General features: G+C 32.1%; 5 protein-coding genes across 9 annotated transcripts in view; 3 read left to right on the top strand and 2 right to left on the bottom strand.

Moving 5' to 3' along the window:
- Positions 1-5146, top strand: part of LOC115875931 — a 7205-nt gene extending 2059 nt beyond the window's left edge. The window contains exons 2-5 of one of the 2 annotated variants that reach the window (XM_030891523.1): positions 212-335; positions 2436-2548; positions 3275-3415; positions 5000-5146. In XM_030891523.1, the coding sequence (XP_030747383.1) occupies positions 212-335; positions 2436-2548; positions 3275-3415; positions 5000-5052 (431 nt within the window). In that variant the 3' untranslated portion in view covers positions 5053-5146. The remainder of the gene's footprint in view (positions 1-211; positions 336-2435; positions 2549-3274; positions 3416-4999) is intronic. The other variant, XR_004049071.1, reaches the window with a different exon arrangement.
- Positions 5147-6412: 1266 nt separating this feature from the next.
- LOC115875918 (prion-like-(Q/N-rich) domain-bearing protein 25) lies at positions 6413-41419 on the bottom strand. The gene is made up of 11 exons (XM_030891501.1): positions 41192-41419; positions 40304-40438; positions 38847-38955; positions 36554-36732; positions 35010-35183; positions 33054-33311; positions 31935-32099; positions 21758-21868; positions 21575-21697; positions 16880-17029; positions 6413-6823 (listed from the first exon to the last, which is right to left on the bottom strand). The coding sequence occupies exons 1-11, from the start codon at positions 41229-41231 to the stop codon at positions 6630-6632; spliced, it is 1638 nt and encodes a 545-aa protein (XP_030747361.1). The 5' UTR covers positions 41232-41419; the 3' UTR covers positions 6413-6629.
- A 2330-nt stretch (positions 41420-43749) lies between these two features.
- On the bottom strand, positions 43750-50334 carry LOC115875923 (serine/threonine-protein kinase 16). 3 transcript variants are annotated; one of them, XM_030891511.1, is made up of 9 exons: positions 50245-50334; positions 49712-50083; positions 49517-49637; positions 49277-49434; positions 48962-49112; positions 48762-48892; positions 47439-47593; positions 47243-47377; positions 43750-43904 (listed from the first exon to the last, which is right to left on the bottom strand). In XM_030891511.1, exons 3-9 carry the CDS (start codon positions 49624-49626, stop codon positions 43788-43790), a joined length of 957 nt encoding a protein of 318 aa, XP_030747371.1. In that variant the 5' UTR covers positions 49627-49637; positions 49712-50083; positions 50245-50334; the 3' UTR covers positions 43750-43787. The 3 variants fall into 3 exon arrangements, with proteins under 3 accessions (XP_030747371.1, XP_030747370.1, XP_030747372.1); XM_030891510.1 differs by having other exon boundaries at positions 49784-50083; XM_030891512.1 differs by lacking the exon at positions 49712-50083 and having other exon boundaries at positions 50245-50325.
- Positions 50335-50377: 43 nt separating this feature from the next.
- On the top strand, positions 50378-51732 carry LOC115875927 (cytochrome b ascorbate-dependent protein 3-like). Of its 2 annotated transcripts, none has more exons than XM_030891518.1 (5): positions 50378-50519; positions 50596-50804; positions 50859-51067; positions 51123-51277; positions 51376-51731. In XM_030891518.1, exons 1-5 carry the CDS (start codon positions 50446-50448, stop codon positions 51536-51538), a joined length of 810 nt encoding a protein of 269 aa, XP_030747378.1. In that variant the 5' UTR covers positions 50378-50445; the 3' UTR covers positions 51539-51731. The 2 variants fall into 2 exon arrangements, with proteins under 2 accessions (XP_030747378.1, XP_030747376.1); XM_030891516.1 differs by having other exon boundaries at positions 50404-50519; positions 50581-50804; positions 51376-51732.
- Positions 51733-57882: 6150 nt separating this feature from the next.
- On the top strand, positions 57883-65078 carry LOC115875921 (aminomethyltransferase, mitochondrial). Its single transcript, XM_030891508.1, has 6 exons — positions 57883-58233; positions 58292-58500; positions 61414-61616; positions 63464-63592; positions 63656-63805; positions 64798-65078. The coding sequence occupies exons 1-6, from the start codon at positions 57978-57980 to the stop codon at positions 65069-65071; spliced, it is 1221 nt and encodes a 406-aa protein (XP_030747368.1). The 5' UTR covers positions 57883-57977; the 3' UTR covers positions 65072-65078.
- The last annotated feature ends 829 nt before the right edge of the window (positions 65079-65907 follow it).

Here is a 65907-nt window from a genome sequence, read left to right as displayed (position 1 = left end):
ATTGTGTCCAATGAACTTATTTTCATTCCAAAAATACGTAGTAGTTCTATATTCTATGTCCACGCAATACTGGGACACCTTGTATATTACGATTTTAGTTTACCCAATATCAGCAAATAATGTCAAAACGCCAAATTGAAGCTTTTAAAAACTGAGATTTACTAGATTCATACTAATACAATATTATAAAACAAAATTACTATATGTTTAGCTGCATTTGGACAGGCCTTTGATGAGATAGTAGTAGAATCTACGCTTAACGTCAAAAGAAAAGGCAGTGGAAGACAATCCAGAAATAACCAACCTTCGATCACAAGAACTAAACGACAACACGGGTAAGCAACAAGTTCAGAATGTACTGCAGTACGATTGCAAAATTATATTTACTATTTACTAGTAAATTTAGCAAATACTCACATTGACGTTACTACCATATTACTACTGATTATGAACATGTCAAAAGTGTCATCCAGCGTCAACCAAAAAAAACATGAATCAGAGAAGTCTTGGAAATGAAGATCGCTCTCATTTGGGATATAAACTTATATGAGGAATGGCATCGATCGTCATTTCTAAGCCAACTGGAAGCCATTTTTTTTCGATCACACGGGATATTTTTCATTTTTGATTTATATACAGGGTGGCGCACCTCATTCGCCTCAGTTATATTATACGAAAATGGATAGATGTAGAAAAAAAATATTTTATGGGTATATGTGCGAAGGCAATGTGCATAATTTAAAATTATTTTGAAATGTATAGGGTGTGTCAGAACTAAGATTCACACCAAAGTTATATTTTTTCTTATGGAACACCCGGTATTTTATTTCATAGTTGGATCCGTCGACACAAAATAAGGCATTTATTATACGGGTCAAATATGTTTACAAGCTTTGGGTTTAGAGATATTTGAAGATATTTAAATATGTATGCTATAATAAAAAAAATTGTCAACACCCTGTAGCAGAATTAATTCTTGTGCTGACTTTTAAGCCAAAGAAATAAACTTTATTGAAAAATTTGATTTCTTCGTTTAATGTATACAGAGTTATCAAAAATTGCTGGTCTATTTAAAATATTTATTTTACATAAAAACTTCGTTATTTCAAATACAACACCCAGAATTGTTTAAAATGAATCGAAGAAGATTCAAATGCTTTTTCAAACTATATTAGGGTTTCCTATACATATCTAGCTTAGATTTTGAATAAATAGTAATTTTTCAATAAAATAGGAACCAAGAGGGCTAGTATCGTCATGGCAAGTTCCTAGTGACAGTTAGTAGCTATTTTCAAAATGGAAATTAGTTTATGGACGTTATTTAAATTTATACCAGTTTATTTTTATTTAATTTACCTATAATAGTTTAATAAATAAAATTTATTAAATATGTCTTTATTATTCTATCAAGAAAAACGAAGAAGTAGTACTGTGATTTACTTTATGATGACGTAGATATATGAATTTCCTATAAAAGAGTCAATTACGGCAAATTAATTTTCTTCAACGACAGGTTTCTGCCTAATAGATTTTTTATAAACCACACTACCAGCTCTGCGAAATAGGACAAGTAGTTTTTCAAAAGGAACGCTTATCAGCAATATTCTTATTTGGATATCTTTGAGCACTTGAGGCCAAGAAGCAATTTTCCTCACAAAATAAAATCATTAGTAACATATCCATTTGTTCCGCCAGCAGATACTGCTTTATTTTTTTTTGATAAAATAATGAATACTTACTGATTAAACTATTATAGGTAAATTTAAGTAAACTGTTATAAATCTAAATAATAATGTGACACCAGCCATCTTGATAGCGATTTTATTGAAAAATCGCTTTTTATTCAAAATCTGATCTAGATAGGTATAGGAAACCCTAATATAGTTAGAAAGAGCATTTGAATCTGCTTCGATTTATTTAAAAAAATACAGGGTGTTATATTTGAAATAACGAAGTTTTTATATAAAATAAATCCTTGAAATAGATCAGCAATTACCCCTGTATAAATTTAAGGAAGCAGTAATATTTTTCAATAAAGTTTCTTTCCTCGCCTTTAAACTCAGCACAAGAATTAATTCTGAAAAGTTATGTACAGGGTGTTAATACTCTATTCTATTGTAGCATGCATATTTAAATATCTTTAAATATCTCCAAAACCAACGATTTTAAACATATTTAACCCTCATAATATATGCCTTTTTTTGGGCCCAAGAATCCAAAAATGAAATAAAATACCGGGTGTTCCATACGAAAAAATAGAACTTTGGTATGGATCTTAGTTCTGAAACACCCTGTATATTTCAAAATAATTTTAAATTGTGCACATTGCCTCCCTACATAAACCCAGAAAATATTTTGTTTCTACATCTTTCCGTTTTTGTAAAATCAACCGAGGCGAATGAGGTGCGCCACCCTGTATATTTTTGCAATTTTAGATTTCCTTACCCATCATTAAATTTTCCTAATTATGGAGATTCTGTAGCGGCAGCCAGCGCACAAGCACAATCCCATCAGGCCCAAAGTCCCTTTGGAAATTTTGGTGCTTCCGGTAATTTTCCAAGGATTTTTTTCATTTAAAATTCTGCTTTCTTCTTTCCTAGATCCTTTGATAGTTAATTCATAGGAATCTAATTCATACATATCCTCTTGTATTCTCTTGTACTTTACCTCATCTTCCATTTTATGTTCATTCCCAAAATAGGTTCAAATTCTAGCAAATACCTATCAAGACTGCTGGAGAATGACAATCGATGATAATTTTGGTGAGGTCAAGCCTTAGACGTCATTTACTTGGCCCTTACTCTTCTTTATTTTTTAATGGCTTACTGCTAGTTGACCTTAAGAAGGTGGTAATTTATTGAGTAAAAATTATTTTTAAATGGTGTAGTTTAACATTCAAGAAATTTTTTTTTGAAAATAGATTTTTATGTCTGGAAACGTTCTATCTTATTTTAATCTTTCCATAATTAGTGTTATTTTTGACAACTTTTAAGTCAATTTTTAGTAAATAACATCTAGAGATTGACCTCGCCAAAATTATCACCCCCAACCGTCTTTGCCGCCGTTTTTTTTCGATCATAAGGTATTAACATTATAACTCCTAATTCAAAACTTATTTGCCTAGGTATGTTTTATTCAACTATGGTCTATTAGCTTTATCATCTAGTATTATTTTTATATCTTTGTATTATCTACGCACACCACATCCATAATATTCAATGCTTCTTCTTCGCCTCATACAAGTGTCAATTTTAAACATGTTGTCTTCTTTCAGCGTCGGGATCTCAATCCCAGTCGTTGGCTTTTGGGCCTAAGGGCCCATTTGGTTCAGCTTCTTTCGCAGGATCTCAACAATACATGTTACCAAATGGAGAAACCATAAATATAGCATTCGGTAATTCTATAGGAAATTCTGGTAGGTGTTTTCTTCTGCTTTACTATTTAGTAAAAATCTGGTAATCATGTATTTTATAATATTGAGTTATGTCGTCATTTAAATCAAAAATATAATAATTCAGACTAGTTTATTACATCACCTCTCGTTGAGGGTCACTCAAATTTTACTATTGTTCCTTATACCTAATATACAGGGTGGTCCGAATTGTATTCGAGAAATTTCGGGAGTATACAGTGTGTCCACGGATTGTCTTAACCTCGGTCTTAACTATACTTGTAAACTTGTTTAATTTCGATTTTTCGAAAAAAAGTCATTCTTCGTAACTTTTTTTGCTTGTTATTTAAATATGATTGAAGTTGCAAAATATAAACAAGCAAAAAAAGTTACGAAGAATGAGTTTATTTCGAAAAATCGAAATTAAACAACTTTACAAGTATAGTTAAGACAATCCGTGGACACACTGTATTCTGCAAATAAAAATAAATAGAAAGTTCGTACAAACTTATGTTCTAAAATGCTTCGTTTCAAAGTTACAGGGTGTAAATGTTTCATTTTCATTAAGTTTTTTTCCAAATAATATCTGAATTAACGTAAAACCTTAGATGAAAATTGGTGTCTATAGGTGTTTTATGGCATGAGAAATTCGAGTTCAATGTCAATATGACTCTTACTCGTAGGGGGCACCACCTATAGTCTAAGAGCTAGCAACGTTTTGAAGAAGTTTTACTCTCTCTGGAACAGCATGCGGCCCGTCTGGCTGCCGATACCCGTTGCGTTCACTACTGCGCATCGGAAGAAGATCCTATATTTTTTATTAATTTAGTCCTATAAATTCTAGTATTGAATATAAATGTCTCTATAGCGCAGTGCGTAGAGTTTCCGACCACGAACCGATAATTCAGAGTTCGAATCCGGGTCAGGGCAAAGATTTAAGACTTTTTTATTTTACATATTTTCATTTATATTCTGATAATAAAGTATTAAATAAACTGGTGATTAAAAAAAAACAAATATTTAATACTTTACTATCAGGATATAAACGAAAATAAAATAAAAGTCTTTGTCCAGACCCGGATTCGAACTCTGAATCATCAGTTCGTGGTCGGAAACTCTACGCACTGCGCTATAGAGACATGTTCGATTTATATTCAATACTAGAATTTAAAGGACTAATAAAAATATAGGATCTTCTTTCAATGCGCAGTAGGGAACGCAACGTTTACCGGCAGCCAGACGGGCCGCATGCTGATCTAGAGAGCATAGTAAAAGATATATCAAAGAGCCAGACGTCTTAAAATACTTGTTTTTCCGACGTTGCTAGCTCTCGTACTACTACTTGTTTTTTATCTGTTTTGAAGAGTAACAATTTTTGGTACGTACCTGTATAAAACTACTGAGTGAAAAAATATAAGTTTCCGTCATTTTTACAATGCAAATATAAAAAATGGCTATTTTTTGTGAAATACCATCTGGAGGAATCTGCAAACCAAAACTTTCCAGAGGTTAATTATTGTTATTGCAATAATCTAACAAAATATTTTGTGTTGTAAAATAAAGTATTTCTATTAATCTGGTAATATAGATATAACATTTATTTTCCAGAATCTAATAAAGCCGGAGGTGCGACTATTTCTATAAGCAGTCCCAAAAGATGACGATAATATGATACCTATAGTTATTTTAATACTATGTATATACAATTTCTTGCTTACATTTTAAATGTTTAAATAAAGGTTACAAAAAAATAAATGATTAATTTATTTACATACAAAGAAACTTGGATTTAACTATGAATTATAGATATAACAAAAAATAAAAGAAGTATAAAAATATATAGAGCATGAATCAGTAGACTTGTCTATCATTTATGTAATATTATTTTTATCCACAATCCATTTTTGTCTATTCGCCAATTCTGTCAATTTTTGGATATCACCTGCTAAAATCACATATTCTCAGACTAGAGAGACTATGTAATAACCACATATAGATCAAACGAAATAAACTTTTATTCACGTGATTAAGCTTAACCAGCACAGCGTTGCCCGCTTTTACATATTTTCTTTTAATCAAAACATTTAGGAAACAAAATAAATTAATTATAAATATATAAACAGTTATTATTTACATACTGGTATACAAGGTGCCCGGTGGCGTAGAGGTACAGGCTCTCGTCTACCAATCTAAAGGTAGTGGGTTCGATTCCCACACCCGGCATTTCATCAGCCGACTAGTTTTACTAAAATAAAAATACTTTGTGTACCTAGGTCGACTCAGCCTTAAATGAGTACTTGAGATTCACAATCCTGAGGTAATAATAGGCGGTTGAAGCGTAGTGCTAGCCACATTACCTTCCTTGTATACCGAGCGGCTCTAGTATGGCAAGCTGTACCTTACTACTTCCAAGGCGTTAAACGCTATATACGGGAGCTATTATTATTATTATTATTTACATGAACAAAACTCACCTCCTTAACAGCACTTAAGGGACATAAAGCTACCGCCATTACTACCGCTTTCCCGTTCAAAATATTCTAATACGGTTGCGATGAGCTTTTTACAACGACTATTAAGCTTATATCTGCTTATATCTTGTACACTTCCCACTAAAAAAGGTTTAAAAAAAACAAGGTTCGACTGCAAGGTATACTAGTAAAAATGTTGAAGTTTAAAGTATCACAACACAACACAATTCATTTAAACAAAAAACTAGTAATAAAAACTAAAGTCACTAAAGTGTCAAAACGAATGACAATGTATGTGACAATGTAAGTAAATAAAAAATAAATAAATAAATATGGCGCAACTTGACATTTTTTACAGCGGAACTACCACCTGAATCCCCAGCGGGAAATTTAAACTCCAGTTAGTCAGACCGGCGCCGAATATTTTCATGGTTGGCAACAGTGAATTTAGAAATGGCGCCTAGAATTACGTAACTAATAGTAAGTTTAATTAGTATCGGTTATAAATCCTTGGATTAGTAAAAAATTATGTAAATAGATTTACATACATTTTATATAATATTTATTTACTACTATCTCATATAATATAAATCATAGTGTGTATAAAATAAATTAACTTATATACATAGAAATTAAAAATAAATACAATAACTATATTAACTTAAGTACTAAATTATATACAAATTCAAATAATTTATGTACTTTTAATAAGTGTATAAAAGCTTTAAAGTAAGTGATTCTCTCTAATCCTTGTAATATTACTTGAATTACAAAAATATCAGAATTATATATAATGCACTTATCCAAATGCTAAGCACGACCTTGGATGATGTATTTGAAACACATATATTATCTTTTAAGGTGTACAGGACGGGACACTGGCATAAATTATTTCTACATACAAACGAATCGCCCAAAATTATGGTACAGTCAAATTTGGAAGAGCATTGCGATCCATAACCTACAAAACAAAAAATATTTTAATTATTTTATAGGCTTTCAAATTCTGACAGCAGCGCTCATAGGATTTAACAACTTATTGCCCTGCAGAGTTTATAGACCTTTGAATAAAAAGATTAAGGAAGGGGCATACAAAAAAACTGCGGTCAAGCGCGATGGGGACTAAAAATGGCCAACTTAAATTTCGGTTTATCATGCCGTTCTGATTTTATTTAAAACATGTACAAACCTGATATAGGGTAGACTCAATAATTTGTTGTTTTATTTTACGTTGACAATAAATATTGGTATAGCTGTGGCGGCTCGTGACCCGTGTGACTGGGTAGGCGACAAAATTTTAGTTGCGCCTATTTGCCCCCCCCCCCCTTGTTAAATCACTATTAAATGCGTTGGTAGTTGGAAATGTATCAATATAACAAATTTGTTAGATCAGATGTTAAATGCGTTGGAAACTTTTTATAGGATTCTTTAAATTTCGGATCCGCAAGAATAAAAATAATTAAGACATACAAGTACCTATATGCAAACCTTATTTCTAAATGTATAACAATGTTAGGTATCTAATATTTCATAAAATAAAATTCGCAAAGATATTTGACTTAGCCGCTTATATTAACATATCGAATTGAAATAGCACAGAGACGTTTCTGTAATATCTGTTGTATCGTTTTCTGGTACCGAATAAAATAACGCGCTTTTTTATTTCGGATTCTTCTATCTTCTATTTCTGTGGTGTGTTCTGAAATACAACCGGTTATATAATTTTTAATCATTTCGAACAAGCCCGAAAAATTTTTCCAATTTGCTTTAAACGTTTTTTGAATTTTCATTTAAAAGTTTTAAATGCTACTACGTATTATAATGAATCATATGAAATATCCCCTTAACGAAATGTGATATATATATATATATATATATATATATATATATATATATATATATATATATATATATATATATATATATATATATATATATATATATATATATATTTATTAAATCGACGGAGTCAGACCCGGTACGTTTAAGATAGGCCGTCAGACCCGGGGTATATCGGACGAAAAATGTTCAAGCGATGCCTTCAGGCCCTGATGCTGGACCGTTTAATTTGTCCCATTTATATAAAAAATAGAGGTTTATTCGTTTTCGCCAGACCCACGACGTTGCCGCTTTTAATTCTCAAATATTTATATTAGAATTAGACGAACGGACCTTTTGACGCGGTAATTGATGACAGTGCAGAAGTAAAAACGGTGCATTTCTGCTGTAGTGAATATTATTGTACTTATTGTTAGTATTAGATATATTCTGTCTTATAAATGCATCCGTATGAAAGCGTTTTTATCTGAAATTTCTTTAAAAATTAAATTTCTTTGTAATAAGCATAATCAAGTTACAATGCATTATCAATTTCGTTTAGTAGATTTTGTAAGTGTTTACTAAGTGATGATGGAACCCCGTTTATTATCTTTATACTTTAAAAGAAAAAAAGTTTAGCTACTTCTACAACGAAATCATAGCATCGAAACAAATTTTTAGATACTCGTACAATTTTTTGACACGACGATCGATTCCGACAAAAAAAAAATTTGTTACTTCTACAACGATATCGTAGCATCGATTTAAATATTTAGGTACTCGTACAATTTTTTGACACGACGATCGATTCCACGATTGTCACTTCTAAGGTAATTTGACATCGTGTTTTGGAATCATAGGGTATGTGTGTATTTATCATTAACCTTTTTTCTATTTTGTTATAAAGAATTATTTTAACTTATTTTTTTATTACATACAGATATGAGGGCGGCAATTTAAAAATTTGCACTGTGGGCAAGACGGGTAGAAAAAAGATGCTCATTTAGAATATTAAGAAATTCAGACAAAAAAATGAAAATAAGCATTCTTTAAAGATTGTTTCTACTAGTTTTATTTAAAAATATAAATAATATAAGGTCTAATCTGGCGAGTTGAGTTTGGATGAGACTGTAAACAAACTTTTTAAAAGTATAAATGTAATAATTTAAATTTTCTGCGTCTGATAAAATTCATGTAGCAGTAAAGTAGGAAAAAAGTGTAGGTTTAAAAGCATCAAATTCTGGGAATTCCCTATTTGTAGAGGCTGCGAACCACCTACTTTTCTGGGAACTCCATACTTTCAAGTTTAAAATTAGAACCGTGATTAAAACAAATCACTGTTTTCATTCATATTGCAATCAATGAATAATAAGAATATTATATTATCAAGTATTACTCTAATTAAATTTTCGAATACAAAGTAAACATAGAAGATAAAACATATTATAGAGATGCAACCATAAAACGTGTTTGTCATATTTACATGGTGTTGGTAGATAGCATCCAGCCGTAAACTGAATATACAACGTACCTATTACTGTAGTGTGTAGCCACAGTTTATAGAATACGTGTAGCCGTCAAAATTTTTGTTTCACTGAAATTACTATTTTTGATCTCACTGAACGAAATAATCCAATAAAATTAATCATTGTGAAATAACTGAATACTATCATATTTATGATCGAAAAAAAAAAACGGCGTCAGCGATGGCTATGAAATGAAAATTACTGTCATTTTATTTGTAAAATTATATGGTGAATGTCATCGATCGTCATTTCCAAGCCAACTGGACGCCGCTTTTTTTCGATCATACGGTACCTTTTTGTTAAAACTTTTTCCTGTGGGGAGAAATATCATACAAAACGGCCTTATCGTACAGTCACTATCATATATACGATTATCGTAATTACTTTGATGTAATTACTTCGACAATGAAATCATACCACCGAAAGAAATCTTTTGGTACTCGTACAATTCTTTGACCCGTCGATCGATTTAGATGAAAAAAATCTTTAGGTACTTCTATAACGTAATCATAACACGAAATAAATTTGTAGGTACTCGTACAATTCTTTGAAACGACGATCGATTTAGACGAAAAAAAACTTTAGGTACTACTACAACGAAATCATAGTACCGTAATAAATTTTTAGGTACTCGTACAATTTTACGACACGATGATCGATTTAGTAACGAAATCGACTTCTGTAACGAAATCATAGCACGAAATAAATTTTTAGGTACTCGTACAATTTTTTGACACGGTGATCGATTTAGATGAAAAAAACTTTAGATACTCGTACAATTTTTTGACACGACGATCGATTCTGACGATTTTCATTTCAAAGGTAATTTGACGCCGTTTTTTGGAATCATATATATGCCATGTGTATACTTATCTAATAAGTAAAGTGTATTCATTTAGAATATTAAGAGATTCAGACGAAAAAAATCAAAATAGGTAGTAAGTATTCTTTAAGATTGTTTCTACAAGTTTTATTTAAAAATTGTAACAGAGAACTATTATTATTATAGGGCCCCTCTCGGACCGCTTGGATGAGTCCATTATAAAAAAGATCGAGGGACAGTAGGTAGAAAAAACATATGATTTGATTTGTCACTGAAACGTAAAGTTTAATAAAAGTGTTTTGTTGAAATTCTTCGAGTTTTATCCTAAAGTTTATGGTTCGACACCCAACAAAATAATTGTAGCGAATCCCCGTCACAAAATATAAATAATTTAAAGTCTAATCTGGCGAGTTGAGTTTTGATGAAACTGTAAACAAAATGTTTAAAAGTATAATGTAATCATTTAAATTTAAATAAAATTCGTATAGCAGTAAAGTAAAAAAAGTGTAGGTTTAAAAGCATGAACTTCTGGGAATTCCCTATTTGTATAGTCTGGGAAACACATACTTTCAAGTTCAATTTAAAAAAATTTATTTTAAATTTCAATCTAGAGTGCCATGGCTGTGTTAAAAACACTAATTTTTAATTAAGGAGCCTTGGAAAAATAGATTTGATAATCTAATGATTTTCGTGTCTTGTCCGGGCCCGTTCTTATAAGATGCCCAAAGCGTATTTTTAATCATATCTCAATTTTTCCAAACGGAACAAGGGAGGCTCTTTAGTATAATATTTGGAAAAAGCATTTTTTACGAATAATTTGGTACCACACATGGTATTTCGAGTCAAATTGTCATTATGAACCGCATGTTACAATTTCAAATAAACATATGCGAAAATGTCAAAAAATTGACATATTATGATATGTCATTCTATTGAGGGTGCATCCACACTATCCTAAAAACGGCGTATCGGCGTAACGACCTTGAATAGATTTCCAGTAATTCTATTGGCTGAAAAATTCATCTGTCAAAAATGTCAGCCCATAGAATTACTGGAAATCGATTCAAGGTCGTTACGCCATTACGCAGATACGCCGTTTTTAGAATAGTGTGGATGCACCCTAAAAGTGTAATTTTGTATCGAATGTCAAAACACAAATACGATGACCGATTTAAACGAAAAAAAATTTAGGTACTACTACAACGAAATCATAGAACCGAAATAAATCTCTAGGTATTTCTACGTACAATTTTTTGATACGACGATCTGTTTTCTGAGACGAAAAGCATTTTTAGGTACTTCTACGTAAATTTCTAGGTTCTCGTACAATTCTTGACCCCTTTAGATGAAAAAAATCTTTAGGTACTTCTGTAACATATTATAATAGTACCGAAATAAATTTCTGTGTACCTACTCGTACAATTTTTTGACACGATGATCGATTTAGATGAACAAAAATTTTAGGTACTTCTGGTACTTCTACAACGAAATCATAGCATCGAAATAAATTTTTAGGTACTCGTACAACTTTCTGATCGATTCCGAGAAAAAAGAATAGGTACTTCTACAACGAAATCATAGCATCGAGATAAATTTTTAGGTACTCGTACAATTTTTGACCGTCGCGCGTCGCGTCTATCGATTTAGATGAAAAAAATCTTTAGGTACTTCTACAACGAAATAATAACACGAAATAAATTTTTAGGTACTCGTACAATTTTTTGACACGGTGATCGATTTAGATGAAAAAAACTTTAGATACTCGTACAATTTTTTGACACGACGATCGATTCTGACGATTGTCATTTCAAAGGTAATTTGACGCCGTTTTTTGGAATCATATATATGCCATGTGTATATTTATCTAATAAGTAAAGTGTATTCATTTAGAATATTAAGAGATTCAGACGAAAAAAATCAAAATAGGTAGTAAGTATTCTTTAAGATTGTTTCTACAAGTTATATTTAAAAATTGTAACAGAGAACTATTATTATTATAGGGCCCCTCTCGGACCGCTTGGACGAGTCCATTATAAAAAAGATCGAGGGACAGTAGGTAGAAAAAACATGATTTGGTTTATCACGGAAACGTAAAGTTTAATAAAAGTGTTTTGTTGAAATTCTTCGAGTTTTATCATAAAGTTTATGGTTCGACACCCAACAAAATAATTGTAACGAATCCCCGTCACAAAATATAAATAATTTAAAGTCTAATCTGGCGAGTTGAGTTTGGATGAAACTGTAAACAAAATGTTTAAAAGTGTAATGTAATCATTTAAATAAAATTCGTATAGCAGTAAAGTAGTAAAAAAAGTGTAGGTTTAAAAGCATGAACTTCTGGGAATTCCCTATTTGTATAGTCTGGGAACCACCTACTTTTCTGGGAAACATACTTTCAAGTTCAATTTATTAGAATTGTGATTAAAAGAAAGCACTATTCTCATTCATATTCGATTAATGAATATTAATATTAATAATATTATACTACCATATATTACTCAAATTAAGTTTTCGAATACATAGTAAGTAAACATAGATAGAAGATAGAACATATTATAGAGATGTAACCTGCAACCATAGAACGTGTTTGTTATATTTATATGGTGTTGGTAGATAGCATCCAACCGTAAACTGAATATACAACGTATTACTGTAGCAATCAACATTTTTGTTACACTAAAATCACTATTTTAGATCTTACTGAACGTAGTAATGTAATAAAATTAATTATTGTACTGATTAACTACCATATAATCGAAAAAAAAACGGCGTCAACGGTGGCATGAAATGAAGATTGCTGTCATTTTATACCGGATGCGTCTCAAAAGTGGTTCACCGCTAAAACTTTTTAATTTTTTTAGATAAAAATACCAGATTTGGTATGTAAGTATATGACATAAATTAGGAATTATTGGACGTATTCAATTGTTTTTGGTCACTTCCTGTATCACCGGAAATGACTACAACTTTTGATTTTTAAATGACACACCGGTATATTTTTGCATTATTTGATAGAAAATGACACTCTGAATCGAATGACATATCATATGTCAACTTCTGACATTCTCGCTTTAAAAAAATTGTATTTTAAATTTCACTCTAGAGTGCCATGGCTGTGTTAAAAACACTAATTTTTAATCAAGGAGCCTTGGAAAAATAGATTTCATAATCTAATGATTTTCGTGTCTTGTCCGGGCCCATTCTTCTAAGATGCCCAAATCGTATTTTTAATCATATCTCAATTTTTCCAAACGGAACAAGGGAGGCTCGTTAGCATATTTGGAAAAAGCATTTTTTACGAATAATTTGGTACCACACATGGTATTTCGAGTGAAATTGTCATTATGAACCGCATGTTACAATTTCCAATAAACCATATGCGAAAATGTCAAAAAATTGACATATTATGATATGTCATTCTATTGAGGGTGCATCCACACTATCATAAAAACGGCGTATCGGCGTAACGGCGTAACGACCTTGAATAGATTTCCAGTAATTCTATTGGCGGATGCGTCTCAAAAGTGGTCCACCGCTATAACTTTTTTATTTATTTTTTTTTTGGATAAAAAAACGAGATTTGGTATGTTAGTATATGACATAAATTGAAATTGATTGACGTATTCAATTGTTTTTGGTCACTTCCAGTTTCACCGGAAATGACTACAACTTTTGATTATTAAATGACACCCCCGGTATATTTTTACATTATACGATAGAAAATTTAGACATTTTCGCTTAAAAAATCGTATTTTAAATTTCTATCTATTATAGAGTGCCATGGATGTGTTAAAAACACTAATTTCTAATCAAGGAGCCTTGGAAAAATAGATTTGATAGTCTAATGATTTTCGTGTCTTGTCCGGGCCCGTTATAAGATATCAAAATCGAATTTTTAATAATATCTCAATTTTTTCAAACGGAACAAAGGTGGCTCGTTAGCATATTTTGAAAAAGCATTTTTCTACGAATAATTTGGTACCACAATTTGGTACTCGAGTCAAATTGTCATTATGAATCGCATGTTACAAATAAATAATATGTGAAAATGTCAAAAATTGACATATTTATGATATGCCATTCTATTCAGAGTGTGATTTTCTATCGAATAATGTAACATACCGGGGGTGTCATTTAAAAATCAAAAGGTGTAGTCATTTCCGGTGAAACAGGAAGTGACCAAAAACAATTGAATATGTCAATCAATCCTAATTTATGTTATATACTAACATACCAAAACTCGTTTTTTTTATCTGACAAAATAAAAAAAGTTGTAGGGGTGAGCCACTTTTGAGACGCAACCGGTATACGACGATCGATTTAAATGAAAATAATTTTTAAATAATTCTACAACGAAGTCATAGTATCGAAATAAATTTCTAGGTTCTAGTACAATTTTTTGACACGACGATCGAATTAGACGAAAAATTTTAGATACTTCTACAGCGAAATGACAGCATCGAAATAAATTTGTAGTTACTCCTACAATTCTTTGACACGACGCGACGATCGCTGATCGATTTAGATGAAAAAAAATTTTTGGTACTTCTACAACGGAATCATAGCATCGAAATAAATTTTTAGGTACTCGTACAATTTTTGACCCGCCGATCGAAATCATTTTGTTTCTAATATTTATTAGCCGAACGACCGGTTTCGACAATAAAAGTTTAGTTACTTCTACAAATCCGGTGATGACAGCAATTCAAAAAAAAGATTAGACCGTAAATTATTGATATTTTTAAATGAGACTAGTAGGAATAATTTTAAACGAATACTTATTTTCATTTTTTTCGTCTGAATTTCTTAATATTCTAATTAGAGTATGAGCATTTTGTTTTCTACTAAACATAACACGGCTATATCTTCGTTTCCCTTTAATAGTTTGCTTTACCGTGTTGCCGGTTCTTGGGTCTGAATACATCGATTCAACGTAAATCGGCTTATACACTTATACTAATGTCGAAGGTGGCGCCGCCCGTGACAATACCGGTGTACCCCAATCGTATATAAAAAACGTAAAACCATTTTTTCAGGCCCAGCTGAAATTTGGTCAGGGGAAGTGGGGAAACCGTTCTAGACGATAACCACTGAAATCGTACTCAGACCCGACCCCGGGCCTGAAATGTCGAAATCGGGTCTGAGCCCAATGAAGCAACGTAGTTTTTGGGCTCGTATAAGCGGTTTAATAAATCTATATATATATATATATATATATATATATATATATATATATCCTTATGAAATATCCGGAATATCCCCTTAACATCTAAGCCTACCAAGCCTCCACGACTTCATGCGAAGGCGACCGGAGATTTCGCCTAAGCCTTGCCTTAATATGATACAACCCCGACTTTCGTCGCGTCGCTACCGCACGATGAGTTAGACAGAGACAGTAGACTGCCGTACGTCGTGCATCGACTCTGATAGTAGGCGATGTAGAAATCGCCGAACAAAGGCGCTCCAACGGTCAAAATTATTTTGTTTTCTATCTCAGCGGCGCAGTTAGCGGTCAGCGTACGCCAGCGGTAGTGAATATGTTAATAAACAGGACCACAAATATTAAAATAATATTGATTATTAAAACACACTTCCGTCTATTAACAGTATTTTTATGTATTGGCAACATTAATAGGAAATAATGTAATGTAATAAATCGCTTAAACTCTGCCAAAATCTTAGGGTAGGCGCCGCCTACCTTGCCTACCCTGACGAGCCGCCACTGTGGTATAGTGGGTATAGTTATTAAATTTGTTATAAAAATATATGATTCTAATAAAAATATATAAGTTATAATAATTATTTATTAACACAAACATCCGATACGCTACTGAAGCAGGTATGTTAAATTGACGTATCTAAACCAGCTAAACTTCTTTGACATCTAATCTTTGACAAGTAGTAAGTAAAAGCAAACATACAAGAAAAAATATATAATTAGTTAATTTTAAGTGAATTTCATAAATAATCGGTTTAATACATAAATAACGTCTTTATTTTTTTTTACTCGGCGAAATTCAGCAGAGCTGTTAAGTTAACCAAGCATATAAAAAAAGTAAATAATATATTACATTCTTAAAAAATAACATTCAAAGAAAAAAAATTAGTAAGAAAAATGAAAATTAACAATATACTTTAGATAAAGAAAAATCAACAACTTAATAAGTTAAAGCAAAAACAGTAACAAATGAAAATTGTTCCGTAAAGGATACAAAAATTAATAAATCAAATTATTGTGTAATTCTATATCCGCTCAACATAAAAGTTTTTAATTTTGTTTTGAAAGTGAACGTCTTTAAATCAAGGGAGTATAGATTCAAGTTGGAATTGTACATCTTGGATGCCAGGTAAGAGAACAAACGCGCAAAAAAAAAATATAGCGTATAATATACATGTATGTATATTATATATTATAATAGCGAAAAGTTATTCCATTATTATTTCCCTCGATTTTTGACCGAATCTACCGCACGCTACACAACCATTTCATAGATTTACTATCTCTAAACAACTACCAGTTGTAAAATAAATAATAAATAACATAAAATAAGATCAGTAAAGACAGACAAATCCACAAAATTTCAAATCAAATTCAAATGTGTCAAATGAATCGTCAAACAGAAATATCAAGGATCCCCGCCCTAGGTCCCCACCTCCGTTTACCATGCATGAATGCATAGATAGCATTATACTTCTTCCTTAATGTTTTTTGTTTTTATTAAAAGGGGTAGACAGAATCCAAAAGAGTAACTTTCATATTTTTGAAAGATGACATCAAAACTATTAATCCAAAAACATGATTTTTTAACAATTAGTTAAGTATTTATTATCAGTGAATACGAATACTTACTTCTAACGAAATAGCAAGTATCGTTTTTGTCGGAGTACTCATCTTCGCATTGACAGTAACTCTTGTTGTCAGAACTTTCCAGACAAGCAGCATGCTTGATGTTTTCACATTGAGCCTCAATTAAACATTCTTGGTTGAGCTGTGTAGCCTCTATAAACAAATCAAATATTAATCATTCTCACAGCTGATTTATTAGACAGACTGTCGACTTCAGGCAGTCAGATCACCAGGCCTGACAGTTATGAACAGTTTATGAACGAAACCTCAATGGAGATTATAATCCGAATTGTTATATAACTTAAGACAAGCGAATATCTAGGTAAGTATGCAGAGTTTCATGTAAATCATATCAAGTTGACTAGCTGTCTAGCGAATACGCGGTAATCAAAATGGGATATTGAATTTGTATGGGAACTGATATACCAGTTCCCATACAAATTCAATAATAACTAATACAATTTAAATACTATTGCTATAAAATATAAAAGGAGTACCTAAAGTTTCTTAAAAAAATATATTTTCCATCCAAAAACTAGACAAATAAATACAGACTAAAAATGTAAATAGGAGTAATATCAGATACTTTAAGATTAAAACAGTACAAGATTACTCAAATAACAAAATTATAAGGTACTTGACACTAATAATTTTTTAAGGTGCTTGACTTTATTAGATCTGAATATATCTATACGATAAGATAAACTATGAGATTAATTTTCTAAAAAATACTACAAATAACTACTGTTGTCTTTATAGACTTGCTTGTTTTTATAGTTAAAGTAATATATTATCAGTGAAGCCCATATAATGAAATGATCTTTCCAAAAAAATCCTATGTGGGTATTTCGCCACTGTACTGCAAGAAAATCTACAAAATAAAATAGTTATTTTTTGTAAACACTTCTGCGTTAAACCCAAACGGATACTACTTTTCAGAAGTTATGTTTAAAGAAAAAAATACTTAACGTTTCGGAAAGTTTATCTCTTTCCGTCGTCGGAAGCAAAAAAATACAAAGAATAAAGAAAAAAATTCACAGATTTTGCAACATGCGCAACCATCATAGGCGTATTGAAAATACCAGACACAAAAGTCGGCGGTGGTCAGCAATCACCTGTTTTTTACATTTTATATTAACTTATGACGTCATTTGGAAGAGCTCAATAGAAATATAAAAGAACTAAAGCTTGTTTGGAAAGCAATTTGACATTCGTGACGTCAGCACTCCGGCAGTCTAACGTATCGCTAATTGCCATTCGCAAATATATTCCAGATAGGTATAGTGAACAAATGAACCGTTCGCAACGTTAAATAATTTTGATATTTGACTTTTATCGTGATGGCTTTTTATAAAAGTGAAGAATTTAGTAAGAAAAATATTAATGATGGAGATGAACGTGTACGGATTCATGAATGGTCACGATCACGGTCACGACACTATAGAAATGTGAGGTATGTGAGGTATGTGGGTATACATATATATATATAAATATTTATATATATATATATATATATATATATATATATATATATATATATATATATATATATATATATATATATATATATATATATATATATATATAGGGTGGTCCGAACTGTATTCCGGAAACTTCGGCGGCAAATTAAAATATAGTTCGACGATAATTTAGTTTGCAGCTTCTTTTCATCATACCTAGTAAAATCCCGTCACAACCACTACTCATAGTAAGTATACCTATGTATTTTTAAACATCATTATGATATTTAAGTCATAGGTGCCCATAATATGAGTAGCGTATGTTGTGTGATATGAAAAAGCAACAAAATATATTATCGATTACAGCAACTATACCTAGTTTACATTCAGTATGCCCAATTAATATAGAACATTAAACCTATGCATGATTTTAAAAATTTGCTACCATTATATTTTGATAGTTGAGTTTTTGAAATTATTTGTTAGCTTCTTAAACAAAACAGACCCATAATAATTCAAATCTTTATCATCCAAGACTTCCAAGAATTATAAAGTAATCTCATGTCAAAATTTTTTAAAATTATTGCATGCCTTAAATGTTTGCAAAGTTAACAAAAACATGTCTTTGATTACCTGCAATTAATATATTTGGTCCAATTTATCAGTTCTGCATCATATCCGAAATTCAGATTGTGTGTGACACAACGAAGAATCAACGTGCAACGTGAACGAGAAGAAAATGGCAAGTAAAAAAAATTGTAGTCTTAATTACTAATTGCACAGTCGTTCTCTTGAGTTCTCCTGCCTAAAATCTATATTGCCTTCCCTAAGATTTTAAATATAAATGATTGAAACTCATACAAGTTTACCACAATTTAAACTTAAGATAATTATTTAATTATTAAATTCATAATTATATTAAAATATAACACTTACGAAGTTACTAAATATTAACTATTTCTACTTAATCATACAATAATTTTGATAAAAACACTCTTGATTATTTATTTTAGAAATCGTACGGGCTATAATCATTAATATGACTATATTAACAATACTTAAATCAAAATTTATTTGAAGGAATGCTATTGTATTACAATAATTGTAAAACAAGTATGTAATAATAACTCGGAATAATTATTAAAACTGCTCATCTTGTTATAGATGTCGGCGTCTTGTCTCTATTATTTTATTAGCCGTTTAGCTATAGTTTGATTTCAGATAATGCAGATTTTAATGTGCCATTTGTGTTTTTATTGGAATTATTATTTTAGCATATTTGATATACCCTATGAAGTTATTTTTAAGTGCTCCTGTCCATTTTCAATTATTAAAAGTGCCTTTAGATACAATTAAAATTAATTAATTGGTGTATAGTATTTGTATTATGTGTTTGTTTATTTTTTATGAAATGAATTTTTTGCCTATTAAAATAAACAAAGCTTACTAAATCACTAGATAGCCATTTTTAAATACAGGATGTTAATTAAGTATCTGGCCAAACTTCAGGAGGTGATCCTTTGAATGTTTTTAAGGTAAAAAGTTCATATAAACATGTGCCCGGAAATGTATAATTTTCAAGATACAGGGGTGTCAAGGTGTTTTCTAATAGACCTATTAATATCTCAAAGATTTTGTTGTTGGCTGATTTTGTTGAAATTTCGCCATGTTGTAAAATTTAATAAGTTAGCACTAATTAAATGATAATTATTATTTACAACAATATTTAAACGATAAAACTTATCCCAATAAATATTTGGCACCGCCTTGAATTCATTTGTTTTTTCTGTTGACGGTGGAAACCATGCAAGCTTTTTCTTTGTCCGAAGTTGTTAATTAAAAAAATTAGTATCATATAAAAAATATAGGTCCTAATAGCCTAAATTTTATCAGAATATATCAGCAGATCCGATGAGACCCGAATTATTATATGTTTTGGAACTTAATGATTTAATTAATCATTCCCTTTAAGGCATCCATTGTGCGCATTATCCTATGCGCCAAGAAAAAATATTGCATTAGTCTAAATTTATTATTTATGTTATTCCGCTCTTTCACGTATAATGGTATACTCCTGCTTTTCATACGGCCCTCTGCTTTTCATACGGAAAGAGTTAGATTAAAATAGTCCCACTGTACCTAACAACCCATGCATGCCTTGACGCATATTCTTTTTTATAATAATATCGGCTTTCCCAGACTAATCATCCATATCCATAAAATAGTTGGCTCACACTAATAAGACCTCATTTCGGCCCTAGGACGACCTTGGTCTATTCAGCTATCGACTTACGTGTTGACAAGTTGATTAGGCAGGTTATTGAACTCCATGTCGCCTCTAGCATGTCGTTTTTTCAAAGATGGGTCCCATATAAACGCGGCCAGAAGTATTTTCAATACTAAAAACTATTTAAAATATTTAAATTCAACTATTCGAGAACGCTTTACTTTTTTAAAACAGATACGTCTACAAGAAACCCTTGACGTTCAAAATGGCATTATATCAAGTTAAACTTCAAAATTAACAATTACTACCTGAAAACAATTACTTAATAAGGTAAAACCAAAAAGCCCCAAACTTTCTATATGATTATTTTTAAATTTTACGTATGTTATGTTCTTTAAAATCAAAGAAGCGATTGCCATACATTACTAACATCTACAGATGCATGAGCAATACATTTATTTATATTAGATTGAATTAAAAAAGCCTCTTTTATTTTTCTTTTAGAGGCCATCGCTTCTTTCATTATAATTTTGGCGTTATTAAAATTTATGTTATTAAGATTTAAGATTATTAAGATTTGTCAGCATTCATGGGGACACAGGGCACAGAATAAATATTAATAACGCCAAAATTATAATAAAAAGAAAACGACGGAACTTTCCGAAACGTTAAACTTTCCGAAATGTTAAGCATTTTTTTCTTTGTTAGGCAAATTTGTATAACTGTAAACATAACTTCTAACAAGTAGTGTCCGTTTGGGTTTAACGCAGAAGTGTTTACAAAAAATAACTATTTTATTTTGTAGATTTTCTTGCAGTGCAGTGGCTAAATACCCACAGGATTATTTTGGAGAGATGAATCTGCCACATAGGTATAGACATTTTTTAATAAAATGATCTTCTACTTCGCTGAGTGACTTAAATGCTGAATCAGAATCAGAAATAGATCAGAAGGATCAGAAGGATCAATGTTCCTTTATTATTAGATTTCTCTTATATTATTAAAACTTACTTTCCAAACATTGCTCTCCATCTGTAGCATAAGAATCGTTTTCACACTGGCAGGTCTCATCTGTTGAACACTTAGCATTTTTAATATGCGAACAGTCATAAATCTCGCAAGAAGAATTTATTTCTAAAAAAAAATAAATAAATTTAGAGGCAAACTTACATAAAAAAAAGTATAAATTTTTACTTGGTAAACAGCTGGAATCTTCGTTACTTTTAAAATACCCATCATTACACTGGCATGTTTCATCCAAACACTGTTCGTAAAGAGAACACTCCGTATCTTCCAGACAGAGCCCTTAAATATAATCATATAATTGTAATTACCTATATAATACCGTATGATCGAATAAAAACGGCGTCACTGATGGCTATGAAACGAAGATCGCTGTCATTTTATATGTAAAATTATACGGGAAATGGCATCAATCGTCATTTCCAAGCCAACTGGATGCCGTTTTTTTTCGATCATACGGTACTTAGTTAACGTATTTTATTGTTTTATTATGATCACAGCCTATCGGGTGGGTCTCAAAAATGGCTCACCCCTATAACTTTTTTATTTTTTCATATAAAAAATCGAGCTTTGGAATGTTAGCCCCCCCTTCTCTCTCTCTCTCTCTCTCTCTCTCTCTCTCTCTCTCTTCAGTCCTTCACTCTACGTGTGAGTATGGTGACATCATGTGTTGATTCCCCTCACTTCCTCGGATCAAGTTGTTCGACACTGCGCCATATGTGAAGCTTCGGGGAGGTCGTGGCCCACTAGGTTTTGACTTGGTCTACCTCTTATGCCGCAACCGCACATGCAGCATTTGGCGATCTCCGATCGGGGCATCGCCGATTTCCTATGTATGTGGATGGGGGAGTCGGAGTTCGGCGACGAGAACGAGCGCTCGTTTTCTATGTTGTTGCTATCAGAGTCCGCATGTGTGGATGGAAAGGCGAAGTCCAATCATGAGCGCTCGGTAGTTGACGAAAGCGCTCGGAGATCGCCAAATGCCGCATGTGCGGTTGCGGCATTAGTTGAGTAGACGTAATGGAATGTAGGAATATGACATAAATTAGGATTGATTGAAGTATTCAATTATTTTCGGTCACTTCCTGTTTCACCGGAAATGACTTCAATCTTTGATTTTTAAATTGCACCCTCGGTATTTTTTTTACTTTATTCGATAGAAAATGACACTCCTAATAGAATGGCATATCATATATCAACTTTTGACATTTTCGAATGTAGTTTATTTCAAATTGCAACACGCGATTCATAACGACAATTTGACTCCAAATACCAAGCGTTTGGTACCAAATTATTCGTTAAAAAATGCTTTTTCCAAATATGCTAATAAGCCACCCTCGTTCCATTTGAAAAAATTGAGATATGATTAAAAATACGATTTGGGCATCTTTTAACCCGCCAGGACAAGACACTAAAAACACTAGACGATCAAATCTATTTTTCCAAGGCTCCTTGATTAGCGCTTTTAAAACAGCCATGGCACTCTAGATTGAAATTTAAAATTCAATTTTGTTGTAAGCGAAAATGTCAAAAGTTGTCATATGATATGTCATTCTATTCAGAGAAATTGAATAAAGTAACAAAAAACCGAAAGTGTTATTTAAAAACCAAACTATTCATTTCCGGGAATCAGGGACTGACCGAAAATAATTGAATACGTCAATCGATCCTAATTTATGTCATAGACTAATATACCAAATCTCGTTTTTTTATATGAAAAAAATAAAAAAGTTATAGGGGTGAGCCACTTTTGAGACGCACCCGGTATTCGTCAGGAACTACACAGCTCTACAAAGCTGTGCTTATCTTATGTTATGTAGCAAGTCGGATTCTGAGTTATATACGTTAAAATAAGCAAGACTCTGGTACATAGGGTTGTTAGACGTCAACAAGCAAAAAAATGTTTTGACTAAGATTTGTTTCAATTTTGTTTCCACACACTATTCACACAAATGTGGAATAGAAATTTTTAGAGCATCGCTGTTTTTTTTCATCACGGAATTTAGCTATAACAATCTGGCAACCCTACTTTGTCTACCGGTGTGTGTACGAGAACACAGGTAGGTGAAACGCGAATACTCAAAAATAAACTAATGTTACCATCTGGTACCGAATAGTTATGGCCGGAACAGCGATTTTTTAATAACAGGTACAAGCTGTTCCAGTTGCAAAAGATACCTGTTCCAAGAAACCTGTTCCAGTTCCAAATTGTTCCAAAACGAAAATTAATACCCTACTTGCGTCATTCTGATTCAGTTGCTATTTTTCTTTTTAAATTTATATAAAAGAATATTTTTTGCTTAAATAATGAGAACTACTGGATATTTTTCTGTTTCCTCTAAATTTAGTCTACTATCTATGTTGCTATATTACCAAGATATAATGTTTTTTTAACTAAAAATTAAAAAGAACCTATCAAATTTTTGAAAAATATAAACTTTTCAAAAACATATTTTCCCGAAAAAAAACTCATGAGAATCGAAATATACCAACCCTAAAAATAAGCACTAATGAATAAATATAGTGTTGCGAGCCGGTGTGGACTTGACCTAACCTCACAATATGGCCCGCCCTCGGATGACCTTAACATCGCATAGACACCGCAATGATTCATTCGTTCGAGAAGAATCGAGACCCACTAGAATGGACTAGTACATACGAGAACATTCGAAAACCTTCTCTATGCGCCTAACGATCTTTGGACTATTCTAGATTTCTTTTACCTGTCGGTATAAAAGCCGGCGGCAGTGATGACCTAGAGAGGGCAGTTATAAATATACCAGTGCAGTTGACGCGCTAAAATTCAAAATAAATTCTTAGTTATAAATCGTTTGTAAATAGTTCTATAAGTCTTTTATCGTTATCGTTATTGTTTTTGTTAATTAGTGTTAAATAAATAGTGTTTAAATAAATTGTGACTTTCTATCCACACGGAACCGACGAAAAACGTAACAATTGGTGTCAAGTGTGGCGTGTGTGATAGACTAGAAAAATAAAAAGACTAACAATGGCTCCGAAGAAATTGTTGAAAGACTTGAAAGTGTCCGAATTAAAATGCATACTGGAAGAGAGGGAATGCGAGACAGATGGAAAGAAAAGCATTCTGCAAGCCAGACTGAGAGACGTTTTGATTGAAGAAGGTGAGGATCCTGACACCTTCTGCTTTGAGCTGGAAGGTGACCTTGACTCGTCCTTACAAAAATTAGAAGACAATTTGAATAATAAAATCAGTGATAAGATTATGGAAAATTCCCAGGATTTGCAAGAAACTTTAAATGATAAAATGAATATTTTTAGAAGATAAAATCAGTGATAAAATTATAAAAAAATTCCCAGGATTTAATTAATTCTTTAGAAGATAAGATCATGGAAAATTCTAAAGACATACAGGCCAGCTTTAATAATAAAATACTTAATTTAGAAGAAAAGATAACAGAAAATTCCAGGGAATTAGAAGAAAAGATTATAGAGAATTCTACGGAGCTACAAGACAAAATAACACAAATTGAGGACGATGTAAATAAAAATCGAAATTTAAAACAAAAAATAGAAATGGCCAATTCACCAAATGTCAAGAAACATCGGAGGCACCGAAACTAGTCGAAAATAAGTATATCTCAAAGTCAGTTATTAAGCCTCCACAGTTTGACGGAAAAACCGCTTGGGCCAATTATTTTTGCCAGTTTGCGGCCGCTGCCAGAGCGAACGGATGGACAATCGCTGAAAAAGGCTACCGCTTTGACTGTCGCACTGCGAATGCGACTGATATCCTGCAGACACTGTCACCATCGGAACAGGGAGATTATCAGCAATTGGTACGACATTTAGAAATGAGGTACGGCCAAGCTCATTTGGAACATGTCTATCATTCACAGCTAAAAAATCGCATTCAAAAGTCAAATGAGTCTCTGCAGGAGTTTGAAGCCGACGTAGCCCGCCTGGTTCGCCTTGCGTATCCTGCTACGCCCGAGAATGTTATGGAGCGGTTGGCAGTACAGACATTCTCCGATGGCTTACGTGACAGGGAGACAAGGCAAGCGCTTCTTCTAGCCCACCCAACGCGCTTGGTGGATGCTTTAGCACGTGCCCTAGAATTTGAGGCCGCGAAACAGTTCTCGGTCTCTAGTGAGAGTACGGGCGGTCAACCAATGTTCCGACAAATCCGTGGAAAGCATTGTACGGAAAGTCATGGAGGAGTACATGGGCAAGAAAGGACCGACTTGTTGCTGGAATTGCGGCCAGGCAGGACACGTAAGAAGTCACTGTCAAGAAAAAGACGTGGACTCGGTTTCGCCAAGTGTCGAATCAAAGGGACACATATGGAGCAGTACCCAACAGGTTCCAACGAAAACTGTTCAAGTCGCATCGCTACAACACAAGTTCAACAGCATTTTTGTGGCTAGTTTCGTGGATGGAGAGTTACGGACCATGCTGTTGGATACGGGTGCGACCAAAACGATCATCAGGCCGGATATCCTTAAAACATCAAAAAGGATTAAAACAACACAATGGCGACTACGTACAGCTACAGGAAGCTGCGCTCTCATCCATGGAGAGGTAGATCTTAATTTTGTTATCGGAAGCACCTGTTTTAATCATCGAGTGTTAGTAGCAGACATCGAAGATGAACTTATTCTCGGAATGGACATCGTGACCACTAGAGGTTTTGAACTAAACCTCAAACAAGAAATTTTGAAAATAAATGAAGAAGAAGTGGTTCTACATCGAAAATGTGAGGAGACGCTTCGCGTGGTAGTAGCAGAAGATGTTTCGATCCCTGAGCGCTGTGAGATATTTTTGGATGGTCGCCTGGAAGGTAAAACGAATAATGGGAGTATTATTCTGTTGGAGCCAAGGAACCATGACAGCGAAATAGGACGAGGGGTCGCTGTTGGAAAACCCCTGCTACGAGCGAAGAAGTCTGTACCGGTAAGAGTAATGAACACGAATTATCATTCTGTATCCTTGAAGAAGGGAACCCTGTTAGGGTACTGTTGTTCGGCCTCCTCAGTCATTCGAAGCGTGGAAGCCTCCAAAGTTTCGATTTCAAAAATTCCGGACAAAATGGTTAAGGAGTTAGTAAACGTTAAGGGATTATTTCCCGAAGATAGTAGAAAATTGAGAAACCTGATAATCAAGTATCAAGATGTGTTTGATAAAGGAGAAGCAGGACATAGAGGTCGTACCAATTTAGTACAACATAAAATTGACACCGGAGATGCACGACCAATCAAACAAAATCCGAGTAGACTGCCGCTCGCCAAACGTGAAGAAGCTGACAAAATCCTTCGAGAAATGAAAGAAGAGGGTGTATCGAACCATCTAACAGCCCGTGGACATCGCCGGTAGTACTAGTAAAGAAGAAAGACGGTACCACCAGGTTCTGTGTTGATTATCGGCAGCTCAATAATGTTACCAAGAAGGATAGTTATCCCCTGCCGAGGATAGACGATACTCTAGACACGTTGGCGGGATCGACAATATTCTCTACCTTGGATCTGAAGACTGGATATTGGCAAGTCGACATGGCGCCTAAAGACAGGGAGAAGACAGCGTTCTCGGTGGGCTCCGGACTGTGGCAATTTACCGTCATGCCTTTTGGATTGTGCAACGCGCCAGCTACCTTAGAAAGACTAATGGAGTCTGTGTTAAAGGGACTATCCTGGACCACCTGTTTAGTGTACCTGGATGACATTATAGTGATGGGGAAATCCTTCGACGATCATCTGAAGAATTTGGAAGAAGTTTTCAAGCGACTTGCGAGCTCTGGTTTGAAACTTAGCCCCAAGAAATGTCATCTGTGTCAAGAAAAGGTACACTACTTGGGCCATGTAGTCTCCTCCCAAGGAGTTGCGGTAGATCCACAGAAGACCAAGACAGTGGAAGAGTGACCGATACCCAAAGACAAACATGAACTCAGAAGCTTTTTGGGGCTATGCACATATTATCGCCGTTATGTACAGGGTTTCACCACCATCGCAAAACCATTGACCAGACTTACCGAAGGCGAGAGGCGTTTCTCTTGGGACTCAGATTCTGACGAGGCATTCCGAAGATAGAAGAAAGCCCTGACTAGTGCGCCTGTACTTAGCTATCCTCTTGGCAACGGAAACTTTATATTAGATACCGACGCTAGCAATGTTGGATAGGCGCTGTTCTGTCTCAGATCCAGGATGGTCAAGAAAAAGTCATTGGTTATTTTAGTAAGACCTTGTCAAAACCGGAAAGGAACTACTGTGTAACCAGACGAGAATTACTAGCAGTAGTTAAAGCAGTGGAACACTTCTACAAGTATCTCTATGGAAGAAAGTTCTTGTTAAGAACAGACCATGCTGCTTTGAAATGGCTGTTGCAGTTTAAGAATCCTGAAGGGCAGGTAGCTAGATGGATTGAACGATTACAAGAATTTGACTTCGACACAGAACATCGAGCTGGGGCAATCCATCGAAATGCCGACGCACTTTCCAGAAGACCTTGCGCTAAGGACTGTAAGCATTGTTCCCGAGCAGAAGAGAAAGAAGTGAAACTCCTAAGAACAACTGTGGTTAATGATAGTTGGCAACCCGAAGATCTTGCAAATGACCAAACCAGTGACCCAGAATTAGGTTTAGTAATTAACTGGAAAAACACAGGCCAAAGACCAACGTGGGAAGAAGTTTGCAGATATTCGCCGAACGTAAAGTCGTACTGGGCCCAGTGGAATTCCTTGGTAATAGATAACGGACTACTTCGCCGTGTGATCGAGAGACCGGAGGGACAAGAAGAGAGAAGGCAGATCGTCATTCCAAAGAAGAGGGTCCCAGAAGTCTTAGAGGAAGTTCACAATGGAACCAGCGGAGGACATCTTGGTGTTACCAAGACACTTGGCAAGCTGCGTGAACGGTTCTACTGGGTGAACTGCAAAGAAGATGTGAGGGCCTGGTGTAAGAAATGTGACATTTGCGCAGCCATTAATGGGCCACAAAAGCGTGGTAAAGCCCCTATGCGCCAGTACAATGTTGGTAGTCCCTTCGAACGAATAGCGATCGACGTGGCTGGTCCTTTCCCGGAGACGAACGATGGCAACAAATACATTGTGGTAGTAATGGATTACTTCAGCAAATGGGTCGAGGCCTACGCGTTGCCAAATCAAGAAGCGTCCACGATTGCTGATGCCCTTGTTAAAGAATGGATCTGCAGGTTTGGTGTTCCCATGGAGCTTCATTCAGATCAGGGAAGAAACTTTGAGTCCAATCTGTTCCAAGGCGTCTGTGAAGTCCTGAACATCCGCAAGACCAGGACGACTGCTCTACATCCACAATCCGATGGGATGGTTGAACGCATGAACAGAACTATCAACCGTTATCTGGCCAAAGTAGTCTCTGACCACCAAAGAGACTGGGACAAATTTCTTCACCTGTTCCTGTTGGCCTACCGTTCATCCGTCCAAGAATCTACAGGGCAAACTCCAGCCAGCATCGTTATGGGACGGGAAGTGCGCCTACCCTGTGATCTGAAATTTGGTTGCCGACCGGGAGAAGAAGTCGCCGGAGAAGATTATGTCCACACACTACGTCAAAGGATGGACGACATTCATCAGAGAGTCCGCCTAAATATTCAAAGTGCTAGTGACCGAATGAAGGAACACTACGACATTCAAGCTGAGCATGGAGGATACCAACCAGGGAAGTTGGTGTGGCTATATAACCCGCAGAGACGTCGTGGGTTATCTCCGAAGCTACAATCCTCGTGGGAAGGGCCATACGAAGTCATGGATAGAATTAATGACGTCGTATACCGTATCAGAAAATTGCCAAAAGGAAAACCGAGGGTAGTCCATTTCAACCGTTTGAGCCCCTACCAAGGCGAAATAGAAGATCGTGCTGGGACCGTGAGAACCTGCAGCTTTGATCCCCCTGATTCGGAGATGTCCTTTGACGATTTCATGGCCCGATACAACAGCAGTGAGAAGGCTCGCTATGGTGTAACCAAAGAAGATCAACGAGACCTCTTTTCCGTGCCTCCTGATTATTCGCTCGCTCATTGTGTGGCTCGAGATTTGCGGATGTCCAGAGGAATCGCTGCGACGTTCAATGAGAAGTTTGGGCGTGTCGGAGAACTACGCCGACAGGATCCAGAGGTTGGAAGCGTCTTGAGGCTAACCGACAATGCACATGGTCAAGCAAGGCACATCTTCTACCTGGTCACCAAGGAATGGTCCCCGAGTAAGCCGACTTATCTCAATCTATGGAAGACCCTGATTGAACTGAGAGAAGCCCTGCTAAACAACAACATTGCACGATTAGCCATTCCGAAGCTGGCGTGTGGACTCGATGGTTTGAGTTGGCGTACAATCCGGAACATGATTGAAGTCTTGTTCAGATTTACGGGAATCGAGATCCTCGTTTGCTGCTACAACCCAAAGCTGAGATCGGGAGAGAAAACTGTAGACTGCTATTTCTACCAGACTTCGCAATGTACCAGGGGCCAGCTTTGCAAATACCTTCATTCACCGTATACATCTCCGGGACGAGCATGTGCCTAAGAAGGGGCAGTGTTGCGAGCCGGTGTGGACTCGACCTAACCTCACAATATGGCCCGCCCTCGGATGACCTTAACATCGCATAGACACCGCAATGATTCATTCGTTCGAGAAGAATCGAGACCCACTAGAATGGACTAGTACATACGAGAACATTCGAAAACCTTCTCTATGCGCCTAACGATCTTTGGACTATTCTAGATTTCTTTTACCTGTCGGTATAAAAGCCGGCGGCAGTGGCCTAGAGAGGGCAGTTATAAATATACCAGTGCAGTTGACGCGCTAAAATTCAAAATAAATTCTTAGTTATAAATCGTTTGTAAATAGTTCTATAAGTCTTTTATCGTTATCGTTATTGTTTTTGTTAATTAGTGTTAAATAAATAGTGTTTGGTTTGGTTTGGTTTGGAAGAACTGGTTTGAATTGATAATCGAGGTCGTATATCGGTTTCGCTAGTGCTAATGGACCAGTTTGGGACTTGAAACAGTTAACTAAAAGGAACTAGTTTCAGGTAGTTTCAGTTGAGAAACGAGGTAGTATATCGTTTTAGCGACGCGGTCGCTTGGCGTTATATTATCGAGATTGAGTGCGAGTGCACTAATATAGTGCATAGACGTAAAAAAACAAGGGTGACAGTTTTCGCAGCGTTGCCGATATTTGATATATTTAATTAAAATTCAACTTAACTTTTATTATAAATTTTAAATAGGAAATCAATATTTAAAAATACAGAAAGAAAAGAATATCTAATATTTACTATTTTATATATGTAAAATAGTAAAATACGTATATAAAATAAAAACAACTTACATTCCTAGATATTAAACCTAAAGTCAAAATATATTCTTGTAATAATAAAAATTCAACGGGCCTATAAATATTTATACCCTAAATTAAACAACTAAACAAATTATAACAGAGATAGACTAAAATGTTTTGGTTTGCTCAAAGAGTTATAATACTATTTTGCTCATTAGCAAAATAGTACCGTATGATCGAATAAAAACGGCGTCAACGATGGCTATGAAATGAAGATCGCTGTCATTTTATATGTAAAATTATATAGGAAATGTCATCGATCGTCATTTCCAAGCCAACTGGACGCCGTTTTTTTTCGATCATACGGTATTATAACGTCTAATTACAAATTAACACGAAGAATCTTGGAAGGAATTGTTAACGTTTATAAATAACAATTGTTTTAATTTGTTTGCACTAAGTCTTCTTCGGCGATCGGTTAAAAAAAATCCCGCTTAATTATGATGATTGTTGTGTACTGCACCAAGTAACTCTATAGATAATAATTCGGTAGCACGAATTAGCCAAAACAAAAAAAAATTAAAGTGAATTCCTTATACGTCTTTCGAAAATTATCATGCCTATAAAAAAGGTGGTCGCCTTTATCATAACATGCGGTTCCTTTGTCGGTATGTATACATTTTTTACGCAGAGTTTTTTAATGTAAACAGAATAGGGTGAAGAGAATATCTTACGATGAAAAAAAAACGTACTGGCGATGTTGCCAAATGCAATATAATATATAATTATCTCATTTTGAAAAATACACTATTAAGAATCTAGTATCACAAATATAGTAGATAACATAATTTAAACAATTCCAAGAATTTATTTCTTTAAGTATTTAATTTAAGTTGCAGTGTATTGAAACAGCTGGAACAGTTGGAACTGGAACTGGTATAGGATAGCACATAAACCTGTCCCAAGCCAGTTCCAAAACAAACCTGTTTCAAAAATAACAGATCCTGTTCCAAAGCGTCATCACTGGTACTGAATAAGCTGTGATTATTAGTACAACATATAGAATACCTGTTATGTTAGCATCAGGTTGTAACTGACAAAGGAACGATGTTTCATTTAACCGAGCTTGACTGATACATTCGCATTGCTGATTTGCGGAATTGCAATAAGCGTAAGGGCCCATTGCTTTGCACCACTCATTGTCCATACAATTATAAGTGTACTGTAATGTAGCTGAAAATATATTATTAATAAAACAAAAGAATATAAATATTTGTAAAAAACTCAAGGATCAGCAAATACCAATCATAAAATTTACATCTCAAAAACTTTATTACAATATATTTTAACTAAAATTAAGATCTTCACCTGTCAATTATAGGATGAAAAACAAAATGTTTTTTGAGCTAAAGTTTAAAACACAATGTAAAATGGTTTAACAAAGTAAGGAGTTTAAACATATCACTTTATCATCAAGATAACTATTTTCCCGATAGTTTATTTTTCGACTCATGTCAATAGTTCTTTTTTTTGTTAGAGATATTCGCTATAGAAGGAGATACTTACAGCAATATTTTAGCACTCAATGGTCCTGATCAACACACCTATGGAATAGTAGCAGTCATTGAAAAGACATATTATTGTGTGATGGCAGTTCTGGAGTTAAAACCATTTCTGCTAGTGTAACTGCCAACAAACAATATGACTTTTCAATGTCAGTGACAATGCAAAAACAAGAAACGGTATTCCAAAGGTATGTTGATTAGACTGAAACAATGGCATGCTTTTAACGCTAAGATTATTATTAATGATTACTGTCTTCTAAAGCCAATATCTTCAACTAAGGTAAAGCTATTGAGAAGAATCAAGAAACAAACTATCGAGAAACGATGCACCTTGATGACAAAGTTATTAAATTTCTTGCTTTGCTAAACTATTCCACAGGGTGTTTCAAAATTCGCCTAAATAATAACATTTTATTTTTCCCCGTATAAGACAGATGAAGGCTTCAATTTTTTAATTTAGAAAGAAGCCAAAAATTCGAATGATTTAGCTACAAAAATTGCTGAGAAAGTCATCAAAATAACTAAAACCAAATTTATTTAACTTTAAAATACATAATTAGTTAATTACTAATTTTAAAGTGTCAGTTTTTGTCTGCCCTGTCATAACTACTATAATACTAACTTTTTGTACACTCCCTGTTAGTATAATGTTGGAACCAATAGTTCTTGCAATAGCATATGCCATCTTTTAATTTTCCAGATTTAATAGGACAATCTTTATCTTCCGAATAATGGGTATTTGAATCCGGCATGCCCAATTCAGCTATGCACTGACCATCTTGTAGAAAAAACCCTTGCTTGCATATACAAGTCGAGTTTAAGAAGTATAAGGTATTAAGGCATTCATCACATTCTTCTTTAGTCAAATTTGACAAAACTCCTAGAAATATAACAGAAAATATATCAAAACTAAATATACATATAATATTTTATGACATGTATGTAGATTCTTTCCAAATCACTATATTTTTTGTAAAGCAGAACTCAAGAACCTGGAGGACTCCATCCGTAACCTAGAATGGGATCCTACAAGTTCCTCCATAAGTCACTCCAAGAAATTTCTCAGTACCAACGATCAGTGGCGGCTCGTGAGTATATAGGAAGGTGAGGCTAAGACATGAGGTTAATAATTTTGTTTAAATACAATAATACATTTTCTCATCTATGAAGTTTTATTCTGCGACGCGTTATCCTTTTTTTAATGGTACCAAATTTTTATTTTTATTAATTTTTTGTGTACTAAACCTAATAGGTTGGTACAATATTTGAAATTTTTTTAAATACCTATTGTCTACCTTGCCTCTTATCATTAAATATTGAGAAAATTTTTGACTCCTTAATATTTATTTGTCTTTTATCAATTTCATTTTGTCTAAGGTCTTAAAAAAAGTAGTTTCAAGTATAGAAAGAATAACGTTATAAATAGGATACATTTTAAAGAAAACACTAAAATTCAACTCCTCTTCGGTACTTTAAAATAAATAAAATAAATCTTATCGACGAAGAAAAGCCTAACCTTCAAATTTCAACAATATTTGTTGCGTTGAATTTTAAAAATTGCTAAAATTCCATCTTACCCTGTGTGTAATCGAGTTAAAAATACTGTATCTAATAGCCATCAAATAATTTAAATTTAGAAACACAAACAATCTAAATAATCGCCCTAAATGTCTAAATAAAAACAAAAATATACGCTAATAAATTCACCCACGCTGTTTTCACCACAACAGGCCAACCCCCGGCACTTTAACTTCCTGAGTCATGCATACGAAATCGAGACTTTGTCGCATTTTTCAATAGTCAGATGATTTAAATTACCAATGAAAACACACCCAAGCGCCAAATATCGCGCCTCAACCCCGCCTCGACCCTGCGATCGAGAATGTCGTGCGTACCCCGTCATCGGCCGCCGCATCACCGGCGTCACATGATCTTAAATCGTCGCTGCTAATAGGTAGGCATTTCGAAATTTCCAAGCTAGAATTGTTTCGCCTCTGTGTGCCTCTGTCGAGTCGCGTTCTTTTTGGCTAGATTTACGCGGCTTATGTTGTGCCTTTACCCGGACCTGGATGTATTTATAAAATATATATTTTTTTGTTTTATTATGTTGAATGTGTTGTAGAATTGTAATAAGTTATACTGGGATTAAATAAAAAACTAGATACAAAAAAATAAATCGTTCCTTCATTTTAAAGGTGAGGCGCGGCCTCAAGAGGCCTACCCTAACGAGCCGCCACTGCTAACAATTGAGAAAAATCAAAAATTTAACTAAGAACAATCTTGGGATTGTCACGGGGTTTTTAACAGGGCACTGTCTCCTCAGCACCTCTGTAGATTAGGAAACAACGACAAATGCAGATTCTGTGGAGAAAAGTGGGGAAACACCTCATCACTAAGTGCGCTGAGACGACATTCGTGCTCTAAACTTTGGTACGACTGATATCGGAGATAGAGAACTAACCTCTGTAAAATTGTAAAACCGTCTCAGATATTGACTTTTGTTATACAGTTATATCCACTATTATACAGCTATTAACTTATGTAATTTTCAAAGGCCTGGTATCGTAAAATTACGTACCTTTTTCACATGTGGTGTCGCTTGTTTTATTTCTATTTTCATTAAAGAGACTAATATTAGTTGTCGCAGTTGTTCGTACAGAATTTCCAGAAACACATTTTCCAAGCCCACAATAGATCTGTTTCGATATACTAACTACATCTGTAGAAACGCAATCTGCATTTATAGCGCATTCTACAAAAGATATAAATTAATTAAACCCAATGAATAAATAAGCCATCAAAAAAGTAAAATACTATTTTTATATTCAAGCATTAAAGGTGGAAAAACGGCAGTAAAAAACCCGTTTTTGTTAGTTTTATTTGACGTGTCTATTTATTTATTTATTTACTGCCAACAGTGGTAAACCATTTCATACAGGGTCCGGCAATAGTGCGTCGAGCATCTGTAGCTCCTAGAATAAAAAGCTTGAGAATTTTGTTTAAGTGCAAACATAAAGTATGTACCAGGATGTATTTCTGGAAAATATTTTAACTTCTATAGGGTGGCTCAAAAAAGTGTGGGTGGATCTGGATGACTTTTTTTAAATGGAACACCCCGTATCTTATTGCATTTTTGGCTTCCTTTCAGATCACTTTACATAATCCTAAGATATGAGTAAATCTATTTCGATAATTTCAGAAATATTAATAAATAAATAAAAATTGTATATTTTTCAGCCTTTCTTAAAAAAAGCGTTAATAATACAAGTAAAAGGGAAATTAAAATAACTTTGGTTGCACATCATAATACTATCACCAGCAAACTCCATAAGACAACGCATGGTGTAATTGATGACATGCACCCAAAGTTGTTTTAATTTCCCCATACTGCCCTGAAATCAAAACTGTATTAGATATTTACTTTAGATGGTCTGTACTTACTTTGTTATAAATATGGAAATCGTAAATCATACAGGATGTTCAAAATTCTACGCCAAACTTTCTAAAATATACAATAATTTTTCTTTGTTTTTTTAAATGGGACACCCTGTATATTATTTTTTCAATAGATGGAGAATTAAAAAATGAACATTTTTTGCATTTAGAGTATTTCATAATTTTTAACGGTTTCGCAGATATTCCCGGTTTTGTATTTCATATGGAACCGACCGTTTAAAGTAAATATCGAAGAAGGGTTGAAAAATATATATTTTTGATTTATTTTTTAATATCTCTGGAACTATTGAAAAAGATTTAGTCATATCTTAGGATTATGTAAAGTGATCTGAAAGGAAGCCAAAAATGCAATAATATACAAGGTGTTCCATTTAAAAAAAGTCATCCAGATCCACTCACACTTTTTTGAGCCACCCTATCGAAGTTAAAATATTTTCAGGAAATACATCCTGGTACATACTTTAGGTTTGCAATTAAACAAAATTCTCAAGTTTTTTTTATTCTAGGAGCTACAGATGCCCGTCGCACTATTCCCGGACCCTGTATTTATAAATCAGTTTATTAACTTTATTAGAAAAACCACTGCTTCGCTTGATTCCATATAGACAACGCAAACAAATAATCAAATAAAATTTAGCCAAATGAAAAATTTCATTTTTTACAAACCTTGTGAATATTCATACTTCACTCTACAGTCTAACCCTCTATCATAATACTCAGTATTACACTGACACAACCCTTCATGGCATATCAAAGCCAATGGGTCATTACCATCTAAACATAAATCAGTATCGGTACATGTATCACCTTTATTCAGTATCTTTTTGCATTCTCCTTGGTACCATCTAAAAAAATAATGTCACCCTAATCAATAACTAAACTAATCCAACAGATATTCTAACCATTTTCATAAGAGATTATATAGTTTATAATCTATTAAAATATCTAAATACACGGTTGGCAAAAACTGGCTTTGAGTAACTATTTTCGAGTATAAGACGAGTACAGTCAATGGGTTAAGTAGAATAAGATATACTGAACAAAATACAAGAGCAAATATTTTCCCAAACACATGAAATAAAGCGTCAAATTAAGTAGTTATATGTAATCAACACTTTGCATTTCCTCTCTCCGATTGACAAGATCGCCACAGTGATTCACTCCTTGGCATGTAAATACCGATCCAAGACTCTCCCTTACCGACGCTGTATAGTGAAAACTAAATCAAAAATTGGCCAGGAACACTAATTCCCGGATGTACGTACTCGGTTCAGGGTGAATTAAACCAGGATTTTAATCGTGAATCACATGAACTCGAGTTTAAGCTACGGTATCTCCATTATTAGTGAAGATAGAAAGATGCGGTTTGTACATACCTTTTTTGTCAAACGAAAGATGCTGTAAACAAAATGTTCATAGCCCTCTTTGTTTCTGAGCTACAGGATCTTTTTGAAAATTTTGCAATTTGGCACACCCCCCCGTATCACCGTTATTGCGAAAGGTATCGAGAACGTGAAAACTGTGGCGTAGTCTGTTATTCTACAAAAATAACATTTTCGAAGATATGAACTAAAGTTATGTTTTTTTTTTTAAATGGAACACCCTGTATATTTATAAATTATATACTTTGGCTTGCTCAAAAGCTTCTCAAAAATATATATCACTCTATATTTATTTTCACTATTTATTGCAATATTTAAAAGTTTTTATTAAAATATCATATTTGTTAGTAGGCCATGATTGATAATAAAAGAAAATAAAGAATTATTAAAAGTTAACTGCTATCTGTCTCTTGTTTTATTTTAGGGGCCACTAATATTTTTTTATATATTAGGAAAACTTAACTCTCTACCGCTATTTGTAAATCTTGAAAGTTATAGTACCGGAACTTTTAGATATTCCTTTAGCTAATTTACGTGAAATATACTTTCAGCAAGATGGGGTTTTCCCTAACAACTTTGAAAATATTAGAATTTTGTTAAATTACTATTTCTGAAATCAATGAATTGGAACCAATGGAGCCATATGATGGCCTCCCAGATTCCCGGATTTGTACGTTCTCGATTTCTGACTTTCGGGATTTTTAAAATATGAAATATATCGTGGCAACTACAACAATGTAGAACACCTGTAAAATGCTTTAATAATGCAAGCTTTTAGATATTAAACCCATCCTGTTATTATATAAATTCCGTTATAAAGAAAAAAATATATATTCAGGGATTCAATGGTAACAGTTCCAAAGTAAAATATATCAATCCCAAATAAAATTTTAATGTGTGTATGTGTAAATACCATTTTGATTTTTATGTTATTTATCACGGCCTACTAATAAAAAATGATATAAAGTAAAGAGTGAAAATAAATATAGATTCAGAATCATATGATTTATAAATATACAGGGTGTTCCATTTGAAAAAACATAACTTTAATTCATATTTTCAAAAATATTTTTTTCCGTAGAAAAACAGACTACGCCACTGTATTCTACGTAAAAAGTTTTACAAGAATCAGTTTTCACCTTCTCGATGTCATCCACAATAACGGAGATGCGGGGGCTCTCCCAAAATAGAAAATTTTCAAAAAGACCCTGTAGCTCAGAAACGAAGAGCGGTATGAAAATTTTATTTACGGCATCTTCTATTTGACAAAAAAGTGGGACAGGTTTGTGCAAACCGCACCCTGCTAACTTCACTAATAACGGAGATACCTTATAATTTCAACTAAAATGGGACACCCTGTACAATCAGGTCTAAAGGTCGTATTCACGAGTCTATGGTAGGAATGTTATATAATTACGAAGTACATAATACTAAATCAAATTTGAAAATTTGAAGCAACTGATTTTGATGATCTGTATTTTTTTTTAACAACTTATTTTGAAGAATATATTCAAACTTGGAATTTCCGCTCGCACAAAAATAGCCAATTTGTTATTAATTCATATAAATCAACTCACCTATATCCTTCGCTACATAAACATTTATTATTTTTACATTGTGCGTTATTCCCTAAAAATTTATCACACTGCCAATCTTCAAAACAGGTAAAACTATACTCGGTAGCATCTAAAAAATAGTTAATATCTATTAATCATGTGATCAATTCTAATGTTAAAATCAAAAGAAAATATTTATATCCGAAAAAATATTCATATTTTTAATTAGGTATATATACAGGGTCCGGCAATAGTGCGTCGGGCATCTGTAGCTCCTAAAATAAAAAAAAAACATTTGTACAAGTGCAAACCTATATTAATACAAGATGCAAGATAAGTATGTATTAGGATGTATTTAAGGAAAATATTTGAATTTCTACAGGGTGGCTCAAAAAAGTGTGAGTGGACCTTTTTATTCAAAGGAGTGGACCAGGATGACTTTTTAACCTTTTTTTGTATATTATTTTAGACTTCCTTTCTGATCACTTTACATAATCCTAAGATATTATTAATTAGGTTTTGATAGTTTCCGAGATATTAATAAATAACTAAACACAATATTTTTTTTAAGACTTAAAAAAAATAAAAGAAATGTCCTGAAATCAAAACTATATACTAAGTATTTACTATATAGTCGGTCTGTATTTACTTTGCTATAAATATCGAAATCTTAAACCATACAGGTTGTTCAAAATTCTATATACCAAACTTACTAAAATATAAAATATTTTTCTTCGTTCTGTTATTTAAAATAAATACCCTGTATAATATTCCTTCGTTCGATGGAGATATAAAAAATGAACATTTTTTGTTTTTAAAGAATTTCAAAAATTTTAACGGATTTGCAAATTTGTGTAGTATTATATTATTATATCTATGGGATTTTAACAGTAATTTTTTATCAAATCTTTTGATTTCAGGATATTTTTTATATTTAAAAAAAATAAGAAAGAATGAAAAAATATTTTTTTTCTCTTTGTTTATTAATATCTTTGAAACTATCAAAAAATATTTAATAATATCTTAGGATTATGTAAAGTGATCATAAAGGAAGTCAAAAATGCAATAATATACATGGAATTCCATTTAAAAAAATTATCCCGATCCACTCACTTTTTTGGGTCCTGTAGAAAAACTATTTTCCCGAAATACATCCCTGTACAGACATTATTAGGTTTGGTTTGGTTCGGAATCTTTGAAACTATCAAAAAATATTTAATATCTTAGGATTATGTAAAGTGATCAGAAAGGAAGTCAAAAATGCAATAATATACATGGAATTCCATTTAAAAAAAACTATCCCGATCCACTCACTTGTAGAAGTTAAACTATTTTCCGGAAATACATCCTTGTACAGACATTAGGTTTGCACTTAAATAAAATTAAAAGAAAAGTTTTTTTTATTATAGAAGCTACAGATGCCCGACGCATTATTGCCTGGCCCTGTATATTGAAATATACAAATATATGCTACTCACATTTTAAACACTTCTCTTCTACAATTGAATAATTTGAGAGTTTGTCACATTGACGAATATTGTCGATACACATACTTTTATCTTTGGCACAATCATCATCGGAACTATATGTCTGGTTTATAGATTCCCCTAGTCCTGTTAAATTTAACAATAGATTTAAAAATTGTAATGTTAACACAGGTGTTGATTATCAATGCGATATAAAATTATGATAATATAAATTAATATTTAAGCACCTGCAGATATTTGAAACTTTTCCTAATTTAGAAAAAATATTAAAAATGATATGGTAAGCCAATGTGCAATGGATTTTATGTGTTAGAAAGCAAAATGTAATGCTTATAGAAGCATATTCCCCCTTAAACTTTTTAAATGAGTTTAAGTTCTTATTTTTTTTATTCTGACAGTTTATTAAATAAATTTAAACAATCAACACTATAATTTTCAATATTTTTTTTTCTAAAGAGTTCCTTAAATATAGTGCTTCTCTGATAACTATTTCTCGTTTTGACATTATATATCTTAACGCAGGTTCAAATAAAAAATACGCTAATATGGCGGGTGGTAAATTAGTCAATATGTTCAAGATACATTAAAATATTATTTTTTTAATCTATTTCACTTTTCCGATATTTTTTTTAATTTAATTTAACTATATCTTTCGGTAATATAATAATTAAGTAACTAATTTCAAAAAATATATATATATTATAAAAACCTGTACACTCTAAACAAAATGTTTTTTAATAATTAAAACATTCGATATTATTTTATTCAAAAAAGCAATGCTATACATATAGTAGAAATGTTTAACTACTCTTTTTACCTTGCAAGTTAATACTAAATATTAAAATGTATTAGCAGTTAGCGACAAAATGTTAAACTTACCAATAAAGTATATACCAAAAACTATTATTAAAAAATGCATTGCTATTATCACAGATAAACGTGTCTTTCCGATACTAAAACAAACTGAAAATAAATTCTAAACCTGTCAATAACCTTTCTAATTTCAATTGTTCAATAATCTCGCATTATCTTGGAAGAATCTATAGATAACTATATATCAAAAAACTTGAACAATTCAAATTATTGTATTCTACAATTTCTTACACTTTTCAAGTGTTCAAAGCCCACGACTTAACCATAAAAGATTTTGATCACACGGTATATCATAACATATAGCGTGTGATCGAAAATAAACAATCGGCGTCGGGTTGGTTTGGAAATGAAAATCGATGACATTCCCCATATAATTTTACATATAAAATGACAGCGATCTTTATTTCATAGCCCTCGCTGAAATAATAGCCTTTTTTCCATCGTATTGTATAAATTGAACAAAAAAAATGGAAATTGAACCTCTAAAAATTCTCAAATTCACTCCAATGACTCAGGGTGTATCCACACTATCCTACAAACGACGTATCGGCGTAACGACGTTGATTTCCAGTAATTCTATTGGTTGAAATTTTTGACAAGTGAATTTGACAGATAAAATTCTGACAGATGAATTTTAATTACTGGAAATCTATTTAAGGTCGTTACGCCGTTACACCGATACGCCGTTTCTAGGATAGTGTGGATGCACCCTCAGGGTAAGTCCAAACCATCGTAGGAAAAGCAGAACGGCCGATCGGCGTATCGATTTTCAGCAATTCTATTGGCTGAAATTTTTGACGTATGAATTTTTTGCGTATTCAAATCCATTACGCCAAAAGTAAATTAAGAGATATTTCATTTAAATCGTTTCTATCCTTTTTCATTATCGCCTCAATCTCTCTTACTGTTTGTATTCATTTTGATGTTTTTTGTCTATTTAAGTGCATAAAAATGGACAATTTTGACAGATAATTTAAGTGATATAATAATATATGGCCAGTTGAGACTATTCACCGTTACGTCCTTTATTATTGACTGACCGAGTTCCGTTTTTTTTTCGGCATTTATTTTTTTTTCTTAAACTAATCATAAGTTACGATCCCTTTGATTCCAATCCTTTGGACTGCTGAAATTCCTATTTCTAAAGTATCAGCAACTGGCTATATTATTTAAAAACAATATCTATTTGTATTTTACATAGGAATATTACACCTTTGTATTGTACTTACTTCATATACGGCGTCCACGGGCAAGTGTTCCACGCGAGTGTTCTACGCGTCTCTTTCTCGAGAAAAATCTTATATAAGCTTAGCAAAGAGCTCTTGTTCATTTTGGTTAAATCTATGTGGCATTTTTGCAATAAAAAAATTGAATTTTGTTTTACAGCAACAATCAAATTTTAATTTTGACCTTAATCGATGTCCGTCAATAAAATTATAATCTCAAATCAAATGACAATAGCAATTGACGATTACTAAAAAGAATATGCAGTAATTTACGAAATGCCGTAATGACGTCACCAATCGCTTTCATCTCGTTGTCAGGTAATTGAGAGAGTTCGACAACATATGACGTGACGTTGAACGATGACTAAACATTCTATACCGCCGTTACCATAAAATAGGAATCAACGCCGTTAAGGCGGCCGCACATTTCCTACTATCGGATTATCGGATCCGACTATCTGAAACGATTTTGAATCGGACGACTACCGCACAGTGCCCAAAATATTTCCGTTTCATATTTTTTTTATAACTAATTAATAATAAAATAAGCCTGCACTGAGCAACTCACGCATCAAAACTGACAAAAATAATCGTGTTTGCCGTACAATATACAAAAACAATGCATAGAATACCTTCCGGCTGTCGGTTCAGATTTTTTGTCGGTCCGACCAGTACGACGATGTCGTACGTCCGATCCGATTTCGGATCGTAAGTGTGCGATATAGTTAAATAACCTATAGTTTATTTGAGCGTCAGATAATCGGATCCGATAATCGTTTCAGACAATCGTATCGAATAGTAGGAAATGTGCGGCCGCCCTTACGCTGATCCGCCGTTCTGTGTTTCCTGCGATTGTGTGGACCCAGCCAAATGCGTGTTCTTATGAACGAATGATTAATGATTATAAACATGTACATGATATGTTCTGGGCATGTATAAATAATTGGATTTTATAATTAAAAACACCTGAAAAAATATGTTTGGTGATATATATCGTTAAGCGAATGATATAAATAGCTGTACGATTCCAATATGGCTTTATATAATTGAACACCTGGCACCTGGTCTATAGATAAGATTAATAGTAAAATATTGTTCTTACCAACAATATAATTTTAAACAGTAGTTTATGTAGACATATTTTTTTAGATTTAGCATATTCAGCCTTTTCTGTACTATACTTTTCAGCATTCCAACATAGTCTCACTTCCTTTACCAACATACATTCTTACACTAAGTCGAGGTACTAAAGAAAACCATATTACCCAGTTAAATTATTATATAATATATTAAAACCATATAAATAAATATAATCTTTAAAATTTATATTATTATATAAATAAATATTTGTTTAAAATTGTTATCCACATAAAATACTATACGGCAAATTCAAACTGTCTTTTAAAATTTGTCACTCTATCTATGACGTCCTCAATAAAAGGTCTCTCTGCAGAATTAACTTTTAATATAAAAGTTATAATATCGTGAAGTTCCTAAAAAATATATTAAAGTGCATAAAAATGTACAATTGAAGTTAAAATACAATAAACTAAATACAGAAAATAAGATGTTTTATTTATCAATTAATATAATAAAAATAATAGTTTTAAGGGTAAAAGATCCCATTACGCATCCTAAAAGATACGTCCTAAAATATTTGTACACCACTGATAATCGGCGCCTACATCAAAATTGAAAATAAAAAAAAATCTAGAACAAATAGTAACAATGTATCGAGAATACGAAAACTTATAAAGTAGGTAATTTATTTATTAACATTTTTTTATATATTTACCAAATATTTTGATAGCAATTATTAAACTTTTAGTTACGTAATCGAGGGTGCAATTTTTAAATTCATTGTTGCCAACCATAGACATATTCGGCGCAGGGCTGACTAACTAGAATTTAAATTTCCCGCTGGAGATTCAGGTGGTAGCCCTGCTGTAAAAAATGTCAAGTTGCCACATTTATTTATTTATTTCCTGACATTTTCACTAGCTTGGACACTTTAGTTTTGTATTACGAGTTCTTGGTTTAAGCTAAAAAAAATTTTAAGCTTAAAAATTTTTACTCTTGCAGACGAGTATTGTTCTTTTTAGAACCTCTTATAGTGCAAAGGGTACAAGATTAAGCTTAAGAAGAACTTAATAGCCGTAAAAAACACATCGCAACTTTATTAGAATATTTTGAACGGGAAAGCGGTATTAATGGCCCTTTATGCCCCTTAAGTGCTGTTAAGAAGGTGAGTTTTGTTGATGTAAATAATAACTGTTTATATATTTATAATCAATTTATTTTTGTTTCCTACAATATTTTTATTAAAAAATATGTAAAAGTGGACAACGCTCTGCCGGTCAAGCTTAATCACGTGACTAAGAGTTTATTTGATATGAACATGCATTTAATTCTATCAAAAATTTAAACAAAGCAATGAGATTTTTGAATGTCCGGAGTGCGGTATACAGATAACATCACGTATCGGGCTTTTCCGTCACAGAAAAATTCATGAAAAAAAAAAGCCTTGCTGATGAGATGTCACCTTCTGATGCATGTCAAATACTCGTCAGAGAGTAATGGCAGTATGTATGTATCAAAAATTTACACTAGGGTGTATTCCATGGTTGTGTATTTCGTTGCTTACCTAGGTTATGGTTTTATGTTCCGTTTCTATCGGTTTCCTGAAAGTTCTCTTATTAACGGAACACGGTTCCTGAAAAAATCGGTTATAACATGTCATGGTTATAACTGTCACCAAACTAACCAGCGCGAGAAGGCTGTTTTCTCTGGTTTTGTTTGTCAATCAATGTCATTTATGTGACAGAAATCAAGCAAATATTGGAAGTTCGAGTGAAATTCTCATTTAATTTCTAAAATTTGTAATAATATTTTGTATTTACATCCAAAAGCAATGGAGGTAGGCAGTAAAGGTAAATAAATTTCATTAACTAAATAGAATGACTTTCTAGGACCATTTAAACTTATCATGCAGCCATTCTTTCTTAAAGTCAGGAACATTTAAAGAAAACATGAAAAACAAGACAACAAGTAATCGTAAATGTTTTGTAAGCTATAAAAATATAAATATTGATTAGATTTGTTTATTTATTATTGATCTGTTTTAATATTGGACCTGCAAATATTCACTTGAGCTGTCTAACGAGTTTAATAGTTTATTAATAAAGTACTTTTCAATATTAAACAACATTGAAAAGAAGAAGCAAACGTAAAAGCAGAGAATAGGTACATTAAAAATGCATAAAAGATAAATTTTATAATAGAGGTACTGAAATTTAGAAAACGTCAACATTTGACGTTTCTAGTATTTTACCAAACCGTTCCGTATCAAACCGATGTTTTTCAGGAACCGCTCGTTATACCGGTCTGGTTCGCCTGGTTTTGCAACAAAATACAGCCTTAGAAACCATATTAAAGCAATAAAAAAATAATTAATAAGTTATCCAATATAACTAAATGTTTTAGTCATTAACACTAACAAGAAATGTGTTTAATATTGGACCTGCAAATATTATATATATTGTATATTTGAGGTTTTCAGATTCCCGTATTTATACAGGGTAACTCCAAAAAGATCTGTATAAAAATTATTCTAGTTTGAAGTATTCACTCCATCTTTTTTTACAAAATATGAGGGCAATATCGGAGCACATGTATTTAAAAACTATTTGTCAGTATACAGGGTGATTTAAACGTATATTCTAACTAAAGTCGTATATCTTAAATAAAGTAGTATACGTTCCTTAATGACATAATTTTAAGGGGTGATTCTTGGATTTATTTAAAAAAAACTTCATATACAGAGTGGTAAAATTTAAAAAAAAGTGTTTTCATTATAATTCTGATGTTATAGATAACTAAAATTTAATACACATTTTCTATGCATAAATAAATAGAGTAAACGCCACGAATGTTTGGGAATGATTCATCGCTTGATGAAGTTAGAATCGACACGCGCGCTATCATTTTTACATTAAAAACGTAAATTTTTACCGCAGACGTAAGTTTTTAAAGGCCCGGTCTAATCATCTGCCTGCGCTCTTCCTACTTATTCTAAAATGTTAGCGTGATTGACAAAGACGATACTATATCGCGTTTCTTTGATTGATTCGTTTTTGTGCGTCAGCCCATTGGTGTGCTTGCAGTGCGACCAATGGGGCATTCCATTTTATATTTATTACCAAATATATGTTTTGACAAGACTTTGACAGTTAAAACAACAAATTACAACAGATTATATATTAATTATTATATGACTTGAAACACCACGGCACTGGAATTAAGTTTTATGTGACCTTGAACAGATTAGTTCACATGGTAGCGACCGATGAATCACTCCCAAACATTCGTGGCGTTTACTATATGAATGTTTTAATGTACAAAAATTTTTTTGTTGTATCTTCTTAATTTTTTACCGCATGTTTTTTTGCGATTTGGTCCTGAAGCAAAATTATTTTAATTTTTTTAACCAAAAACTAGGCGTCGGACGAAAAAAAATTGAGAGTTGAAAATTGTTAAGAAATGAATGAAAATTTTGAAAATATCATTTATTTTAGGAAAAATCAGTAGCGCACCATATTTTTCTTGAAAATATTCAATGTAAACCTGTATGGACGCCACTGTTACGACGCCAAATAAATAAAATTGTACATCAAAAAGCATTTTGATGCATAGAAGGCGTGTACCAACTGACCATTATAGGGCCGAGGACCGCAGTTCGTATTCCATGTAAACAAAGTAGGCCCCGTCCAGATTAGTCTTAGCAGCAAAAAGGAAACGTTAACTTAGAATACTTTAAAATAAAATTCTTTACCTGTGGGAATGGTGTATTGTCCGGAAAAAAAATATTTCCAGACAACACTGCTAAATTTACTGAATCCCCTCTCTCGTATATTATATCATAAGGTGATTTAAAATATAGCAATGCATACAGAAGACACCCTAAGCTCTAAAAAATATTATAAACCTATATATTATAATAATTTAGTACATAAAAATTTGTTTTTTACCCATATATCAGTCCTCTGATCAATAACACAATAGCTTTCTACATGAAATAGTTCTGGGGCTCTATATGTCATTGAACACCTCTCAGCTGCTAAATCTTGTAACTTTTGTGCATCTTGAACACCGCAAATTTGTACCTTAGCCGTCGTACATGATCCTTACATGGAAAATACATAGTGTAAATAATGTTAACTGTACCATAAATACCGTATGTTCGACAAAAAAGGGCGTCCAGTTAGTTGGGAAATGACGATCGATGACATTTCCTATATAAATTTACATATAAAATGATCTTCGTTTTATAGCCATCGCTGACGCCGTTTTTTTTTTATATGGTACAATATGATCGAAAAAATGGCGTATGAAGATCGCTGTCATTTTATATGTAAAATTATATGGGTAATGTAATTGATGTTCATTTCCAAGCCAACTAGACACCGTTTTTTTTCGACCATTCGGTATATGATTTTATTTGAAATGAAACACTTAGATGCAAAAGCCCCCCACAACTAGTTTACCAATAAATATACTTTATTAGTAGTAGTGTATGGCAGATACAAAGAATTTTACAAACAAACCATTGGATGCCTGTATAGAGTAACTATTGTACCTAATATCGCTGATTGAAGAAGTAAGAAGATGCGCAACCTTATGGGCGATTGGCACACCGATTGGCGTTACCGTTACATGTCCGAGATCTAATTTAGCTCTGCGCAGCTGCGCGCTTATTGTCGTTTACAGCGCAGCGGATAGAGAATACTGTACTGTAGTTCTGCTTTCAGTCGACAGAGTGGATAGTTGCCGGAGACTGTGTTGCCAAAACTACAGATTAATAAGTAGATTTAAGGATTTTGAGTACAATATGTTGATAATACGGATTTTCCATCATTAAACAATTTAATATATAATATGATTAAACAAAGAATGGTGTCAGAGTTGGCTTGGAAATGATGATCGCTGTTATTTCATATGTAAAATATGGTATATGTCAATATGTCAATAGTCATTTCCAAGCCAACTGAACGACTTTTTTCGATCATAGAAAATATTCAGTACCTATAAAAGAATTTTTATTTTTGCTGATTACTCTACATTTAACATGAATAAATTTTCAATATATAAACGCGGATTTTTCATCAAAAGATATTTATCTCCCCATTAGCTTGCGTATCTTCCCAATTCTTTCAATCAACGCTAATATGTAAAATTATTAAATCCATTTCCATTTTTCTTTACATAGGGCGGCTTGTATCTAACATTTTTCCTCATAATGTTTAATTCAATATATTAGCAAAAATATTAATATTTTAATAAGAAATATATACCTAAATCCATTAAAATAGGATCCATATTATCAGTAAGACAAACATTTGCTACTTTTATATCTCTGTGAGCTATAGCTTCTGGAGAATAATTATGAAGATACTTAACAGCTTCACATATATCTAAAAACAATCTAAAATAAAATTTGTTATTAAATATATCTGAAGAAATTTTAAAAATTAACTTCTATGTAAATTTTTACCTTAAAACTTCTCTTATGTCTAAATAATTCGTAGAAGATTGTCTAACTGTCAAATAATCATGCAAAGTTCCACGTTTATAATATGGTAACAATAAATAAGCCTCTGAGGTAGTTTGTACAACGATATCTGCTGATCCCTTAATACAAGCATCTGAAAAATATGAACAAAAATAGATTGAATGAAAAGAATTGATTAAAATGTATATTGATTAAAATATTTAGTGAATGTTCATACTGCAGTATTAAATAAATATAAATTAATTATAAACGTATTTTTTATATTAAAAGACCAACAAAAAATATTTATTTACTTACCAATTAATTGAATTATATTAGGATGTTTTAATTTTTTGTAATACATTATTTCCTGATTTGCTATTTTTTGATCCTCTATGCTGTGACAAGTAATTCGTTTCAAGGCAAATTTCTTTTTTGTAGATGTTTGCTCTACTAAATCAACACATGAAAAGCCCCTAAAAATTTAATAACTGATAGAAGAATATTAAGAAATAAATGATATTTACAGTAAGATCAATGTAATATCTCTAAACTTACCCTTCTCCAAGTCGTTCATTAACAACATATTTTATGCCATTAATGTCTATGGATTCTCTTATACATAAACATCCCATTTTCAAAAGCGTGCTTAAGCCTAATGCATTCATTTTATAGCCGTCTTGATATAAAAATTGGGTTCAATAAATAATATTAAAATTAATAGGATAATAGGCAATATTCTTAATTTCTAACCTTTAACTCTATTTCTATTTTATTTCATTACTCCTTCATCTATGAATTATAAGTTATTTAATATATTATTACCTACGTAATGTATTGTCATATGTTTAAGACTATTAAGACAACATAAACATCATATAAACATTTTTCATGAACATAAAAATAGAGAACATATGTTTATAAATTGTAAACACATTGGTAAACACCACGGGTAAATCTTTTGTAAATCAACTGTAAAAAGTGTAAATAACTGTAATGACTGTAATCATAAACTGTCACGTCATAAATAAATGTAAGAGGCTTTGATTAAGGTATTTTTGGTTGCATAGGTTGCATCAGGTGGCATTTTGAGGTTGCATATAGAAATGCTTGTTTAGAAATGGCCTGAAATGGTTTAGAAAATGTCTAAGGAAAATGTCACAATAAATTTTTAGTTATTTATTATTCTGCTATTTACCAATTTTACTGTTATATATCCATATATTTATTTTTTATACGAATAACTGGATATATTTATTGTTTATCAATAAAATGTTTTAACTTACCCAAGTTAAATGTAGAACAATTACTGGATAATATCTGACAATTATTAAACTTAGCAATAAACTGAAAAAACTAGTGGGGGCGATCAAAATATTGATTTTTATATCCTTTTCCTTTTTCGTCAGACTTGTTGCTTTGCTTTTACCGCTTTTACCAGTTGCCTTCATGGCCTTCATGTTTCGTTAAACACCAATCACCTGTAGATGAATTCTGAATTTGAATCATTATTAAATCAAGAAGAAAATCAAGGGGATATCCCATCTGGAAATAGAAAAAGGTACTGTATAATATTTTAGATACTGTATTCTTTCTAAATACGTTTCAATGTTTCTATAAAGTGTATTTGGTTTTAGAATGGAAGCCCGTTCTGAGCATCAAAAAACTAAAATGTATAATTCAATATATTCCTTTACAACATCCTTGGGTGTTGGATTAATATCTTTAGTTTTGTTTTGGGTTCTTCATAATCGAGGAGGTTTTGCATGGCATTCAGATATTAAAAAACAATTCAACTGGCATCCGTTTTTAATGATTTTAGGAATGGTATTCTTATATTCTCAATGTAAGACAATGCGTCCTTCTTTTATCTGAATATTATTTATATCCTTTCTTTTAGCTATGTTAATTTTTCGAACTGGTAGAGCCATACAAAAGAAGAAACTGAAAATTCTTCATGCAAGTATTCATCTGTTAGCCTTTATTTGCTCAGTAATTGGTCTAAAGGCTGTTTTTGATTCACACAATCTGGAAGAACCACCAATCGCTAATTTGTATACAATGCATTCTTGGATAGGGCTTATAACTGTAATATGCTTCTCAATTCAGGTAAAAATTACCTAATAAGTATTTTAATAATATCTAAAATGTATTAACTTTCTAGTTTTTATCTGGCTTCATATCTTTTTTATTTCCCGGATTATCATCGACAATAAGGAAAACTCTATTACCAATTCATGTTCTTTTTGGAACAAACATCTTTATTATGGCTTTAATAAGTTTTTTAACTGGACTAACGGAAAAAGCAGTGTTTACATTGTAGGTTGAAATTGATATTTTTTCTAACATTTTTAAGTTAATTTCCAGCTTTTGAATACTAATAACACAGAACAGCTAATAACTTAATTTTATTTTAGGGAAAAGACTTACTCTCAATTTCCGTCTGAAGCTTTTGTTTTAAATTTTATTGCTCTAATTGGAGTATTTTATGGCCTGTTAGTATTGTATTTGGTAAACGAATCAACATACAAGAGGTCTGCTTTAGAAGAAGATGAGCTTGCTTTGACCAGGAACGAATAATAAGGTATTCTAAACATACCCATACTATTCTAAACTTAATTCTATACATTATCTCCAATATTATCCCTTAGTAGATGGACTATATTTTATTGCGACTGTATTTTGTGATTATATATCGGTATTTATTACTACACTCAAATGCAAAAAAAAACGCAATGAAAAAATTTTTGGTTTGGTTTGGTTTGGTTGTGAGTTTGGTGTAAAGTTTAAAATGTTTTATTTTTTTATTTTTTTGCTCTATTTTCTTGATTTTTTTAGCAAACTCTCTATAAATATATCAACTTTAGTTCGTAAACTCAGTTTATTATAAACTTTAGTATTTGACTTATTATACAGGGTTAATCGAAGAATTGTTTTTTAACCTATTTTTAAAACATCCTGTGCAATAATTCAGTGAGCAAATAACCATGTCACTTGAATATTTTATTTTTTGACTCATGTCAACATGCTTTGATTAATTTTTAAGAGCAAAACGAACTTGCTACAAACATTTTTCAATTTTTGTCAAATATTGCTACTTTTTGATGTTATTCTTCATATTGACGAGGTGGCTTTGGTGATAATTGTTGTGTACAATTGAATATGGTTCTTAGTGTCAAAGATTGTGCAAAAGTCATTGATCTTGTTGAAGATGGCTAAAATTATAAATATTTGCTTCGTCTTTGAAGAAGAATGGGAAAACATGACACAATATATTTGCAGCCTCATTAACAGTATGAACCGACGTATACAGACAGTTATAGCAGCTGGGAGAGACAATACAAACTATTAAAGTATTTTTTATAAGTTTTTTGTAAACTTAGTTATTACAGTTATTTTTTTAATATCCTTAGTTCTGTTAGTGTTACCACAGAACAGATACAAATTGTATCTGTTCTGTGGTGTTACTAATACTTATTAAAATCAAGCCTGTTGGTGGGTTCATACAGCCAAATAAAATAAAATAAGAATAAAATAAAATAAAATAAGAAAGTTGGTTATATGGGATACCGTACATGCGTTCATACGGCCAAATAAAATAACAAATAAAATAAGAAGTCTTTTGGTGGGTTCATACAGCCAAATAAAATAAAATAATAAAATAAAATAAAATAAGAAAGTTGGTTATATGGGATACCGTACATGCGTTCATACAGCCAAATAAAATAACAAATAAAATAAGAGGTCTTTATCTTTTAACTTCTTGTTTTATTTTATGTGAAAACGGCTTTGCGCACGCTTAATTCTAACCTACAAATATTTTCAGTTTGGATTTAATTTATTTTATAATTTCACATAAGTAAAATGTATAATATAGTAGGCAACGAATAAATAAATATACTATAAATAGTAAAATTACTATAAACAATCGTAAAAGTTAACTTTTTATCCAGCCTCATCGTACTGCGCATGAGCAAATATATATTTCTTATTTTATTTTATTTGACTGTATGAACGCACACAAATAAGAATTCCTTATTTCTTATTTTATTTTATTCTTATTTTATTTTATTTGGCTGTATGAACCCACCATTTATCTTTTAACTTCTTGTTTTATTTTATGTGAATACGGCTTTGCGCACGCTTAATTCTAACCTACAAATATTTTCAGTTTGGATTTAATTTATTTTTTAATTTCACATAAGTAAAATGTATAATATAGTAGGCAACGAATAAATAAATATACTATAAATAGTAAAATTACTATAAACAATCGTAAAAGTTAACTTTTATCCGGCCTCATCATACTGCGCATGAGCAAATATATATTTCTTATTTTATTTTATTTGCCTGTATGAACGCACACAAATAAGAATTCCTTATTTCTTATTTTATTTTATTCTTATTTTATTTTATTTGGCTGTATGAACCCACCTTGTATCGTTACTTTTTAACGTTTTTTAAATTTTAATATATGGTGGGTTCATACAGCCAAATAAAATAAAATAACAATAAAATAAAATAAGAAATAAGGAATTCTTATTTGTGTGCGTTCATACAGTCAAATAAAATAAAATAAGAAATATATATTTGCTCATGCGCAGTACGATGAGGCTGGATAAAAGTTAACTTTTACGATTGTTTATAGTAATTTTACTATTTATAGTATATTTATTTATTCGTTGCCTACTATATTATACATTTTACTTATGTGAAATTATAAAATAAATTAAATCCAAACTGAAAATATTTGTAGGTTAGAATTAAGCGTGCAGTGTTTTCAGCTGTTTTTACATAAAATAAAACAAGAAGTTAAAAGATAAAGACTTCTTATTTTATTTGTTATTTTATTTGGCTGTATGAACGCATGTACGGTATCCCATATAACCAACTTTCTTATTTTATTTTATTTTATTCTTATTTTATTTTATTTGGCTGTATGAACCCACCAATAGAGTGTTGATATGACACTACAATATAGTCACCAACCCCACCTCGTGATATTAAAGAATATCATCATAAAGTAATGATAGTTGAAAAAATTGTAAATTATTGTTGTTGGCAAGTTCATTTCGCTTTTAAAAATTAACCAAGGCATGTGTTGCAATGAGTTAAAAAACAAAATGCTCAGAAGAAATGGATCGAAACATAATGTTTTAGGGAAAGTAACTCACGAAATTATTGCACAGGGTGTTTTAAAGTAAGGGTAAAAAACAACCCTTCAATTAACCCTGTATAATAAGTCAAATACTAAAGTTTATAAAAAACTGAGTTTATGAATTAAAGGTGGAAGATTTACATACAGTTTGCTAAAAAGTTCATGAAAATAGGGCTAAAATTAAAAAAACCAACACTTAAACTTGACGAACAAATGTTGCGTTGGGTTTTTTTGCCTCTGAGTGAATAATTTTTTTTGAAGGTGCTTTTTCCGTTAAGTTATATAAAAGAAATGGTGCTGAAATATCTAACTATGGTTCTATTATGTGATTATATATTATTAATTATTATTAAAATAATCTGCAGATTATTTTTGGTATGAGAAATTTATTTTGGACTTTTTATTTTCTGTATTACTTGATATGACTGACATTTACGGTTGAGTCTAATTGTAAGTTAAAATATTTAACATAACAAGCATTAAATAATCACAAATATCATAGTATTCTATGTCTTCCTCTACCTTGAGATATTCCTTCACAGTTCTATGCTGTTTTCTGTTTTTTTTTAATGTTTGTTAAGCACACAGTACTTGTGTGATATTGTGATATGCCTAATTTATCTGCAGGTTATTAACTTAATTATTGTTATTTGTATTGTTTGGTTTATTAATTATCTCTTAATAGCTCATTATTCTTTTAGAGTTATTTATAATTCTGATAAACATCACTCTCACACTTGAATATCTGTAGATGGTGCTAAAAGTAATATTTAATAAATTATTTATTTTATAATTTCAGATGTATCTTATAGTAAGTTTTATGTGATTTATTTCCTTAATTTTACAATGATAGAAACTTACTATAGAAATGTTCCTTAATTTTATTTTTGTGATATATTTTATGTAAATCATTTATATTTACTAAATTTTTAATTATTTATTCTTTGGCCTGATTTGCCAAAAAAAACGGGATGAATATTGAATCCTAAGACAATATATTATGTTTAAAAAAATATAACAAAGCTTTTAGGAGATTATTAGAATATATAATTATAAGCAAATAGAGATAGACATATTACGTATATAAGATTTGGCATCTCTATGACTATAATTTTAATGGTATCTAAACTCTAAATGTGTAAATTTAAGACAAATTATTTTTATTTGTAAATTTCGCACAAAGATGCCTACAAATTATAACCTATCTATACTTATAGGTATTATTCTGATTAAACATATAAATACATACCTATAAAACATGTAAACTTATAAAAATATTTAATGTGGAACAATGTAGGGTGTAAACTTATATAAAATATATATTTATATTGCTTTTATTGTTTTATTTTTAAAAGAAGTCAGGGCGTTCTATACTTATTCTATATTATTTATATTATTATACCCGCGCGCGCGTGTTCTAATTATGGTATCTGTCTACAGTGTCCGGCAATAGTCCGTTGGGCATCTGTAACTTATATAATAAAAAACTTAGGAATTTTGTATAAGTGCAAACCTAAAGTATGTATTGGTATGTATTTCAGGAAAATATTTTAACTTCTACAGGATGGCTCAAAAAAGTGTATGTGGATCGGGATGATTTGTTTTAAATAGAACACCCTGTGTATTATTTCATTTTTCGCTTCCTTTCTGATCAGTTTACATAATCCTAAGATATTATTAAATATATTTTGATAGTTTCAGAAATATTAATAAATAAATAAAAAATTTTGCCCTTTCTTAAAAAAAATATTAAAAATACATAAAATATCCTAAAATTAAAACTATACTAGGTATTTACAATTGTTGGTGTGTGCTTACTTTCCTATAAATATCGTAATCTTAGACAGGGTGTTCAAAAGTCTGTGCCAAAATTTATAAAATATAAAATATTTTTTCTTCGTTTTAAATTTTTTCCTTTTTTTAAATGTTTTTTCTATTTAAAGTGTTTCAGAATTTTTAACGGTTTTGGGGATATTCGTGATATTATATTACATATGGGTTTTTCAACAGTAATTTTTTTATCAAAGCCACCTAATGGTTTTTGTCTGGTATTTTACCTGAAATTAACGAAAATAATTTGAAACTATGTTTTAATGTAGTTATAACATTGCGCGTCGATAAGTCACTAGCCTGTCGTAACTTTGACCTACTTAGAGTTTTTGCAAAGGACTTTTTTTACTTTTTTCTATGGATTTATAAATTGACCAATAATATGAACTTTAATATTTTACTAACATCTCAGATATCACGCGAGATTTAACGTTCTTTTTAAAACTGGAAAACTAAGCGGCAGTTTTAATGTCATTAGGCGCTGAGTTTTTTTTCTGCGGCGTCAAATGTAAAAGGGCGCTGAAAAACTGCAGTCTTGGCTTTGGAATAATATGATTATGACAATATCTTACTTACCGTCATTGTTCGCCGACAAGAATTTGACACGCATCAAAAGATGGTTATGCAAGGCGTTTTCTTTCATGAACTTCCGCCCTTCGCGGACATTTAAAAATCTCATGACTTTGTTGCCCCTTCACTTTTTTAGCTGTCGTTGTTAACTGAGTTTACAATTCTTCTCCATTGCGTTCTATTGTGCGCTGCTTGCTCCCACCAATTCTGCATGCTTATCCTCTTTAAATTTTCATGGTATATTTCATTCTTGTACCTTTTGAGTTATCCACCGGGTTTCCTCTGGCCGTCTACAAGCTCAGCTTAAAGGAGAGATTTCGGTAGGCGGTTTTCTTGCATCCTGCATACGTGACCAGCCCATCTTAACCGGGATTTAGTACCGATACGTTTGAGACATGGTGGTACCATTGATGGTAATATCTATATAGTTACTCTATCATGTACATCAGTACCTAAGAAGTTATATACTTAAGTAATTCCATGTGTAGATATATTCTTTCAAACGTAGAGCCACTTTCGCCTGATTACTAAGTGCCTAGCCATTTTTTAAACTCTAATATCTGTTATTTACATTATATATGGAGTATATTTTTACCGTCTATTTCAAAATTCAATTACTCACTAAGTCACTGGCCTGTCGTAACTTCGACCTACTTAGACCTTTTGTGAAGGACTTTTACTATAGATTCATAAATTGGGCCACTTTTATAAAGTTTAATATTTTAGTATATACCTAACGCTTGGGCTTTTTGAAGACTTCTGAATTAACAAAAAATGTTTCACCGATATTCCCTTTCATTTCAGCTCATTTTTTCATAGTAGATATAGCTGGATGAGCATGGCGACAGAGAGGGAAGAGTGGAAGAGATTGGGGGAGGCCTATGTCCAACGATGGACCGAAGAGGCTGAATAGATAGATAGATATAGAGCACAATAGTAAAGCTTTTAAAGGGAGTTAAGTTATTTTTGTTTATAGCTTGAGAAGCTTCTTAGTTTTTTGTAACGGTTGTGTTTTAAATATGCCTATTTCTTGTGATTTTTGTCATTCATTTGCTTTTCCCATTTACTGAATTTTATTTGCATCAGTTTACAACTTTTGCAATAATATAGCCAGAGATGGAGTCGTTTTTGTATTTCCATGATAAAGTTTGATACTGATCAATTTTTTTAATAAAACTTAAAAAAATACCATATATTTTCAGATAGGAATGCATTGTTGGGGTATTTACAAACCATTTGGGTCTGTACTAATATCTAATGCGATGAACTCTGAACTTTACATTTTTATCTTAAAGGAAAGTTCGTTTATTCAAAATGTCTCAATATCAACACGTCATTATGCGATAACATTGAAGAATTTCAAAAATAATTTGAATATGTAAACATGTGCCATTCTGTGCTTGCCATAGTAATTTCATTAAATTTATTTAGTTCAAACGTTTATAAAAGTATAATAAAAATATGGCTATGTATTCGACGAAATTTTTGCTGATCCAATGTGCAAAAAACAATCTACAGCGATGCTTCTCTTCGCAAAAAGGCCAAGTGACATCATTATACGAGTTCCACATTAAAAATGGAGGGAAAATGGTGAATTTCGGAGGCTATCAACTTCCGGTTCAATATAGTGATCAATCGATTGTCAATTCCCACATTTTTACAAGAAAAAATGCAAGTATTTTCGATGTGTCACATATGCTTCAGACTGAAATTAAAGGTATAGTTCATGTCTGATTACTATGAATTAGAGTAATTTAATGTTGGTATACTTTTAGGCAAACATAGCATAGAATATTTTGAGACGTTATGCACCGCAGATATAAAAGGTCTAGAGGAAAACAGTTCAGTATTAACTGTATTTACGAACGAAAATGGTGGTATTTTAGACGATCTAATTGTTACTAAAATTAATGAAGAATTTCTTTACGTCGTTTCAAATGCAGCTATGAAGCAACAGGATCAGGAAATTATGTCGCGGGGTTTGGTAATTTTTTATTTTTAATTATTCATAAATGTTTTGTTGTTAAATTTAATATTTTTAATTAATAAGTTCCAAAGATTCACAACCACATTCAATTTCTTTATAGTTCATATCCAAGAACTATAAAGGTAGAAGCACAGATTATAATCTTTGTTTTTTCTTTATTGTTTTTCGTGGTTCCAATTTTCGGAATCGGGTACTAGTTAGGTTACTAGTTTGCGCACATAGCACGCCCACTTATGGCCTCTAAAATTGTACACAGCGCCTGACCGGCACAGTTATTAGAGAGATATCGGAAAACCGAATAGCGTCATCCAGTATTTACGCGTACCTTATCACGGTTACGATAGGTGCGAGTCAATTTTTAACGCAACACCCGCTAATAACGTTGCGGATCAATTACACCAAGCGCTATTTCTAAATACCGTTTAAAAATTGCTTAAATGGACATATGCGGGTATTTGACAACCGGGGCCGGCCGGCGAGATCTTTTATTTTAGGTTTACGTTATGTTTGAATTGTTTTGAATTATTACTATAGTTTTATTAGGTAATTTGATATTTAAGTAGTTGGGATTAGTTTTAATTAAATAAAGATTGGTAGAAGTGTCCCATTTTTTTGATGTTACAGGGTATCTCGTTTATGTGTATGATCTATTTTCACATCACTGTACTACTTTTTGAAGTGAAACTTCTTTACGCGCGCTGTGAGTAAAAATTCAAGGCCGTGACACACGCGCTAGTGGTAACAATCGAAAAGTGGTAAGGACGGCTTAGAAATACATAGTGACACAACGTGTATTTGTGAGCAGTCAACCTGTTTATCAAAAATATTGATATTTTAATACACATTTTGTGAAAGGGAATTACAAACTATTTGTTACACGTAAAAACATCTATCTGTTACACGTAAAAAACTATTGGTTACACGTACACGCAGTGGCGCATCTAGGGATTGAATCTGGGAGGGGTAATGGCCATATTTAAGTAAAGTACTAAATTTAAGTTAAATTTTCGCTGAAAGGTATTACGACTCTGGAAGAAAGTAAGCTTAGGTTGGCCTCTTTCCTTTCCGTTTGGCCTCAAATTTGTCTTTTCTATTTTGATTTGTATTATTAATTTATTTTTTAACAATATTTGTTTTATGTGACACATTTTATTTTATTAAGAATTACTTCCTGGGATTCTGGGAGGGATAAGTACAAGTACCCCCATTATCCCTCTCGTTTTTGCGCTACTAATTAAACGTAAAAAACTATTTTATTACTTTTTTATTTTACGCATATAAACCTATTTGTTACAGGCAAAAAACTATTTTTTTTGTGTGAAAAGCTATTTGTCACACGTAAAAAAATATTTGTTGCACGTAAAAATCCTTCAGTTTAATAGCTGTTTAGTACAATAGCAGTTTAATAGCTGTTTAGTAAGAAGTTTCACTTCAAATATGCGCACATAGTGCACACACCATTTTTTTTATTAAACTAAAGATGCTACACACAAATTTGTCCATTTGTCCTAGCTCTTTTAGTTCCTCAAATACAGGACGAATTATCCCGGTTATCTTATAACTTTTCGAAAAGGTGAAAACTAAGTCCCATAGATTGTGTCGCGTAGTATTCATTGGCGTAACTTGATTTTCGCTGGGAGCTGCCATTCTTGAAATATGACCCAATACTATGTTTTTTTTTAATGGGATACCCTGTATATTATTTTTTATTTTATTTGTCTTGTTATAACCTTTCTAATAATATAATATACTCTATACTTATTTTCATAATCAAGGCAAAAAACGAATTATTTATCTTTTTAACATAGACGGCCGGTTTAAATTAGGTAATCAAAACAAATCGTCATCAAATGTTGATTATTATTGGTTATTCCACGCGCTAGTTTCTGTGTGTGAAGCAATTGTACAAGTACATAAAAAATATCAAATACTCTGATTGACAGCCGCCTTATCTAAAAGCTGCACAAATTCATTTTTAGTGCAGTTTATTAAGATAACACGATGGAAAGCAAAATTATCTGGTTACATTAAATTAAATAAAACAATAATACTTATTTAAACTAAATTGGTTTATTTTAAAAAGTAAAATAATCTTATTATCTTATTTATGAAAATAAGTATAGAGTATATTATATTTTTAGAAACCTCATACCAACGCAAATAAAATAAAAAAAAATATATTGGATGTCCTATTCAAAAAACATAAGTTTGCCTCAAATTTCGAAAATGACGGCTCCCAGCGAAAAACTAGTTACGCCACTGGATTCTACCTGAAAAAAATATACGGGGCGGTTTTCACCTATTCGATAAGTTATAAGATAGCCAAGATACTAAGGGGTGGAAAAATGCAATATTTTGAAATTCGCCCCGTATTTCAGATGTGAACACTACTGATGGGAAAAACCTATTAATTTCAATAATCGAGTACTCGAGTTTCAAGCGATTTCAATAATCGAGCGATCGTTTGAGCGAAATATCGCTCGTATTTAAAAATACGTTTTTTCGCCCGTCGCTTGTCGCTTGTTGTACCCGTAACGCCAAGCAGTAAGTTGCGTGCGCAGAGCACATATTCTTTCGGTGATGAATGGCAAGTAGCAAGCGACGAGTAATTCGCTTGATTTATGATTTAGTTTGTTTCAAAGTATTGTCGATGTAGGTCGTAAAATTTTGTCACTCAGATACGCAACAGATAACGTCGTCGTATAAATTTGCTATCTGCAAGGTATGTAGTAAATTCGCTCGGATTTTTATCGAGTATGTCACATCGGAAAAAAATAAATAGAAAAGTTTTAGCGAATGTTATGATTTTAATTTGTATCTTAACTTTCTCTAAAACTTCCATATTTAACATTTTTTCGTAGTTCAGAAAACCCACGGGATAATTAACTTTACTATGAAAATATGTTTTAGAACTCATTCCAGAAGCGCGTAAATTCCGCTTCTGATATCAGAATACAGTTCTTTCATACCTTGGAAAGAACTTTAATAGCCTTACAAGGACCGAAAGCATCTACAGCATTACAAAGTATTACCGACTTAGACCTATCAAAATTATATTTTATGAAAACAGCTGTAGGGAGTGTTGCAAATGTACAAAATTGTCGAATTTCACGGTAAAACATACAGTATTTGTATAGGGTGGTAATTTCAAAAGTAGCAATCAATCGGGAATACAGGGTGTCCCAGGCTGAGCGTGCGTTAGAGGCTTCTAGAGAACTACAACATCTGGCTCGGAGATTTTTTGCACATCATAGTTTCATAACGAGATCTATTAATTACAATTATTTTCAATATGGCGGCACTTCCGGAAATACCGGAAGTTGACAGAAACTTTCTTAATTTAAATAAGTGCCCAGATTTTTTATTACATACTTAAATTATTTGTAAAATTTTATGATTTTTGATATTAAACACTCTATAACTCTATATATTATCTAACATTAACCGTTTTCGAGAAAAAAAAAATTAAAATTTTTGAACGAAAAATCTGCCTGTCAAAAATATGTGTATAGCCCTTGTATAGCCTAAACGTCAAATTTACTGATTACCACAGCCACTGTACCATAAAGAGAAAACATGTGGCTATCTATTTAAAAAAATAAATTGTTCGAATGTCATATAATAATTGCCACAGCTGTCATAGAATTGAGAGATTAAAAAATTATCATAAATCACTTTTTTTTTCAAATGGAAACTTATTTTTTTATTTCGCTACTGAAAAGTCTCTTCAATTCGTTACTTTTTGAAAATACATGTTCCTATACCTAAAATAAATTGTTTTTAAGTTATTTAAGATTTCGTTTTAAAGCGTATATTTTTCTTGATTTTAACCAGTAGACTTTAAACGTCAAGTGATAACAATAGATCTGGCCATATCATATTGTGACGCTTTGTTCAAAAAGCAGCATCATTTCCGAGCCAACTTTGCGCTTTTTTTTGATCATAAGGAATATTATTAATAATATCAACTATTATATATCGCTAAAGAGCAAAAATACGAGATGTATTTTTATAAATACACTTTTTAAACTCTTAAGACAGGCAGCATTTATAATATAGGAAATTCAAATAATTCGTTTTCTGACAGATGGAAATAAATTGTCTCACCGTTTGACGCTTTGAAGGAAGCTAGATAAAATCAAGAGAAATATACGTTTTCAAATTAAATCTCAAATAACTTTTATTTTAGGTATAGGAACATGTATAGTTAAAAATTAACTAATTGAAAAACCTTTTCATTAGTGAAATAAAAAAGTGGGTTTCCATTTTAAAAAAATTATTTATGATAATTTTTAAAACGCTCAATTCCATGACAACTACCGCCATTATTAGATGACATTTGGACAATTTAATTTTTGAAATAGATAGCCACATGTCTTCTCTTTATGTCACAGTGGCTGTGGTAATCACTAAATTTGACTTTTAGACTATACAAATATTTTTGACAGGTTTTTTTTTGAAAAATTTTAAATATATTTTTTTCTCAAAAAACGGTTAATGTTATAGAGTGTTTAACATCAATATTCATAGAATTTTACAGAGAATTTAAGTATGAAATAAAAAATGGGGGCACATATTTTTAGTCGATAGATCTCGTTGTAAAACAATGACGTGCAAAAAATCTCCCATCTAGATATTGTGGTTCTCTAGAAACTTCTAATGCACGCTCGGCCTGGGACACCCTGTATATACGTACATACATTTGAGAAGTTACTGATACATCTACAAACCTGTTTGCCAATGTTTCTTTGGCGTGTACGCGTCTTTAGAGATATTCGTGATTGCTACTTTTCGAATTCTACCTAATATACTCCTATTCACGTAAGATGACGATTGCGTTGGAATATATTTATTTTATTCCAGAGAGTCATCAGTTTTAGTTGGAATATTCAGTATGACGCAATCGCCATCTTTCCTGAATCGGAGAATAAGTATATTAATATAGATTCTTTTATCTTAGCTGCGGATACACGGGTGAAGATGGTTTTGAAATATCTATACCCGCCGAAAGGTCCGAAAACGTCGTTCAAACTTTGTTAGAAAATTCCGATGTAAAGCTGGCAGGATTGGGTGCTCGAGATTCGCTAAGGTCATTATTATAATATGAGGAATTGTTTTCATAAATTTAATTAGATATTTTCTTCCTACGTAGGTTGGAAGCCGGTCTTTGTCTATATGGAAGTGATATTAATGGCGAGACCACTCCGGTGGATGCGGCTTTAACCTGGTTGGTTGCCAAAAAAAGAAGAGAAACAAAAGACTTTCCTGGAGCCGATAAAATAGTACAGCAAATAAAGGAAGGGTAATAAAGATCTCCATTATATTCTTTATTTCTTACTGAATTAATATAAGCTTATATCGTCTTGATCACGCTAATCATAAAGTTATAACTCCATTGGGACATTATTAACGGGGGTTAAGATTATAGTGATCTTTAACATCCAAAACATTTATCAAAAATATAAATATTTCTTCAAGCAGCTAAGTTAAGAAAAATATATGGCTACGGCACTGTTTGGTGCCATGGTAACAATTTGGTCTCGGGTGTTATATGTCCTTGTATTCTTTAGTCATTGATATTAACACTATACCATCCTAATCACTTCATCTGCCTGCGTGGTCTGTATTTTAATGCATGCGATAGAAATAAATATAAATGACCGGTTGACAGACAGAGAGACAAAATAAAAGCGGCATACAGTGTTGCCATTTTTTACGTGTGTAGAAAAAATAAACTATTTTAAAAACTTTCATGTACCCTACTGAAATGAAGATAATATATCTAAGCTAAATATAATCTATTACAGCTGTAGTAAAATAAGTAAATAATTGTGAAAAATAAAGTTCCAACCTTAGATGCAACATTTTTCATAAACGCCTACTTGTGCGGTTTGAAATTTTGCTATCAAATCCGACAATACCGCATAGAAAAAATGTATCAACCAAGTATCAACCCAACTTTCATGTCTTTTTAATACATTTGATTTTTCATTAAGCTGTCTATATCACTGTCTTAATCACGTTAAAATTCAGACCACGCAGTTTCGATGAACAAATCGGTATATTAATAAAAGTATTAATATCACTATTATGCAAATATTTTAGTGAAATATGTGCCATTTGTTTATCTCAAATTCAGAATTCCCCCCAAATGTGCTTTTTACCCTATGAATCAAACAAGTTAATAAATAGTTAAAGATGTCATCGATTTAAATAGTTAAAATAAACCGTAGAGCTTACTAAAACAAGGTTTACTTTATTCGCTTTAAAAAATTATTTTTTTGTATTTCATAGTTCAAAAATAAAACGGGTGGGAATAACGTCATCGACTGGTCCACCACCACGACACGGGACGATAATTTTATCAGAAGATGGCCAAGAAATCGGAGAAATAACCTCTGGATGTCCGTCGCCGACGTTGGAAATTAACGTAGCGATGGGTTACGTACCAGCAAAATCTAGTAAAGTCGGTACAAAAGTAGGATTGAAAATTCGAGGAAAACAGTACAATGGGATTATTACAAAAATGCCATTTGTTAAGAGTAATTATTATAATAAAGTAAACTAATATGAAAATAATTTGATTATACATTTTCCCTTTCTATAAAAAATAATGGATTTGAATCATAGATTTATGAAGTGATCTCTTTACTTTTAATCAATTTAAATAGACTAAAAATAATAAAGGTTTAGCATTACTCTGATTTTTGAAAGATGATTCCAACTTGTTATACTTCTATATTGTTAATCTAGACTGCAACTATGGAGGGTAGATTTTACTACTGCGGTTTACTGGCAGCTGGAAGGAAGGACAGTTTCAAATATATCTGTAGCAAAAATATAAGGCTGAAGGGAAAAATACAAGAAACCTTGAATATACAAGGTGGTTTAAATTATAATCCAAAAACTTCGGCAATTCATTGCCGAAGCTTCAACATTTAACAATAAGTAAAAATTTTAATATAAATTTATGTCCTAATATGCTTCCTTTTTTCTGTAATTTCTGAACTAACATCAATATTTGAATTAAAATTGATGTCCGTTTTTTTACACGAGAAATTCGATTTTGATGCTAGTATGAGCAGTGATGGGCGGTGGGTAAAATAAAGTTAAAGTACCCAAAAATGATGGGCGGTGGGTAAAATAAAATACCCAAATTTCTTTATTATACCATTCAATGGATATAATATAGAAACTTGGATATATGCCCAGGTGTACGGTATATACCCAATACCCATAGAGAGTACATTTCGTCTGGGAACGCCCTTGTAAAAGTTGATTATTAACCTATTACCCAAATTCAATTAACTCTGTATTTTGGGTATATACCGGATGCAACACATCGGGTATTTATCCAAATCTCAATATACCGGGCGTTTGCCCATCTCTGAGTATGAGTACTAC

Source organism: Sitophilus oryzae, unplaced genomic scaffold (genome assembly GCF_002938485.1).
Source record: "Sitophilus oryzae breed Bouriz unplaced genomic scaffold, Soryzae_2.0 scaffold_1396_pilon_pilon, whole genome shotgun sequence".
In the NCBI taxonomy this organism is placed as follows: Eukaryota; Metazoa; Arthropoda; class Insecta; order Coleoptera; family Curculionidae; genus Sitophilus; species Sitophilus oryzae.
Note: the sequence above shows the minus strand (reverse complement) of the source record. Positions and strands in the feature narration are given on the sequence as shown.

What these genes read in the sequence shown, in the direction of transcription:
- LOC115875918 (XM_030891501.1), bottom strand. Translation starts at nt 41,231, where the DNA reads ATGCATTTTTTAATAATAGTTTTTGGTATATACTTTATTG. An exon ending in AGAAGAGAAGTGTTTAAAAT is followed by an intron (nt 38,956 to 40,303) that starts GTGAGTAGCATA and finishes ACTATTTTTTAG; the next exon opens with ATGCTACCGAGTATAGTTTT. An exon ending in AGATTCCAGCTGTTTACCAA is followed by an intron (nt 21,698 to 21,757) that starts GTAAAAATTTAT and finishes ATTTTTTTTTAG; the next exon opens with AAATAAATTCTTCTTGCGAG.
- LOC115875923 (XM_030891510.1), bottom strand. An exon ending in TAATATAATTCAATTAATTG is followed by an intron (nt 49,113 to 49,276) that starts GTAAGTAAATAA and finishes CATATTTTTCAG; the next exon opens with ATGCTTGTATTAAGGGATCA. An exon ending in GACATAAGAGAAGTTTTAAG is followed by an intron (nt 48,893 to 48,961) that starts GTAAAAATTTAC and finishes ATTTTATTTTAG; the next exon opens with ATTGTTTTTAGATATATGTG.
- LOC115875927 (XM_030891516.1), top strand. Translation starts at nt 50,446, where the DNA reads ATGAATTCTGAATTTGAATCATTATTAAATCAAGAAGAAAATCAAGGG. An exon ending in CCATCTGGAAATAGAAAAAG is followed by an intron (nt 50,520 to 50,580) that starts GTACTGTATAAT and finishes GTTTCTATAAAG; the next exon opens with TGTATTTGGTTTTAGAATGG. An exon ending in GGTATTCTTATATTCTCAAT is followed by an intron (nt 50,805 to 50,858) that starts GTAAGACAATGC and finishes CCTTTCTTTTAG; the next exon opens with CTATGTTAATTTTTCGAACT.
- LOC115875921 (XM_030891508.1), top strand. Translation starts at nt 57,978, where the DNA reads ATGGCTATGTATTCGACGAAATTTTTGCTGATCCAATGTGCAAAAAAC. An exon ending in CAAAATTGTCGAATTTCACG is followed by an intron (nt 61,617 to 63,463) that starts GTAAAACATACA and finishes CTTTTATCTTAG; the next exon opens with CTGCGGATACACGGGTGAAG. An exon ending in GGTGCTCGAGATTCGCTAAG is followed by an intron (nt 63,593 to 63,655) that starts GTCATTATTATA and finishes CTTCCTACGTAG; the next exon opens with GTTGGAAGCCGGTCTTTGTC.